At 50.9% G+C, this 70,150-nt stretch overlaps 2 protein-coding genes across 6 annotated transcripts; one reads left to right on the forward strand and one right to left on the reverse strand.

Moving 5' to 3' along the window:
- Positions 1-15,558: 15,558 nt before the first annotated feature.
- LOC127052468 (MLX-interacting protein-like) lies at positions 15,559-44,724 on the forward strand. Of its 4 annotated transcripts, none has more exons than XM_050956164.1 (17): positions 15,562-16,094; positions 31,221-31,327; positions 31,774-31,856; positions 32,727-32,840; positions 33,592-33,633; positions 34,985-35,147; positions 35,508-35,603; positions 37,427-37,464; positions 38,166-38,628; positions 39,163-39,206; positions 39,613-39,700; positions 41,348-41,424; positions 41,808-41,924; positions 42,307-42,434; positions 42,820-42,943; positions 43,277-43,406; positions 44,083-44,724. In XM_050956164.1, the coding sequence occupies exons 1-17, from the start codon at positions 15,778-15,780 to the stop codon at positions 44,202-44,204; spliced, it is 2,253 nt and encodes a 750-aa protein (XP_050812121.1). In that variant the 5' UTR covers positions 15,562-15,777; the 3' UTR covers positions 44,205-44,724. The 4 variants fall into 4 exon arrangements, with proteins under 4 accessions (XP_050812125.1, XP_050812124.1, XP_050812121.1 ...); XM_050956165.1 differs by having other exon boundaries at positions 32,751-32,840; XM_050956168.1 differs by lacking the exon at positions 35,508-35,603 and having other exon boundaries at positions 15,559-16,094.
- A 2,918-nt stretch (positions 44,725-47,642) lies between these two features.
- Positions 47,643-53,966, reverse strand: POLD4 (DNA polymerase delta 4, accessory subunit). 2 transcript variants are annotated; one of them, XM_050956510.1, is made up of 5 exons: positions 53,891-53,966; positions 53,015-53,114; positions 50,648-50,755; positions 48,957-49,068; positions 47,643-47,936 (listed from the first exon to the last, which is right to left on the reverse strand). In XM_050956510.1, exons 2-5 carry the CDS (start codon positions 53,103-53,105, stop codon positions 47,912-47,914), a joined length of 336 nt encoding a protein of 111 aa, XP_050812467.1. In that variant the 5' UTR covers positions 53,106-53,114; positions 53,891-53,966; the 3' UTR covers positions 47,643-47,911. The 2 variants fall into 2 exon arrangements, with proteins under 2 accessions (XP_050812467.1, XP_050812466.1); XM_050956509.1 differs by having other exon boundaries at positions 53,855-53,951.
- Positions 53,967-70,150: the final 16,184 nt, after the last annotated feature.

The following is a 70,150-nucleotide window of genomic DNA, read 5'->3' on the forward strand; positions in this document are numbered from 1 at the left end:
GCCTGTATGTGCAACCTCTGTGCTTTTGGCAGTGAGATGGAAAAATGGCATGAGAAACAGTAGGTTGTGGGATGGAACAGAGGGCAAACTCCCACAATCCATTGAGAGGAGTGCTGATATTCAACGATATGCTGCAAAAATTTCCCACAAAGCAGTGCGCCAGATGGGAGTGTTGGGGACACTAGGATGTCTCCCTACAGTGCTATGTCTTTTGTCATAACAGCCTACCCTGGCAAAAGCAGCCAAATGTGAATGCCATCTGCCCAAATAGCTGTGTTAGTAGTTGTAAACCATCCCAACTTTTGCCAGTAAAGCTTTCTAGTGTGGACAAGGCCTTAGTCATGCAATAATCTTTAGGGCCCAGCTCCAATGGGAGGTAAGTGCATCAATACCATTGAGGATCTGGGCTTAGGTGCCTTCTGTATGACCCTTTCTCAGGGCTACCCAGAGCGGGGAGCAAGTGGGGCAATTTGCCCCAGGCCCCAGGCCCTGCAGATGCCCCCACAAGAATATAGCATTCTATAGAATTGCAACTTTTTTTTTATGGAAGGGGCTCCCGAAATTGCTTTGCCCGAGGCCCTCTGAATCCTCTGGGCAGCTCTGTCCTTTCTTGTCAAAGACCTGCACTCAGCTGCCTACCTCCCTTTTGTCTCCTCTAGGGCCTCTGCTCCCAGGACGCATTTTGCAAGATCAACAACTAGCCCATCTCCAGATCACAGGTGTTTCCAGAAATCATTATAGATTCACAGATTCCGAGGCCTGGTCTACACTACATGGTTAGGTCGACATAATCTGCCTTGTATCAACCTTGCAGAGGGAGTGTCTTCACTTAAATTTGGTTCCTGCCAAAGTAAGTGCATCTCTGTATGCCGATTTAGTAACACCACCTCCCCGGGCAGTGTAGAGTTATGATTGGTGTAATTAGGTTGATACAGTATCAGCGTAGACACTATGTCAACTGTTACTGGCCTTCACAAGCCGCCCCACACGGACAATACAAATTGATACAAGTGCTCCACAACCGACACAAGGAGCCATGTGTGCACATACACAAATGATTTAATAACTCCAGTGGCTGTATGCCATCGTAAGCTAGGTTGACATAATTTTGTAGTGTACACATGGCCTATGTCCAGAGGGGAATCATGGAGCTCCTGTATCACACAGGCCAGAGAACTTCCCCAAAACTATTCCTAGAGTAGATCTTTTAGAAAAATATAAAATCTTGATTTAAAGCTTGCCAGTGATGGAGAATGCTCTTGGTAAATTGTTTCAGTGGTTAATTACTCTCGCCACTAAAAATTGACATCTTATTTCCACTCTGAAAGTATCTAGCTTCAGTTTCTATCATTGGATCTCATCATACCTCTCTCTGCTAGATTGAAGAGCCCAGTATTAAATATTTGATCCCCATGTAGGTACTTACAGACAGTAATCAAGTCACTCCTTAAACTTCTCTATCTTAAGTTAAATAGATTGAGCTCCTAGAGTCTGTCACTAGAAGGCATGTTTTCTATGCCTTTGATTATTCTTGTGGCTCTTGTCTGATCAACATACTTCTTGAACTGTGGATACCAGAACAAATCACAGTAATTGAGCAGTGGATACACCAGTGCCAAATACAGAGGTAAAATAACCTCTCTATTCCTACTCAAGATTCCCTTTTTATACATCCCAGGATCACATTAGCTTGTTTGGCCACAGCACCATGCTGGGAGCTCATGATCTGTTGATTATCCACCACGACCCTTGAATCACTTAGTATCACTATAGAATCTAATAGTTCCTATTATGACCAAGCACGCATTGTTGTTGTTATTTATTTGTATTAGTATAGCACTTAGGAGAGCTAGTGTGACTGGGGTCCCAGGAGAGCCAGCTGTGGTTACTCAATTAGAGTGAACTGCAAAGAATGGGGCAGACAATCCCCAAAGCTGGTGGATATTCCAATACTTAGATTTACTAAACCAGCACAAAACAGCTTCTATAATATCTCACTGGTTACCCAGAAGTCAACAACACAGTTCTCTTAAAGTAACCGAGCCTCAGGCCTCCACCTAGTAACCCAAGTCAGACATCATGATGATTAATGAAAATCTTATTTGCCATATAAAAAAAACGGTTATACCAATACCAAAGGATTGGACACATTACATCCCAGGTTAATGAATATTCCAGATCTTACCCAAATACATGCTTACAGCCAATTCTTATTAACTAAACCAAAATTTATTTAAAAAGAAAACAGAGAGAGTATGGTTAAACAATCAGTATACATACAGACATGAGTACAATACCTGATGTTCAGATTCATAGCAGAGATGGTGAACTTTGTAGTTGCAAAGAATTCTTTTAGAATTTAGTCCATAGGTTATAGTCCGATGTTTAATATCATATTCAGGGTGTTCCAGCTTAACTGGGACCGCAATCTTATGACTCAAACTTCCCCTGATGAAGCTTAAGTAGATCTTAGATGATAGGATCAGGACCCAAGGGTTTTTTATACAATATTCTAGCATCCACTTGACTATACAGTCCTAGGTAAACAATGGGCAATTAGGGCAACTTTGAAGTAGGTCTACTCCCTAAGCATCCCTGGTAATTATTCACACAGATTAACATAAGGCAATTGCCTGTTTTTCCACCATTTGCAGATGATCAGCTATACATTTCAAAGAGAGATGAATACAGTGATATCCCATGTTTACAGTTCATTTAAATGCTAAGATGTTCTTTTGCTCTTTGAATTAACAGAATACAGCGTAGACAGCGACTGTTGATTACATTGTTGATCACTACCAATATATATATATATATATATATATATGTAAATACAGAAAAACATAAATATTATCTCCCCATATGTCTTTAAGGGCTGAATTTGAGTCATTCATCCTGCAGGACACTTAACCCTTTCTGGTTGAGTGTCACAGCTAGTCATGGAGCAGATGCCTACTGTGCTTGGAGCTGGACAAACACAGAACAAAAAGAAGGGCCCTGTTCCCAAAAGTTCAAAATATAAATTTAAACAAGAGACAACAGGCGGAGACAGACAGGCCGATGAGGGAGCACAAGGAGATGACAGTGGTCAGCTCAGCACACCACTGTCAATTGTTTTGCAGCCATTGTGGCTAAGGACAGTTTGAGGGAGACTAATGAAATAGAGCGCTCCTCCAACACAGGAGGGGCAACATGGAAGAAACTGCTTGTTGGAAAATTGGGCTAGACAGTTCCTGCCCCAAAGAACCTACAAACAAAGGGAAACTGAAGCACAGAGCAGGGGAAGTGACTTGCCCAAGGTAACCCACAAGGTCAGTAGCAGAGAGGGAAATGAAACCCAAGTTTTCTGACTCCCAAGTCAGTGCTCTATGTTCTAGGCCCAACTGCCTTCCATGCCATCGTCTCCAGCCTCACTTACACAAGGTGTTTGCTCTGTTGTTCTCCCTCACCTGTCTAGTCTTTTGTGGGTTACAGATACCAGTGGTAGATTTCCCTAGCCTCAGTGTAGGAGGGGCATAGTTGGAGGACAAGGTAGGATGCTAATAAGCCTCCTTTGGAATGGTTCTGATCCTGACACCAAGCCAAGTGAGTCTAGCCGGCCATTCCACTTGGCCATTCCATCCATTAGGGATGTAGCTCATGGACTCTTATCACTCACTCTGAAGCCTTGTCTACACTACAAAGTTAGGTCAACGTAAGTTGCCTTGTGTCAACTTGTTTGTGCATGTGTCTATGCTCAAATTTGCCCCTGGCCGATGTAAGCACCTGGTTATGATGGCGTAATAAAACCACCTCCCTGAATGGTGGTCAACCTACTGAGCTTGACACAGTGCAAGTGTAGACACTACCCAACCTGTGTCAACCCTAACAGCCCTTCAGCAACTGTCCAACAACACCCCATTTCCTATGACAGTGACCGTTCTGGTTACAGTTGTGAACTCCACTGCCCAGAGGTCATGGAGACCAAAGGCCACACCCCAACCCTTGAAAAAACCCAGGTATTTTTGAAATGCCTTTTCCTGATTGCCCAGCCTGGCAAGCACATCTAGCAGCTCTCCCTTCTTGTGTGCAACTGCCCAACCGACCGTGCTGGCTCCATACACTGGTCGCACTCCTACCTGGAGTAGACTGAAGGTATTGGATCTCCTGGGCCTGTGGGGAGAAGAGGCTCTGCAAGCACATCAGCCATAGAAATGTGGACATCTACGAAAACAGTGAAGTGTGGACACAGGCAAAGGAGTGCAAAGGATCAGCAACAATGCTATGTGAAAGCAAAAGAACTGCACCACAAGGCCAGGGAGTAAATCTGCTGAGCTGCAGCTTACAACAAGCTGCATGCCGTACTTGGCGGAGACCTCATCAGCACCTTGCAGACCACTCTGGTTAATGTGGAGGAGCCAAAGACAGAGACCTCTGAAATGAACAGCAATGAGGAGGGGGTAAATACAGCAGGGGGCTCCAGACATCCCACAAGCTGGGACCTGTCTGAAACTCCACCACAGTCTAACCAGTTGAGGCAGCCAAGCACAGATGAGCCCAACAGAGGGGAAGGAACCTCGGATAAGTGTGTGCATCCATTTCCCCTTGCAATGGTTAAATTTAAAGATGGCTCCTCGGCCCATCCCCAAGCCAACGAGACACAAGTATTGACTTTTCATTGTTTTAATTGTACAAGAAGAGGAAGCGTTACTAGAGAAGTAAAGTTGATATCTGCTTTTCATTCCCTTGTAGGGTTAGGTGGAGGCATTTGGAGTAGTTTGTTTATGAACAAAGAAATGTCTCCTGACAGATCCTGATGAAATTTCATGGAGATACTGTGCAATCCTCTCCCGAAGATTTCTAGGGATGGTGGTAGGTCACTTTTCCATGCCACTCCATAATGACTTTGGCTGGCACTATTGCAGAAAACAGGCTAGTGGCATACAGGCCTGGATAGCTTTGGTATGCCAGCAGCACCTGTGCTCTCTGCAGCCCTGTTACCCTCTCAAATGAGAGATCAGCTAAAATCACCACCGCCTGAAGAAAACAGTGCCAATATTCAGTGCCATTGTCCTATACTTGTATCCATGGACTAGGGACTGCAATTTTATTGTTTAATGCAAGGGAAATTCCTTCCCCCCACCTTGACCCTTGATGGGCCATACTCACCAGGGTTAGGGCTGGAGAGGTGCTGTTCAGAGGCACTCCAAAACTGAAGTGTCAAAAAGCATGTCTTATCAAAAGTTTTTGTGGGAATAAGGGAAGGGAGTTTTGAAACTTATCTTCCGCTTTCTATTGTGACTGTAAATCCAATGATGGATCTGTCATAAACAGATAGCTAAGGGTTAATGTTCTTTTACCTGTAAAGGGTTAACACAGGGAACCAAACGCCTGACCAGAGGACCAATCAGGAAACAAGACTTTTTCAAATCTGGGTGGAGGGAAGTTTTGGGTGTGAGTCTTTTGTTCTTGGTCTGTTTTTTCTCGGCTCTGAGAGTGATCTTTCTAATCTTCTGTTTCCAAGTTGTAAGTACAAGGATAGTAAGACAATAGGTTTATATTGTTTTTTTTTTTTTGTATTTACATGTGTGTAGTTGCTGGAATGTGTTAAATTGTATTCTTTTTGGATAAGGCTGTTTATTCATTTTTTTTCCTTTAAGCAATTGACCCTGTATATTGTCACCTTAATACAGAGATCCTTTTATGTCCTTTTTTCATTCTTTTTATATAAAGCTTTCTTTTTAAGACCTGTTGGAGTTTTTCTTTAGTGGGGACTCCCGGGAATTGAGTCGGCAGCTCACCAGGGAATTGGTGGGAGGAAGAAGTCAGGGGGAAAATCTCTTTGTGTTAGATTTACTAAGCCTGACTTTGCATACCCTCTGGGTGAGGGGGAAGAGAGATTAGCTCTCTCGGTACTTGTGTTTCCAGGACGGGAAACAGGGAATCTCCTAGGGTCGTCCAGGGAGGGGAGCCTGAGAGGAAGTAACAAGGAAACAAGGGGAGGGGGTTATTTTCCTTTGTTGTAAGACTCAAGGCATCTGAGTCTGGGGGTCCCCCAGGGAAGGTTTTGGGAAGACCACAGTGAGCTAGGCACTGTATAATTCCTAGCTGGTGGCAGCAATACCAGGTCCAAGCTGGTAACTAAGCTTGGAGGTTTTCATGCTAACATCCATATTTTGGATGCTAAGGTCCAGATCTGGGAAGAAATGTTATGACAGGATCTATCTGTTTTTATCAGCAGCTGCTGCCATGGCAGCCTTGAGGAGTGTCCCCTCCATAGCTGCAGAATGCCAGACCCTGAGTAAGAGAAGAAAGAAGAGGGCTAGGGAGGACACGTTCAGTGAGATCCTGCAAGCCAGTGTTGCACCAGACTGCAGACAAAAGGCATGGAGGGCTAACATGGCAGATGGCATGAAGAAGGAAAGAGCAAACAGGAGAAAGGCCCAGGAATACCTGCAGCAAAAGGAAAGGGAGATGCACCAGGATGTATTGTATCTTCTCAGGCCCCAAACCCAAGTGCTGCAGACTCTGGTTGACCTGCAAGTTCAAAAATCCCAGGTTGCCCACCCTTTGCAGTCCTTGGAGAACTCTATGGTAGCAGCTTCCTACACCAGTGGTTTTCAAACTGCGGCTCATGACACAGTACTGCGATTGGCCGGACTTGCAGACAGGGCAAGTATACACACCAGCCCGGCCCGCCAGGGGCTTTCCCTACACAAGTGGCAACCCCTGTTTGAGAAACCCTGCAGTACTGGGTTGCAGAATGGAAGGCACTGGGTTACGGTGGCTCTGCTCAGCACCGCTGACTGGGCTGTTAAAGGTCCTGTTGGCAGTGCTGCCTGGATAAGGCATGCTAGTCCATACCTGTTCTGACACCACACTGCACCCCGGCTGCAGCCAGCAGCAAGTCCATCCCCAAGGCGGGAGGGCCACAGGGCTCCGTGCGCTGCCCCTGCCCCAAACACCAGCTCCCCACTCCCATTGGCCGGGAAAGGGCCAATGCGAGCTGGGCGGGAGCCTCTTGCACACCTCTGCCTAGGAGCTGAACCTGCTGCTGGCTGCTTCTGGGGCGCAGCATGGTCTGCAGCACAAGGACAGGCAGGAAGGCTGCCTCTGCACTCCCAGCTGCACCACTGACCAGGAGTTGCCTAAGGTTAGCCCATGCGCCAACCCCACGCCCCAATCCCCTGCCCCACCCCTGAGCCCCTCCCAAACCTGGAGCCTCTTCCTGCACCCCAACCCCTCATCCTTGGCCCCACCCCAGAACCTGTACCTCCCAGCCCAGAGCCCTGACCCCCTCCCACACCCCGAACCCCTCATCCCCAGTTCCATTCGGTCACTGGCATCAACAATTTTCTTCAACTGGGTTGCCAGAAAAAAAGTTTGAAAAGCATTGCCTCACGCCCTCCAACATACCACATAGCATCATGGACCGCATCCCTACCCCTACCCCTCCGTGCCAGGGGACAGCAAGGAAAACCACAGCTTCACGTATGCCAACCATGGTTTTCACAGGTCAGTGTATGTGTAGCCATAATGGACTACATTTGTGCACTAAATGTACAGAAATGTTTGCTGCCTTCCAATTTCAGAGTCTCATTCCATTAATTTATATTTAAAGTTTGTATGTGTTGTTTTTTGCACATTGTTTTTCTGCACTGTTTTTGCACTCAGTACATTTCTATTTATGGAGAATAAAATTATCTTTTTTTAGTTCACCACTGTCAAGGTCTTATTCCCACTTTGAACTTTAGCGTCCAGAAAGTGGGGACCTGCATGTACCCCTCTAAACTTAATTCCTAGCTTAGATCTGATAACGCTGCCAACCAACCAAAATATAGTGTTTTGTACACTTTCTGTCCCCCAAAAACCTTCTCTGGGGAACCCAAGACCGAAATCTCTTGGGTCTTAAAACAAAGAGGAATAAACCATTCCCCCTCCTTCCCCCTCCCAGATTTTCCCCTCCCTGGGTTACCCTGAGATATACACTGATCCAAACCCCTTGGATCCTAAAACAGACAGGAATTAACCTTTCCACCCCCCTCCTTTCCCCCACCTATCCCTGGTGAGTTCAGACCCAATCCTCTTGGGTCTTACACAAGAAAAAAAATCAGGTTCTTAAACAGAAAAGCTTTTAATTAAAGAAAGAAAAAGTAAAAATTATCTCTGTAAAATCAAGATGGAAAATGTTTACAGGGTCTCAGCTTTACATAGACCAGAGGGACTCCCTCCCCCCAGCCTAAGTATAAGTTATAGCAAACAGAGGTAAAATATCCTTCCAGCAAAATACACATTTGCAAATAAAGAAAACAAACAAAAAGACTATTCCGCCTTCTAGCTATTACTTACTATTTTGAACATGAGAGACTGTTTCAGAAAGATTGGAGAAAACAGGTTGCACGACTGGCTCCTCTTAATCCAAAGAGAGAACAAAGAACAACCCAAAAAGCACAAACAAAGACTTCCCTCCACCAAGATTTTAAAGTATCTTGTCCCCCGATTGTTCCTTTGGTCAGGTGTCAGCCAGGTTCACTGAGCTTGTTAACCCTTTACAGGTAAAAGAGACATCAACCCTTAACTATCTGTTTATGACAACCACACATACTGCTGAATGCATAGTGGTACTCAAAGCACATAGTTGTTGTAAATATACAGCAAGCACCACACAACTCATAGGGTTTGGAAAAGTCATATTTATAAATGTACAGCAAGCGCTAGGCAGTTCCTAATGCTCCAGGGCCAGAGAACAGCCCAACACAGAACACTACTTTGGCTGACAGTTAAAGGGCTCTTTCAAGCCTCCCTCACCTGCATGACTCAACATTGAATTCTTCTAATGGCCCTTGTGTCTGGCTGTTTGAAGTCAGCAGACAGCCGCTTCACCACCACCCTCGATTCTGGCAGCAGCTTTTCCCCCTTTGCCTCACAGATATTGTGCAAGACACAACAGGCAGCTATAACCATTGGAATATTTTTCTCATTGGTATCCAATCTAATGAGCAAACACACCAGCATCTTTTCAATCTGCCAAAAGCACATTCAGCTGTCATTCTGCACCTACTGAGCCAATTGTTGAATTTTCCTTGGTGTTGTCGAGGTGGTCACTGTACAGCTTCTTGAACCACGGGTAGGCTGAATCCCCCAGGATCACTACTGGCATTTCAGCATCGCCAATAGTAATTCATCAGTTGGGAAAGAAAGTCCCTGCTTACATCTTTCTGAACACTCCTGTGTTCTTAAAGATGCGGCTGTCATGTACCTTCCCTGAGCAGCCAACACTGATGTCAGTGAAGTGTTCCTGGTAATTCATACTTGCAAAACCAAAGAAAAGTTGATATACTCTGTTGATATACTCTGTGGTGAAGTGGTCTGGTGCCAAAATAGGGATAGGCATGCTGTCTATTTCCCCACTGCAGTCTGGGAACCCCATTGCTGCAAATCCATCCACTGTGTCCTCATTGGTGAGAGGTAAAGTCAGGGCCAGATTTAGTTGCAGGTGACCCAGGCAACTGCCTGGGGTGCTGGGCTTAGGGGTGCCAGGCTTGGGGTGCTGTTTTGTTGTTAGTGACTGTGATGGGGTTCACTCACCACTGTGGTGCCTCCAGCTGGATATCCTGGAATTAGCTCTGTTCACCAATGCACCCTCCTCTGATGGTGCCTTGGTGCCATCACTTTTGTTTCAGGACCCGTGCCACTCCCAGGACTATGGTATCCTCTTCAATGACTCTGTGCTCTCCCCTTCTGGGGGACAATATCACAGTCCCTCAGTCCAGCCACTTCCTCAGTGGTGATTTGGGGCTGGGGGGACACAGGCCCACCCTCTTCTCCAGGTCCAAGCCCAGGGACCCTGTAGATGGCCCCACTTGCTGCATCCCTTCCGACTCCTCTGTAGACCTCCCTGGGTCACTTCCCTGCAGCCCTCCAGCAGCCTCTTTGCCCTTGCCTCAGCCTGCAGATTCCTGAAGCTGCCAGGAGCTGCCTTTATCTCCCTGGGTCTCTGCCTCCAGCACTGCTATATCCAGGGTGCTTGCTGCCTTCCACCTGCAAGGCAGGCTGTCTTCCTCCCTCCTCAAGCTCCAGGGAGTTACTGAGGCTGCTCTGTACTGTAGGTCTTCTTATATGGGCCTGCCTGGCCCTGATTGGCTGCTCCTATAAGCCCTTCTCTAATTGGCTGCCTCCTGTGTAACCTCCTTAGGACTCTGTTAAGCCCATATGCGCCAGTGTAGGGCAGAGGCCCCATCACAGGGACAAAAGGGAAAATAGAATGTTTGAAGTAAAATGTTTCAGGTATTTTGTATTTGGATTAATATTTCACTAACCTCCTAAAATGTTCTGCACCTTTGTTGAATCTTGTTCAACCTTCCAGACTTTCTGAAAGCTACATTTTCCTTGAATCTCCCTTAATGTTGTCAGCTATTCCCTTGCGGGTATATAAGGGGCAGAGCGTTGCCTGTCAGTCAGTGAGATATAAGAATGAAGTGAAATGAAAGCCCAGCTCGCTCACTGACACTGCTTGAGTGTTCATTGAAGAAAGGTTTGGACAAATGAAGCACCATAAAAAGACCTGGGGTGGAGGGGGCGCCTGTGGACAGGAAAACACTCTTGAACAACTGGGAATGTTTGGATGTCAATGATAAAGACCTCTATGTCGTATTGAACAATATCCGTCACATTTTGCAACTCAGGAAGCACTCTCCCCTCCAGGTTCTCCAATTCATTCAAGATGTAGAGTTGAAGTACATTTTTCCTAATGTGTGGATAGCTTTGAGGATTCTGCTCATGCTGCTGGTCTCAGTTGTGAGTGGTGAGAATAGCTTTTTGAAACTCAAGCTCATTAAGACATATTTTCGATCAATGATGGCCGATGAAAGACTGACATTGCTTACTATTTTATCGCTTGAAAATACCATTGGCCAGTCTTTAGATCTTTCTGATGCTGTGCTTCTGTTCACAAGGGCAAAGGTGAGAAAAGTGTCTTTTGAACTAAAGGACACTAGGGTTGACATTCTAAGGTTGTCATCTACTGTAACACTATTTAATACTGGTCCACTCAATATTGGTGCACAGTTCAATTTCTTGATATTAGTACATATTAGTTATTCTTAAAATTAAAAAGTTTTGACAAGCATAGAGGAATCAACATTTTAATTCACTTATATATGGCATGAATAAATACAAATTTACAGATCCTAACATGCAAATTTAACATTTTATATGATGGGGATAAATCATTCATGTATAATGCTGACAGACTCCAGTCATTGGTGGATGGGATTGGACCTGGGACCTCTGGAGCTTAGGGCATGAACCTCTACCACATGAACTAAAAGAAATAATAATAATAATAGGAGGTATACCAATCTCCTAGAACTGGAAGGGATCTTGAAAGGTTATTGAGCTCAGCTCCCTACCTTCACTAGCAGTACCAAGTACTGATTTTTGCCCCAGATCTCTAAGCGGTCCCCCCCTCAAGGACTGAGCTTGCAACTCTGGGTTTAGCAGGCTACTGCTCAAACCACTGAGCTATCCCTTCTACCCAACAGGCTCTTAGCTAAGACTGTAGAGCAGGCTCATTCAACTCTCCCTAAATGGTCTCAATGCTACTAGATGGGACAGAACACCACACCCAGGAGGTGTGTGGGTTACACATGCAAATCATGCATCTAAGTCATGAAATAGACTACAAATGCATAGACAGAGGGGTGAAGGTGCAGGCTGGAAAGGGCTGTGATACTCCCTGGTTACAGCACCCCTGAATCTGGCCATTAACTCCACTGGAGCTATGGCCAATTGACACCAACTGGGGGTCTGGCCCGATGTTCCTCTGTGATGTTTGGCTGGGTTCTGTCTCTGCATGTGGCCCCTCACACAGCAGGCAGCCTTTGCTGGCCTTTGGTGGCCTCCAACTGAGCTGAGCCTGTCAAGTTCAGTTCTTGGAGGTTTCCCTTTCATTCACCATTCTCTGAGGAGGATGGTGCTTGAGAGCTGGCGACTGACCTTCCAGATATCACGATCAACCTACCCTGCCTACCGCAGTGTGTCATTCTAAGGAGTTCTGCCCCCAAACCCTTTCATTCCAACTCTCCCCCACTCACCAGACTGCTCTTCTTAGAAGCAATTCTGGGACCCAATCCTACAATGTGTCAGGCACCCTAAATGATCTCAAGGGGAGGAGAGGGGCCCGCAGCAGGATGAGAATTGTGCACCCAAGGAGCACTGGATTGGTCTGGTCTGGGCAAACAGGGCTATTAAAGGGGACGGGCTCTCTCCCTGACCCTTTGGGTGCCAATCACTGCTTGCAGGGGTGTGTGAGATGGGTAGGAGTCTACCAAATTCATAGTCAGTTTCATGGTCATAGGGTTTTAAAAATCATAAATTTCATGATTTCAGCTATTCCAAGCTGAAATTTCAGCTGTGTTGTAATTGTAGGGATCCTGACCCAAAAAGGAGTTATGGAGAGGTCGCAAGGTTATTGCAGGGGGAGCGGTTGCAATACTGCTACCCTTACTTCTACATTGCTGCTGGCAGAGGCGCTGACTTCAAAGCTGGGCATCTGGCAAACAGTCACCACTCTCTGGCCACCCAGCTCTGAAGGCAATGCAGAAGTAAGGATGGTAATACTGAGACCTCCCCTTGCAACTCCCTTTTGGGTCAGGACCCTCAATCTGAGAAACGCTGGTCTCCACCGTGAAATTTGGTCTTGTGTGCTTTTACCCTATAGTATACAGATTTCACAGGGGTAGGGTTGCCAGCCCTCCTAGTTTTGCCAACAGTCTCCCGGAATCGGGCTTGATCTCCTGGAGGCTACTGAAGCCAAACTGGGAGATTTTAGGCCACTGGCTCCACAGACCTACCAGAAGTGCCTGGCATGTTCCTGCGGCCCCTGACGGGGGTAGAGAGAGGAGGCAGGGTGTCTCAGCATGTCCCAAGCACTGACTCTGCAGCTCCCATTGGCTGGGAATGTGGCCAATGGGAGCTGAGGGGTGGTGCCTGCAGGCACGGGCAGTGCTTGGAGCCCCCTGCCGACCCCCAAGGAGCTGTAGGGACGTGCTGGTCACTTCTGGGAGCGCCGCAGAGCCAGGGCAAGCAGGGACCCTACCTTAGCCCCGCTGCGCCGCCACAGCCAGACCTCACGCTGCTCACCCCCATCCCCTGCCAGGCTGGAACCCCTCCCGCACGCTAACTCCCTCCCAGAGCCTGTACCCCCACCTCAACCCCCTGCCCCAGTCCTGAGCCTCCTCCCAGAGCCAGCAATCCACACTCAATCTCATACCCCGAACTCCTTCTCACATCTCAACTCCCTGCCCCAGCCCCGAGCTCCCTCTCGAAGCCAGCACCCCACACCCCCTCCCACACCCTGAACTTCTCCTCACACCCAACCCCTGCCCCAGCCCTGAGCCCCATCCAGCACCCAAACTCCCTCCCAGATCCCACACTCTTCACCCTTTTCCGCACCCCAATGTCCTGACCCAGCCCTCAGCCCACTCCCAGAGTCCACACCCCTTCATGCATCCTAACCCCCTGCCCCAGGCTCAGCTCAGAACCCCCTCCCACACTCCAAATCCCTCGGCCTCAGCCCAGATCCCACACCCCCTCCCGCACCCCAACCCTCTGCCCCAGGTAGGTGAAAATGAGTGAGGGTGGGAGAGAGCGAGCAACAGAGGGAGAGTGGATGGAGTGAGCAGGGTGGGGCCTCGGAGAAGGGACGAGGTAAGGGTGTTTAGGTTTGTGTGATTAGACAGTTAGCAACCCTACACAGGGCGGGGGGCGGGGAGGGAGGGAGACTAGATTTTACAGTCTCTGACGTGTTTTTCATAGCCATGAATTTTGGTAGGGTCCTAGAGATGGGGCATGAACTGAGCATGCTAGGGCTCAGCCAGTACACCAATGTGATTATAATGCAGACATGAATAGAGTAAACCCCAAGGACCACTTTTGGATGAGGAGGGGGGAGGGGCAGGTGCCAACATGGGGGGCTGGTAACAGTCAAGGCCTGCTTTAGGAACTGTGGGACCTGTTTCGAATAGCTGGCTGCAGTCCAGGTCTTTGGTGGCACTTCAGCAGTGGGGGGTCCTTTCCTTGCTCCAGGTCTTCCATGGACCTCCCACCATTGAAATGCCGCCGAAGACCCAGAGCGAGTGAAGGACTCCCCTGCCGCCAAAGTGCCGCCGAAGACCCAGACTGCTGCCGGGTGATTAAAAAAAATTTAAAAGGCGCCTAAGGCGCAGGGTCCTTTTAGAAGCGTGGCCCGAATTGAGGGAATCGGCCTAAAGCCAGCCCTGGTAATAGTACATGCCTGGCAATGAAGAACTGGAGAAAGGTCACTAATTCGTATCATGGAGATGCCACCAAAGTGCAATTTGTGGTCACTACCAATGAGGGAGGGAGGGAGGGAGGGAGCGGGGAAGGGATTAGAGTGTGCTGGAACTGGTGAGAGATTGGCATAGACAGAGGGGTGAAGGTGCAGGCTGGAAAAGGCTGTTAAAGAGGGAGACCGAGAGGGGGCGACATTTAAAAAGGAAAATTAAAAACAAATCATTTTGTTCTAAGCAAGGAAGGGGGCATTAATCTGCCCCTTATAAGAGATGAATCTAGGTGTGACTGGGACTCAGGCCTGCTCCCTGTCCAGCCATGCAGGGTCTGCACCCCTGCAGCCCCTCCTGGCTTGTCAAAGCTGTGGCCCCACTGAAAGCATTCAGGTTTTGGGAGGTGGCCCCGAGTCCCTTAACCTCATCAGCAGGCATGTGCAGATGAGCAGAATGTGGGTGGGGAGAAGCTGCTAGTCCAAGTGCTCCTGGCATGGGATTTCGGGAGAGTTGAGTCACCCCCTATTTGGAAGCTAGGGGTCAGATTGGAGCGAAGGGCAGCGTGTGTGTGGGGTCTATTCAAGCTCCACACACAACTCCAACCTCCACCCAGTATCCCAGTATAGCTAAGTATCAGAGGGGTAGCCGTGTTAGTCTGGATCTGTAAAAGCAGCAAAGAATCCTGTGGCACCTTATGGACTAACAGACGTTTTGGAGCATGAGCTTCCGTGGGTGAATTCCCACTTCCTCAGATGCATGCTCCAAAACGTCTGTTAGTCCATAAGGTGCCACAGGATTCTTTGCTGCTTTTCCAGTATAGCTAGGTGCTCAGCAGTGAAATAATTAACACTTGCTGTCGTTAGGTTCCATGAACTCTGCCCCTTTGAACTCCCTGTACAAAGGGGCCTGACTCAGGGTTTCTCGGCTGGGGCCTGGTGTTGAGTGGACTCTACACCAGGGCCCCTTTCACGGGGCTGTGGGGCGTGGAAAGGGGCTGTGGGCATACAGGCCCCTCTCCGCAGTCCCACACGCTGCAGGGCTCAGGCACACAGACCCCCTTCCCTCCGCCTGCGGCCACGAAACTACAGCCCCCAGCAGCCCATGCGCACCGCCTGCCAGCACCTCCTACTGGCCGCGGGGCAGCTCGGGAAATGTAGTTCTATGCGACGGCGTCTGGGCTCGGGCGCCATCTTGTGTCTGCCAGGAGAGAGATCAGTGTGGGAGTGCGCGAGGGGACTATAATTCCCATCGTGCCCTGCGCAGAGGGGGAGGTGCTGCTCAGGCACGGGAGGTTTCTTCCTAGTTGCTATGGGAGCCTGGAACAGGGGCCTGGCATCGTTACAGCCTGCGCTCCACTTCCTGCCAGTGACCAATTTTTTGGGAGCGATTAAGCCCTCACCAACGTTCTGGTTGCCTTGGCAACAGGAGTGTGTTGTCTTGGTGATTGTGGCACTGCCAGGCAGTTGCTAGGGACGCGCCCTGGTTGCCCAGGATGTCGCGACCCCAGATCATCCACAGCGGCCACTTCATGGTGTCCGAGCCGCATGCTGACCTCGAGCTGGACGCGGGGGGCAGGGCTGTGGTTGGGAGCATGGCAGAGCAGGTGGGGGCTGTGGAGCTGAGGGCTGGCGGCTGGCGGGAGGGGGCTGGGGCGGGTGAGCAAGCCGCAGTGCCCGGGGACACCTACGACTTTGACACAGTCAACGCCTGCACATGCCGGACCTACCGCTTTGGCCCTTGTAGCAGCGGCGCCCTCAGCATCGACGCATCCCTTACCAAGCTCTTTGAGTGCATGACACTCGCCTACAGGTGAGAGGGTGGGAAAACGAACCGTGGGGCACAGAGTCTGGGGGGGAGGTGGGGCTGGGAGTGTGCATCCTGGTGTTAGTGCCCCAGGGCACAGATCCTGGGGGCAGGGGAGTGTGCATCCTGGTGCTAGTGCCTTGCGACATGGATCCTGTTGCGGGGGAGGGGCTGGGACTGTGAATCCTGGGACGGGTGCCCCGGGGCACGGATCCTGTGGGGAGGTGGGGCCAGGAACGTGAATTCTGGTGTTAGTGCCCCGGGGCATGGATCCTGCTGGGCATGGCTGAGGGTGTGAATGCTGGTGCCTTGGGTGTGGATCCTCCTGGGGAGACCTGGGGGTGTGAATCATGATATTAGTGCCCCAGGGCAGAGATTCCACCATGGGCAGGAGCTGAGAGGGTGAGTTCTCACTGTAGTGCCTCATAGTGTGGATCTCAGTGGGGAGGGGGAGTTGGGAGTGTGAATCTCCAGTAGGAGTAGCAGGGTTATTTTACCTCTGTATTTGACACGAGTGTGACCGCTGCTGGAATCCTGTGTCCAGGTCTGGGGTCCACAATTAAAGAAGGATGTTGATAAATTGGAGGGTGTTCAGAGAAGAGCCACAAGAATTATTAAAATATTAGAAAACATGCCTGTATAGTGAGAGACTCAAGGAGTGCAGTCTATTTAGCTTAACAAAGAGAAGGCTAAGGGGTGACTTGATTACAGTCTGTAAGTACCTACATGGGGAACAAATATTTAATAATGGGCTCTTCAACCTAGCAGAGAAAGGTAGAACATGAGCCAATGGCTAGATGTTGAAGCTAGACAAATTCATACTGGAAATAAGGTGTGATTTTTTGGCTGTGAGAGTAATTAACCACTGGAACAATTTAGCAAGGGTTGTGGTGGATTCTCTATCACTGGCAATTTGTAAATCAAGATTAGATGTTTTTCTAAAAGCTCTGCTCTAGGAATGATTTTGGGGTATTAAACAGGAGGTCAGACCAGAATGACCACAATAGTCCCTTCTGGCCTTGGAATCTGTGAATCTATACAGAGGAAGCCATTTGGAAGTGTGACACTTCCTCACTGCTCTAACCTTTGCTCTCTTCATCATGCTAGTGCTGTAATTTCCTGCTCCAGGCCTGTGAGGTTTGTATACATCCAATACATCAGCTTTGCATTAGTATCTGCACTGACTTGTGTATGTGGCAGCACAGGGCATTGTACTGAAGAAGGGCTGCCTTTGCTCTGCCATTGTCAGATCATGGCATGGGAAAGAGCATCTCTTTCGCGGGGCTGCATAGGAGGTTGCACGATGCCTGGACAAGTCAGATAGCATTTGTAGGCCCTCCTGAGAAGGAAGGAAATCTTTGGTGTGCAAATGTACACAGTTGTGTCTGCGAGATTTCCTCAAGGCATCCCGTGCTGAACCTAACTGTACATTTCCACTTTTTCAAAGTTTTCGCTTTAAGTTTAAGGTTAACTGAATTTTGTGCAATTGCTATGCTTGGCTTGTGTTTTTTTATACTACAATATTCCTTATAGAGTGTTTGTTAAGTTACCACTGGAAACCCTCAACCATAACAGAGATTTTGGTCAGGAAATTTCCATAATTTTATAAATAAGCCTAAGGTACTCAGGGAGAAGTCAGGGGTGTTACTTTTGAAATTAGTTGTAATTTACAGTTAATTAACAGCCCTGAATCCCTCCTCCATCCTCCAGAGCCCAAAGTATTTTGTTTTGTGTACGGTGTCAGTGCAAATTTAGAGGACTGTTTAGCCGGATTACCTCAGTTTGCACTGGGAGCATGGGCATGATTTGGGCACTGAGAGGCAGGGAATGACTTTGGGGGTGTTAATTGACTGTGAATTACAGCTAATTGGCCAGTTAGCACCCCCTGTTTCTCCCTTCCACCCCCCAGAACATCTAAAGTATGGGTCCCCAACATGGTGCCCATGGGCACCACGTAAATGCGCCCACATCCTGGCCAGTGGCTGAGCATCTGCCATTTTGGCAGATGCTCGACTGCTGCCCAGACAAAAAAGGTTGAGGACCACTGATCTAAAGTATTTGATCAGATAGATATGCCCTAAAATCCTCTGGATGGGAGGGCTGAAATATCTCTCTGGTCCACTAGAATCATAGAATATCAGGGTTGGAAGGGACCTCAGGAGGTCATCTAGTCAAACCCCCTGCTCAAAGCAGGACCAATCCCCAGACAGATTTTTGCCCCAGATCCCTAAATGGCCCCCTCAAGGGTTGATCTCACAACCCTGGGTTTAGCAGGCCAATGCTCAAATCACTGAGCTGTTTTCAATACTATCTAGTAAACAGGTGTACAAAGTCTGAATGACAGATAGTAGAGGTTTCAGAGTAGCAGCCATGTTAGTCTGTGTCCGCAAAAAGAACAGGAGTACTTGTGGCACCTTTGTTAGTCTCTAAGGTGCCACAAGTACTCCTGTATCAGAGGGGTAGCCGTGTTAGTCTGGATCTGTAAAAGTAGCAAAGAGTCCTGTGGCACCTTATAGACTAACAGACATATTGGAGCATGAGCTTTCGTGAGTGAATACCCACTTCGTCAGATGCAATCATCTTGCATCCGACGAAGTGGGTATTCACCCACGAAAGCTCATGCTCCAATATGTCTGTTAGTCTATAAGGTGCCACAGGACTCTTTGCTACTTTTACAGGTACTCCTGTTCTTTTTGTAGATAACAGAGGAGAAGTGTTAACTTGCATTTTGAGAGAAACATAATTTTAACGTACTATATTTCTAAATAAGGCACTACATAATTTACAAAAATCTTAGTAATGACAGAATACGCTCTCTCTCTCACTCTCTTTCTCTCTCTCCCTCCCTCCCTCTCTCTCTGTATAATAGGCATTTGTAGAGAAAAATATTTTATAAGCAGTTAGTTAATTTTAAATAAAGCCTTAAGGTTAAGGGAATAAAGGAAAAGCATTATATGGAATAATGCATTTTTAGAGAAAAATATGGTTTTATGCATTTTTTGTATATTTATTTTTAAAAGTCATTAAATAATTTACAAAATTTTAGTAACAACAGAATAAAGAAGTGTATGTGTGTGTATATATATAAAAATATAAATTTTTAGAGGAAAATATTCTTTTTATCTTGTTAGTGCATTTCTAAATAAAGTCATTAAATAATTGTACAAAGAGGAATAAAGGCGATATATTAATACACTTAAGTATACATATTTAGAAAAAAAAATTGTTTGCAGTTAGTACAATTCTAAATAAAGTTCATTAAACAATTTTACAGAAGTCACAAAATATTAGCGATAGAGAAAGAAACTATAACCAGAGAGCTTGTTACATATTACAAATGACAGAGACAAGATAACCATGAAAGTTTTGAAACAGAAAAGAAGGAAAGAAGACAGAGAAAAGCATCTTACCTCACAGATCGTTACTGGCCAGATGGCACAAAACTTCTTTGGCTGAGCCAGTCAAGAGATATTCTTTAATGACAGAGTGTCTTAAGGAATCATATTGCATAGAATATTAAAATGCATCCCATTTTCCGGACTCACGGGTGAGCACAACACTTTGTGGATTTATCCATTGATATTTTCCTGTTATGGTGAACACAGTACTTTACTGGTTGTAACATATTAAAATGTAAATTAGAGGTAAAATACCAGTCAAAAAGAGCCTGTGTGTAGATTTCTTTAGCAATTAGCTGTAAATTTAGCAATTAGCAAAAAGAATATCTTTTGACTGGCTCAGCCAAAGAAGTTTTGTGCCATCTGGCCAGCATTATTTTAACCCTGTACCAGGAATCAATTTTCCTCTTTCTCGGTAATGCCTTTAGCATTTGTCTTTAAAAAATGGAAGACCAAGCCTGTTGGCTTAAGTTGCATTAGAGGTCTCTTAAATTTTGTAAATTTTTCGAAGGACTTACAAATAAATAAATAAAAAAGGGCAAGCAACACACAAATACACACCACCACTAACCCCTCCCTCCCTGCCACCCTGCTTCCCGAAAACAATTAAACATACATTGAAGCCAACTTGTATACTATTTTATAGAGAAACTTCCGTAAGCATACTCAAACCAGTTTTATATTATTTTATAGATAAGTCACCTTCCCACACACATTTTCATACTTGTTTTTTCAGCATTATTTTATACAAAATACGCACAGCCTAACTTAAAAGAAATTGAACAGTGTAAAATTGGTTAACACACCCCGTGTTGACAAAATGCACAACTAGTTTAAACTATTTTATGTAAAAAAAGTCAATTACACCTTTTTTTTATCAAAGATAAGAATGTTGTTTCTCCCTGCCCCCTCAGCACAGAGCACTTACATCCACCCTTCCCTCCTCTTTCTCAAAACAATTAAGCATACAATCATAGATTCAAACCAAATTGGATACTGTTTTATAGGTAAACTACCTTAAGTATAATTCCAGTTAGGTTTGTTTTATAGATAAGTCACACATGTTCATACTTATTTTTCAGCATCATTTTAGACAACACACACACAGAGCTAACTTACAGGAGATCTTATGGTGCTGGCAAAATGAAGAGCTAGTTTAAACTATTTTATGTAAAAGAGTTGATAACACTTTTTACAGCTTTTTCCACAAACTATGCCCTTTTTCTTGTAACACTTTCAGAATGTATGGGATGGAATGTTGATTACATAAATTGATTAAACTTGTGTTTAATAAGTAAAATAAAAGCAGGAACTGGGTATTAGGGAAAACTGTATTTTTGTACTTGAGAGGCAGTGGAAACAAACAAAATGTTCTTAATACATGGAATGCCTTAGCAGTAAATATTTTGCATTATTAACTCATGTGACGCATTTAACAAAATAAAAAAAATTAAAAGTCACAAAACCAACTCTCAGAGTAACCCATGCTAATGGTAACATGACAAAACAGAGCATTCGGATTTTAACAAATGTTTGAAATCTTTAGTGAAGCAGTTTTGTATCTGTTCATTGTTAGTTGTGTTTTAGCAAGGGTAAACACATACAGAAGCTCTTCCCAACCTCATCATTATGTTACCCCTTTTTAATTTTTTTCTAATTACTTTTCACGGGTGGTCAGAAAGAGTAAGTAAATAACACAAAAGCATCAGGAGGAATGAGTATCCATACTAGGGCAAAACTGCAAGATTGGTTCTTTCTGACAGAGATGGGAAAACATTGTAACATAATCAATATTCTTGTCTTAACAGCCTTATTGATATTTTATAGAATTACCTCAAAAGCAGCAAAAACTTTTGTTTGTTAGTACCCCAAGCCACACATTGAGGCTCTAAAAGAATTGCAGTGCCTAAACATGAAGCATAGAAAGAATGATGGTGGGAGGGAAGCCAATAGCTACACTGTGCAGCCACAGAGGTGCAAAACTTCAAGCGCAAACTTTTTTTTTGATTGATAAAAAAGTGCATTGGATATAATGAAAATGCACCAGTGTCTTCACTTTTGTAGCACTTTTTACAGCCTTTCTGCAAAACAAATACTTTCCCCCCCATTTTATTTATCACATTGAAGCAGCTCCATAGAATTAATTTTCCTGCCCTTATACAAAACTCTGCATTGTATATACAGCTGGGGAAATTCTGTGCCAAAAAGTTAAAAATTCTATGCCAAAAAATTAAAAATTCTGTGCACAATCACTTGTATGTTCTTACGCACAATATTTTAAAATTCAGCATATTTTATTTGTCAAAATAACACAGCCTAGTTTCAGTTATTTGGGCAATTTATTTCCAATGTTTTGATAATTTATTTCAAAATACCTGTCAAAGTAAGTAAGATTCAAGAAATGTTTTTTGACAAATAGATTCTTTACTAGACATATTGATACAGAACTCGGAGTAATAATTCATTTAAGCGACAATACAGAAATGTATTTCCTGCACCCCTCAGAAGCACCGCTAAGGCTTGGAGGCGGCAGGGGTAACAGAGGAGTTGAGGGAGAGGGAAGTAATTGCTGGGAAGGAGCCTGGGAGTGAACCTGGAGGGTTGTTGGGTGTGGGTGGGAGAAGTATGGAACAGGGTTTTTTTGAGGGAAAAGGATTGTTAGGGAACCTCTCCAGGCAGACCTTGGCTGACCCCTAGCCTCCCCAATTCAGGCAGGCACATCTTCCCCTGTCCCCATGTGGTCCTGCACCCCCACCCTTTGCCCAGGTATCCCTGCACCTTCACTCAGCCAGGCATAACTGCCCCTGTCTTCATGTGTCCCTGCACTCCTGGTCCCCATTCAGCCAGGCATAGCTGCCCCATCCCCATGTATCCCTGCCTATCCCTGCCGCCATCTCCATGTGGTACTGCACATCCACTTCCATTCAGCTCCTGGCTCAATGTTGTCACCCCACTAGCTTCTGTGCCCCCACCCCAGTCTATTCCCCAACTAGCCCTTCTGCATCCTAATCTGTGTGATCCCCAGCAGCCCTGTGTGCCCTGCTCGGTCTGTCCCCCCCATATCCCATGCCTCCTCACCTGGCCCTGCAGGCAGGGTGCTGTGAGGATGGCAGCCTCTGCCCTGTCCCTCTCTGCCACTGGCTTCTCCAGCCTGTGAGTCATCTGACCTCTCTTCTGGCGCCATATCAGCCCCTGGTGGGTGAAGGGTGTAATTTCAGCTTTCCTTCGCCTCCCCATCAGAATCAATGATTTTGTGGGGAAAAATAATCTGTGGGGGACATTAATTCTGCGCTTGCGCTTTCCCTTAGGAATATGCATAGTGCCTTTAAAACTGTAGCCTCTATCAATCCCACTCCTGTCTCCATCCCACCTCTCAAAAACATTTTGGTTTTATCTTAATCACAGAGGAAGAGATCTAGTGCAAGGGTAGGCAACCTATGGCATGCATGCCGAAGGTGGCACGTAAGCTGATTTTCAGTGGCACTCACACTGCCCGGGTCCTAGTCACCGGTCCGGGGGGATCTGCATTTTAATTTAATTTTAAATGACGCTTCTTAAACATTTTAAAAACCTTATTTACTTTACATACAACAATAGTTTAGTTATATATTATAGACTTATAGAAAGAGACATTCTAAAAACATTAAAATGTATTACAGGCACACAAAACCTTAAATTAGAGTGAATAAACGAAGACTCGGCACATCACTTCTGAAAGGTTGCCGATCCCTGATCTAGTGCAATAGAAATTACAGTGTTTAAAAGCTACACTATCCCAACCTTTAAAAAATAGTATTAGCTTGATTTTAAAGTTTTGCCTAAATGAAATGCCCAATATATAAAAAGCCCCAACAGAACAAAAACTTCTCTAAAGGCAGTTTAAAAAGATGGGACATAGGCCTATTAATAGGCTCATCACTTGTAAATTGTAAAGAAAGCTCCAGATTCCAGTGTACATATAAAACCTCTCCACTAAGGATTTTTGGCTAAAAATTTAGGTTGACCTAGCTTTATTGCTCAGGGATTTGAAAAATTCACACTCTTGAGGGCTTCTCCACGCTTAAAACACTGCAGTGGCAAAGCTGTTGCACGTCAATGAAGCTGGTACCTACACCAACAGAGAGAGGCTCTCCCTGTTGATGTAGATACTCTGCCTTTTCAACAGGCAGTAGCTAAGAATTCTCCGATTGACCTAGCACTGCCTACGCCAGGGATTAGATCAGGTTAACTTCGTTACTCAGGGATGTGGATTTTTCACACCCCTGAGCGACATAGTTATACCAATAATATTTATTATTATCACAGGTTCTTCCCTTCAGGCAGCTACACAGCTGATTGTTTTAGAGAATGGGATTCATGAGACATGACAGATACAGATAAATGCTTTATTTAACATCCAAATAAGTCCATTCATTAATATAACCAAACAACATGAAGCTCCAGAGAGATAGCTTTTAACATTATGAACAAACTCATATTTTCCTAAAATGGAGAAAAACAAAGATCAAAGGAATCATGGAGCACATCAGAGAACAGGTCCTGTTCTAGTTGACACCATTTTGGGAAGCCAATGAACCCAAGGGCTTAGGGACAGGGTAGTCAATAGGCAGACTGTGGGCCAAATCCGGGCTGCCAGACATCTATGAATGGAGCCCAAAATATTTTTATTTACTTATTATCTTCATTATAGTTATTTTTTTTTATTATTTTTTCTAGAGTCTGGATCCTGACTATGGTTTGACTGAGAAATTTGGACCCTGACAAAAAATAATTGACCACTGCTGGTTTAGGGTAAATCTTTAGAGCTTTATACCCTTACATTATATAACCCACATGGATTCATGGCCATATGTGACCATTTTCATGACCATAATAAGCTTAAGCCTGCCTTTGGTCTGGGTGTGGTATTCCAGGTGACCATAATTAGGCTTCTGATAGACCCATTATGCTGCTTAACATCATTATAATATAACTTTTAAGCAATATAGCAAACATTCAGGACAGGGTTGTAGGTCAACAATTTGTACATGCGTTTTGCCATGATATTGTTAACCACTGTGACACCAGCCTTTACTTGAGACCTCACATGACATTCTTTGGTGAATCAGAACGTACATATCAGACACAGGAGATTCTTGTAAGACCTGTGTACTCCCTTTGTGCCCCATGCCATTTGGCATGAAGAGGTTCATGGATCACACCTCCCCTCTTAAATTGATGCAATAGGGTCAGCCACTGTTGGTTCAGAAGCCTCTTGCCTGGACAATGAGTTTGCCACTATATTATCACTATTTATTACCCCACGTCTATATTAAGACGGGACTTGTCTTTTAGACTGGGGTATAGGCCAGTTCCAAGGGAACTGGTGGAATTTAACCCTCCTACTCAGTGCCCAAAATGAGGGACTTTGACTGTTCGTATTTTGCATTTTGATACTTTCACAGTGAGACATGCATTTTTGAGTTTTGTTTGCATGATTCCCAAGTGGTTTTTATTATCTGACACCCTCTCAGACTGCTCCCTGTGCTCCTCTCTCTTTTTCTTCTGCAGTGTGAATCTTTCCCTCCACTCTTCTTGCCCTCTGCTGGGATCTAGCAAATGTGTCTTCCTTGGAGGTTTTCCAGGTGTTCAGCACTGATAACTGCTCTCTCTGCAAGGGCCGTACAGTGCCAGGTGCTTGGAGAACAAAGAAAAAAAATTCAAGACCAGGGCACTGATCACACTGGAATCCTAATTACAGTTTCTATTGCTTTCTCATGTTCTCCTGCTGCAGTAAAAATGCCTGCCACGCAATGTGTTTGCCTTTATCACACTGTGCAGCTACCTTGAACCACATGACACTGGGGAGGACGTGGAGGTTGTCCTAGTGCACCAGGAAGGAGCATCAAGCAGCACCGGAAAGGGAGTGGGGACTGGCATGTTTGGGCCATGGATGTGGGATTCAATATTTCAGGACATAAACCCTTTTTAGCTTCAATTTTGTGGTGCTTATGCCATTTTGAGCATGTCAGGAATAAAAGCCAAGCAGGTAGAGAACTAAGAACAGTGGCCAGGGATGGACACATCTGTCCTCCCGCAGAGCATTGTCTGCCCAGCGTGACAGTACCCAGCCAGTACCTGGATCAGAGTTGTTTACATCCCCTTATAGAGCCGGAACCTAGACAGATTATTGTAACACAGCACACAACCTTTAATGGCTGGATCTCAGGGGCTGTCTCCAGCACTGGCTCTTCCTGGGTCTTTGGTTCAGTGTTTGGTGTGCCAAAGAGATCTTGGCTGTCTGGGGGAATCTCCTGGGGGTCCGTGATAGACTGGGTGCCTCTTAATGGTATGGGCAAACAATCCAGCATACAGGGGTTCTGCAGTGGGCACCCTGGCAAAAATCCATTTCAGCCCCTCACAGTAAGCGCATATCCAGGGAGGTCTTGGTTTTGCAATTCTGCCAGAGCTTCTAGTGCTGGTGTCTCATCCCAAGAATGCCCCTTCTTCTTCATTTGCTGCCATAATCACTCCTAGATCTGCATTATGGTGATTCTTGGGTAGATGGAAGTGGACATGCTGTCCATCCCATAGAAGTCCCAGACCTCTGGATGGCACCACACAGATCTATGGGGTGGTGTATGGGGTGAGCGGGGGTGTATGGTGGGGGATGCTAACCTGTTCTATACGGGATGTATGGAAGTACAGGGCATGGCTTGCTATAAGGGACTAGGGGATGTCAGCTTGCCATGAGCTGTGATCACAAAGGTGCATATTCGAGTGTATGCTGGTATTTAACCCTGAGTGTGCATGTATGACATATGGTCAAGATGTTCCTGGAGCAGTGGAGGACATACAAATCATAGAGTTTAAAGCCAGAAGGGACCATTAGATCATGTGAAGTATAGCATTATGGGAAGGCTATCTGAAGCAGTGTAGATAATCCAAAATTGGGATGCATTCACACAAACCTTACAGCTCATTCCAGAGTAGAGTTGTCACTTCCAAAGCAGGGCTCTCCAGGGTCAGTCCAGGAAACGTGTGGCAGTAAAATATGGGCGCTGAGGAAGGCTGAAGAGCAGCAGAAGGACGTTTTTGATTCTTGTCGTCTTCATCAGCTGCTCCATATCAAGTGGCAGGGCAAGATTAGCAATAAGGAGGTTATTGCTGAACCGTCGCCATCAGCACAGGTTCAGGCTCAGTGGCTTTCTTGGTTGAGGGTACGTCTATACTACGAAATTAGGTTGAATTTATAGAAGTCAATTTTTTAGAAATCGATTTTATACAGTCGATTGTGTTTGTCCCCACTTAAGGCCATTAAGACCATTAACTTGGCAGACATAGTGTGTCCACAGTACCGAGGCTAGTGTCGACTTTCGGAGCATTGCACTGTGGGTAGCTATCCCACAGTTCCTGCAGGCTTCACCGCCCATTGGAATTTGGGTTGAGCTCCCAATGCCTGATGGGGTAAAAACTTTGTCATGGGTGGTTCTGGGTACATGTCATCAGGCCACCACCCCCCCCCACCCCCCCGTGAAAGCAACAGCAGACAATCATTTTGCGCCTTTTTTTCGGGGTCCAGTCCACCGGACCCGCTAAGCCCGCTGCCTGCCTGGATGATTGGAACCCCAGGCAGGCAAGGGGCTGAGTGGGTTGGCGGATGGAGCCCCCGACCGGCAGCGGGGTGAGCGGCTCAGCTCGCTGCCGATCTGGAGCTCTGTCTTCCAGCTCCTGCCAGCCAGGTGAAGTCTATCAGAGGTGCCTGGACAGACATGGCTATCCTCCTCTTAGAGCACCAAATGGGAGTGACTCCAGGTCATTCTCTTCTTCAAGTTTCATCTCATGGAGATTCAGTCCTGCCTAGAATATCATGCGAGCTGGAGGCTTCTGCCTCAGACTGCTCTCCCAGCCAGCAGCACAGTGTGGTCGCACCCACCCCAGTCTGCCCCTTGCTCCCATGCTCGTGAAGCCTGGACAGTAGTAAGGAGCAGTTCAACTTGTGGAATGACAAATTCAGAACAAAGGTTTGCATTCTATGGGCCATGTTAAGATTATTTCAGAGTCCTAGATAGCATTAGTCCCTATAAAAGGCTTCATGAAAATTTCACCCCACTCCTAACGAAAATGTTAATTTATCAGAGCAGCTGAAAGGGTAAGGAACCTAGGACTATATCTGAGAAAGAGCTTCCATATTATTTAACTCATAATTGATATAATTCAAAGTAAAATTTCACAGCACGGTCTGTTCTAAGACTAAAAATGCAGGAAGGGAGTCAGAAAAAGGAAAGTGACCTGTTTCTGAACCAGGGATGTTTTGTGTGTTAGGTGAACATGATAACCACTACACTATGGGGCTTCTCTTTTTTTGCTATATGCTGCCAAATGCACAGGAATGTTTTCTCTAGTTACAAACGCTACCTAATGCAATGTCTATATCTAAGGCCTTCCTGCTCACAAAGCGGTCCTGCCTCCACCCGAGTCTGACACAGCAACCTGGCTCGGGCAGGATCGCTAGCGAGGCAGGATACTTTTGCCATTAAGCAAACACAGCAATTCTTTCCTGGCCTCTGCCACTGAATGCCTCCATGCATTACACTGTTCCCTATCAGTGCGGGAGGACTGCATGAGCTCTGAAAACATGTCATCCCAAGTGCGTTTTTTTCACTTTCTAGTCTGCAATAACCTCAGGGACGGAGATGATAGGGGAAACATAGAAACATTCTGGGGGGACTGCATGGTCACCTGTGTTGCTGAGTACTGCTGAGTTTGCCACGCTGGCCAAACAGGAAATGAAATTCAGAAGTTCCCGGGGCTTTTCCTGTGTACTGTCTAGTGCATCTGAGTTCAAAGTGCTGTCCAGCACAGTCACAATGGAGCACTCTGGGATAGCTCCTGAAGGCCAATACTATCGAATTGCATCCAAACTACCCCAAATTCGACCCAGCGATGTCAATTTCAGCGCTAATCCCGTTGTCAGAGGAGGAGTACAGAAATCAATTTTAAGAATGTTTTTGAGTTAAAAAACCCAGCTTCATCGTGTGGACGGGTGCAGGGTTAAATCAATGTAATGCTTCTAAATTCACCCTAAACTCGTAGTGTAGACCAGGCCACAGACATATTACTAGGATGGAAGACCAACAGATTACTAAGTGTGTTTACCAAGGAATGTCACTACTTGTCCAGCAATCACATGGACACCAAAAGGCTTGGTGGCACAGGAAGACTTCTGATGATGAACAGAGACTGAACATCCAGCCAGACTGTCTTATGGACCTAGCTAGAGACTGAGCCAAGTGGCATGCCATTTGCCTTTGTGGCTTAGCCTGATGATGTGGATGATGATAACTTCCAGCACAGGATAAGACACCAAATAACATTGAAAAAAGAACTTGTGTGTTTGGATGCAAGGAAGTCTGTGCCAAAAAAACTAGATCCACCAAAGAAACGTCCCCATGTGGAGAAGCCCGGAGAGTCTTTTCATTTCTTAATGCCCTGCATCTCTTAGATCAGAGGTTCTCAACCCTCGGGGTTGTGAGGTCATTACCTGGGAGGTTGCGAGCTGTCAATCTCCACCCCAAACCTTACTTGCCTCCAGCATTTATGATAGTGTTAAATATATTTAAAAGGTTGTTTAATTTATTAGGGAGGTCACATTCAGAGGCTTGCAATGTGAAAGGGATCACCAGTAAAAAAGTTTGAGACCCACTGTCCTAGGGCATGTCTTCACTGTACAGTTAACCCTGAGTGATTGGCACCCAGATAGGCCTAGGTGTCAACGTCCTCACTGCAAAGCCCAACCATGTCCTCACTGTTTCTTCACTTTCCTGTATGTGTCAGATTGAGTATCCCCTGGTTCACATGTCTTTGTGCTGAGACACTTGGATTCTTTCCAAGTCAGTTGTGTTAATTGCAGCAGAATTTGTCTGTCCTTGTGGGGAATTGTGGGAAGGCATTGGAGGACTATCAGCACTCAAATGATTTAGTCTGCATCCTCACTGCAAAGTAGGTGGGTTCCAGCCCAAATTAAACCAGAGCCTGGGTTCTAACCTATTCACATAGTTGGACCAGCTAGCCTGAGCGTGAAATATCTCCAAACCCAGGTCAGAGGTTCTCATGGTATAATTCCCCATTCTGAACCTTAGCGTCCAAAAGATGGGGTACCAGCATGAATTCCTCTAAGCTTAATTACCAGCTTAGTACTTGTAGTGCTGCCACCAACCAGGAATTCCAGTGCCTGGTACACTCCAGTCCCCCCAAAACCTTGCCCGGGGACCCCCAAGACCCAGTTCCTTTGGATCTTAACACAAAGGAAAGTAAACCCTTTCCCTCACCATTGCCTCTCCCAGGCTTCCCTTCCCTGGGTTATCCTGGAAGATCACTGTGATTCAAACTCCTTGAATCTTGAAACAGAGAGGAAAATTCACCTTCCCCCCTCCTTCTCTCTCCCCCTCCCAGACTCTCCCTGAGAGAGAAAGTAATCCTAACACAGAGAAAAAATAACTTTTCTCTCCCTCTTCCCTCCTTTCTCCGCACCAATTCCCTGGTGGATCCAGACCCAGTCCCCTGGGGTCTCACCAGAATAAAAAAACAATCAGGTTCTTAAACAAGAAAAGCTTTTAATTAAAGAAAGAAAAACAGTAAAAATTATCTTTGTAAATTTAAGATGGAATATGTTACAGGGTCTTTCAGCTATAGACACTGGGAATACCCTCCCAGCCTAAGTATTCAAGTACAAATTTAAACTCCTCCCAGCCAAATACACATTTGAACTCCTCCCAGCCAAATAGACATTTGCAAATAAAGAAAACAAACATAAGTCTAACTCACTTTATCTACCTAGTACTTACTATTCTGGACATATAAGAGACTGTATCAGAGATATTGGAGAGAAACCTAGTTGCACATCTGGTCACTCTCAGAACCCAGAGAGAACAACAACCAAAAACTAACAGCACACACAAAAACTTCCCTCCCTCAAGATTTGAAAGTATCCTGTCCCCTGATTGGTCCTCTGGTCAGGTGACAGCGAGGCTTACTGATTTTGTTAACCCTTTACAGGCAAAAGAGATATAAAGTACTTCTGTTCTATTAACTCCTACTATCTGTTTATGACAGAGGTATTCCTGTGTGTGGATGGGGTGGAAATTGGGCTCTGTGCAGGATCCATGGGGTGGCATATGGGATGAGTGAGGGTGTCTTGTGGGGGATACTGACCTGCTCTTTATCAGATCCATGGGGTGAGTGGGGGTGTCTGGTGGGGCAGGATACTGACCTGCTCTGTGCGGGATCCATGGAGTCGTGTATGGGGTGAGCTGGGGTATCTGGTGGGGGATACTGACCTGCTCTGTATGGGATCCATGGGGTGGTGTATGGGGTGAACGGGAATGTCTGGTGAGGCAGGATACTGACCTCTTCTATATTGGATCCATGGGGTGGCATATGCGGTGAGTGGCAGTGTCTGGTTGGGAAGGAGACTGACCTGCTCTGTACAGGATCCATGGGGTGAGTGGGGGTGTCTGGTGGGGTATACTGACCTGCTCTGTACGAGATCCATGGGGTGGTGTATGGGGTGAGTGCGGGTGCCTGGTGGGGCGCGATACTGACTTGTTCTGTACAGGATTCCTGTCCCTTCTCCATCTCTGTTCTCTTCTGTCATTGGCTTGCTCCTTCCATTAAGCTCTGTCCTTCCCTGCCCATGTCCCCCTCTCTCTGGACCTGCATCATTAAAGGATTTTGTTCCTTATGTTTTTCATAGTGGGAAAATTGTGTCCCCCAAATGGAAAACGTTCAAAGGCCTGAAGCTGCTGCCGCGTGACAAAATCCGGCTCAATAATGCCATCTGGAGGGCGTGGTACCTGCAGTGTGAGTGGGGTCTGGGGTTGCCCAGGGGCACATGGGGCTCTGGAGTCTCCCCAGAGTGGGCACAGCACAGGCAGTGGCAGGGTGAGCTGACCAAGCAGAGTAGCCATCATGCCAGAGGGGCTGCTCAGTTACCAGGGCTCTGTGCTGAGTGAGCGATGCAAGAGTCACTTTCAGGGCAGCAAGAACCTGCTTCACTTGACAGAGCACCATGTAAGGAGCTTTCAGTCACTGCCCCACCCTAGAGGGGAAAGCCCCATGTCCCATTCCCCCAACCCCACCCCCCTGCCCTGAGACAGCCAGTCTCCCTACCCTGGGGCCAGATCAGAGCCGGTGACCCCTCGAGGGGAAAGGCCCTATGTCCCATTGCATAATCCCATGGGAGTGCTCCCTAGTCAGTTGTGGAGGAGGCTATAGCAAAGGCAGCTGTTGTTTCTTGTCCCCTGCAGATGTGGAGAGGAGAAAGAACCCTGTGTGCAATTTTGTGACGCCGCTTGAGTGCAGTGTCGGGGACGACCATCGCAAACCGGAGGTGAGCACATGCGGTGAAGGGCACTGCAAGGGGCTCCTCTCCTACAAGAGATTTTATTGCACTAGTGACACAGATTACTTCATAGCTCCTCCTTGCCTCCTCTCCCCTGAGGGTTGCCCCTCACTTATCCCGCCCCTCCACTCCCCTCCCAAGAAGACTCTGACCCACTAGTCCTAGGGTCACCTCTCCACTCCTCTCCCCCATATGGGGTCCTCATAAGGGCTCTCTGATATTTTTCCATCCAAACTGCCTTTGGCAGAAAATGGGTTTTCCCCAAAACAGAATTTCCACAAAAAGTGTCTGCTTTGCAGGGAAATTCTGGTTTTTCATTGGAAAATGGAATGCCCAAAAATTGAAATGTTGTGATTTGACAGTGCTGCTGTAGTGCCTTGTAGGAATTGGCCCTCAGTCTCCTCCACTGACTGGACTCCCCAGCTGGATTACATCTTCCCTGATGTACCATGAGCCAGGGAATTCCATGATGCACAGCCTCCAGTCTCTGAGAGATCAGATTGTGACGCATCATGGGAGTTGTGACTTGGTTTTCTGAGGCCCCCAGTCTCTTCTCCAGTGGACTACATCTCCCATGATGCATCATGGTCAGGGATGCCCATAGTTCACAGCCTCCTTTTGCCAAGAGGGGAGTTTTTGGTGCTCATGGGAAATGTAGTCCAACCAGGAAGGCCACTTTATAGGGGAGAATGGAAGCACGAGGCACTCAAACTACAGCTCTCATGGGGCACAGCTATAGCATTTATTATTGCAATATTTCATTTTTTAGCTGAGATTTTTTTGTTTTTGAATTTCTGCTGAAAAATCTGAATTTTCTGCGGAAACTCCCCCTCACTCCCATTTTTTGATTGGCTCTAGCCCCACCCTGCCCTTGCCTTGCAGGCCGTGATCATGGAAGGGAAGTATTGGAAGCACCAGATCGGAGTGGTCATTCGAGAGTATCACAAGTGGCGGACATACTTCTGCACACGGGTAAGACCCCACCACCACCACCACCATCACCCCTGCATCTCTGGACCCCTCTCCCTGCTCTGAACAGTGCCCTGGTCTGCTAGCAGGCCCAGAGGCCACTGTCCTGTATACCAGAGGAGGTTCAACCCAGGCAGCAGTAGATGCTGTGGCCTCCAGACGGGGTTTGTATTCAGCCTCTTTGCTGCCACTACCATCTAGGGGCAAGTTGGCAGCAGTGAGGGATGGTTTCTGTGATGTGCCCATCAAGAGTAAAACTAAGCGCCCCTCCCCTCCCCCCTAGGGTGTAAAACTTTGAGATCTCAATGCCAAGTAAGGAGCAGTTTCCAGGTAGAGAGAAACTGCCATTACTGCTCTGCGGTCTAGTGGTGACTCAATGCCCAACTGTGGGTTTCCTTGGAATCCGTACTCCATCCATCCATCAGTCCCTTTCCCCCTCCCTCTATCACTGGAGAGCTGGCTGTCATCTCTGCCAGCAGCCACCCTTGCCTGCCCACAGCCCTCTGTAGATCTCCCCAGCTGCCATAATGCTAAGCTGGTGGGACATGCCTCCCCCACGATTCCCCCACTTCCCTCTCAGATCACCCAAATTTACCTCAGTGATTGAGAAAGCAAAGGCTGGCTCAGTGAAATCCCAGCCTGCTGGGGATGGGGAGTGAATGGGCAACAGCCCCATGCCAGAGGACACAATGCCCTGGACTGGTGGGCAAGGACCATGTGTTGGTTTTAAAGCTCCTGTTTGTTTAATGTTTAGGTCCAGAAGAAGAAAGATAAACCTGAGTCTTTATCCACCCAGGTACAGATTCCTTGCTCTGTCCCTACAGCTTGCAGCACTTTCTGCTGGAAGAGGCTGGAACTGGAGTAGCCCAGAGTTCTCCCCATTCCCAGCACTCCTGCCCCATTCCCTACAGCGCCCCCTGCTGGGAGAAGCTGGGACTGAGGTAGCTGGGAGCTCCCCCTCCCAGACAGAGTTCCTGACCCTGTCTTGGTACATGGCATTGGCTGCGGAGCTAGGAGGGCCACCTGGACCGTGGCCTAGCCATGAGTGGCACTGCAGCCTGGTGCATCAAACTCAGATTTGGAGGTGGTGGATGGATGGGTTCATAGGCCAGGGAGGTCAGGCTGGTGGAGCAGGGCGGGGGGGAGGGCGGAAGACATGGGGGGAGCACGTGAAAAGGGAAGAGGAGGGGCAGGTGGCAGGGGGGCCAAATCTATGCTGCTGCCCCCTTCCACTTTAAATGGCACTCCAGAGCCCCTGCGTAAGATGCATCTGCACCTCTGTTCCCCCTCTGTGGTCCTGCAAGGGCACTCCCTCTCAGCTGCACGCTTTTCAGACACCACCTTTCTTGGGTGGAGACACACATCTTTCTTGCCCTGCCTGGGGCATTTTCAGGCTGCACAGTCCCCTGACTGTGCTGTGAAATCCTACAGCAAAGCAGATTGACTAAACAGGCCAGCATCTGTGCTGGGCGTTCTCATCAGAGACTAATAACAATGACATTGCTAGCAGTTATAAGTGATCACGTGACTTTTCTGAGCAAGCACTTTTATTCTTAAGGTAAAAGCATTACAGAGAAAACATGGAAACAATAACACGAGCTACACACTGGTAATAAGCTTACCAGAAGTCAAGGGCTCTGGCTGGTGATCAATCCGTCCGACCTCACCCAGGGATATTTCTGTGATCACCAGTTCATAGCAGCTGTCACTCAGAACTAGCTCCCCCAAGAGTTAGGGAGTCCCTCCTTTAGCCCCTTTGAAGATAGTGTGAATAGGTATCAGCCAGGCATTGGGTTTCTCCCCAATGCACTGCTTCAAAATGGTAACTTCACTAACTTCCATCACCCCCGTTCCCAAGTATTTCCTAGGAAACCCACTTAACTAAAAGATCAGTCTAGTCTAGCCCATTGCTTTAGAGAGTCCTTTGAAGCATGAACCACTTCCCAGAGTTTGCATTAGTCCTGTCTCCCCCTTAGAGTTACATCCTTCCACAGTAATCTGGACACAGCTTTAATATGCAGCGACCTCCCAAGACACTTCACCTTAACTCAGCAGGGTTTGTTTAGGGTGCTGCCAATTATTGTCCCGTCTGTCACAGGATCTGGGTCACCAATTATCTCTCTGTGTCCTCCTCCTTATCTGGGCAGGAAGCAGCTCATGCCATCCAGGGCAAGGGGCTGAGCAGTGAGGCCAAGGGCAGTTGCCCCATGGAGCTTGACCTGGACACCCTAGACAGCCTCATCTCTGACCTGGCCGACACCATCTTCTACAGCCGCAACCCGTATGGGGGGCCCAACCCCCGCAGCCTTGGTGAGCACTGGTCAGCATCCCTAACACAGGGGATTCCCCTCTCCGTGCCCTATAGGCATTCCCCTCTCCAGGTCTCAGTCCCTTTTTCCTATTTCTCCCCTTCTCTCATTTGCATCCCCTGCCCCCCAAGTGCTAAAAGGGTGCAGTCCTGAGCTCTGACCCTCTTGTATCCCCCAAGGATTCCTGTCTCCGGATCTCTGGCCCTCTCTATCTAGAGGTGTGAATGGGCCCCCCTAGAAACCTCATTTCCTGCCTGGCAGTTTGGTACCTGAGGGGAGCGAGGTGGGTGGAGCAGGGCTCTGCTTTGGGTGGGATGGGAACGGCTGGTGCTATGTCTGATTCCCATCACCATGTCCCCAGCTCACCAATTCAATGCGGACATGATTCAGCCCACCCTGGCCCAGCTGCACCCTAACTTTGGAGAGGATTTCATGGACACCCTGGACCCCATTCACGGTAACTTTCATTGGCCACTGTGCACAGATCCCATCTGGGATGAGCTGGGAGATTGTGGTGCATAGGGGCGGTGAGAAGGTTTCCAAACACCATTGTGCCTGGCAATAGAGGGAATCAGCCAGGTGTCTCCTCCTGACCGCCCTGGATCAGACCAGTAGTGTCCCCTCCTGGCTGCTCTGGGTCAGACCAGTGGTGTCTTCTCCCCACCGTGCTGGAGCACCCCGTTAATCTGTTGCTGGGAGGAATTGGAAATCCCCATGGGCAGATTGTGTAGCTGAGTGCTGCTCATGGCCTGGCCTGTGGCTGACCCACTGCTAGCTCAGCCGGCTGCAGGGACTGCTCTTCCTCACAGACCCAGGCCTCTGCTAGATGCTTGCTGAGCCGCCTGCTACCTCACACGCTACAGGCTAGGCAGAGATACCATGGTGGGGAGAGCCACCCAGTATCTCACCTGAACCTGGCCCCTGGAGGGGCGGGGCGCTGCGCTCTCTACAGATTGGCCCCTACAGAGGAAGCTTAAACACTATTTACTGCCCTGAAAGAGATGCCCTCTGCTCTCTGTGCCCCAGGGCAGCTATCCTAGCACGGAGCCTCTCCCCTCTAGGAGACACCGGCTCCAATCCAGCCCCAGGGCAGAGGACTGGCAAGCTCGAGGGGCATGGAATGGGTTTGGCCCTGCAGACCTGGCATTGTCTGATGGGCTTATCGAAGGGAAGTGGCGAAGAGATTGTGAAGTGATTGTGGACAGAGAGCTGCCCCCGCAGCATGGGACACACCAGCAGAACTTCCTGCTGCAGGGCCTTGGCAGGACACCAGGGCTGTGCGCCAAGGAGCCTTATCTCAGTCTCTGTCTCTCTCTCCCCGCTCCAAACTTGGACCCAACAGACAGCCCGGCCAGCTCTCCCTTGGGGGCCGCCAGCCCCAGCCTTCAGCGGCTCAGCTGTGCCTCCTCTGTCGCCTCTAGCTCCTCTGAGTCCCTGAAACTCCTCTTGTCTGTCGCTCACGTAGCCGCTGCCAAGAAGGGTACAGAGTGGGCCCCCACATCTGTTCGTCCTGCTGCTGCACGTGGGGCTGGGCCCAGATGCTTCCCAGGCTAGCTGTATGGCCATGCCCCGACTGCCAACATCCCTGATGCCAAGGGGCAGCTGGCTGAGACTACAGGTCCCAGCATGGACCCAGTGAAGTGTCTCAGGTCAAACTGGAGCAGTGCATCTGGGATATGTAGTGTCTCCAGGCCACCTCCCTATATTCAAGATGAGGTAATTGGAACAGTGGACCACTATTTCATCAAGGGGTTTGCCCATATGCCCAGAATTACCATGCACACACCAGACCAACCCATAGCTGTCACCTTAGTCACCACTGCTATGGCTCCAGCCACTGCGCACCAGGGAATCCTGCATACCCTTCAGCCACACAGCTCTGCCAGCGCCCCTCAATCCCACCCCGCAGCCCCCTGCTAGCCCAGACCTGAGCTCCCCCCCATAGTTCTGCCAGTGCCCCATAATCCTGACCCGCAGTCCCCCTTTGAGATCTGAGACCTGGGACCCTCCCCCCCTCCAGCTCTGCCAATGCCCCTCAATCCTTACCCACAGCCCCCTGCAATCCCAGCTCTGGGGTCTCCCAGGTCTGAGCTCTGAAGCTGCCATTTGTGCTGAGTGTTGTGATGTAATCATGATCATTCCTATTATGGTTATTTTGCTCTGATTTATCCAGGTCCTTCGCATTTTCTTTCTCTCTCTTCCCCCTGTCCTCATCTCTCTACCTCCCTTTCAGCCTTTCTTTTTTGCCATAGTTCATTCTTTCTGTCTTTCCCTTCACAGATTTCTTTGCTGCCTGTCGCCCCCAGCCTGTGACCCAGGTGAGTAGCAAATAGCAGCTGCCCTCTGACTGCTCAGCAATGCCCCTGCCCTGTGTCTGCAGAGATCAGCTGGCGCCACATTGCAGCCCATGCTTCGCCTTCACTGCAAGGTCTGTGACCTCCTCCGTGGTGCAGGCCCCTCCCTTGTGTCACAGCCTCCCTGCTGGGAGGGCAAAGCTGGGTGGTACAGGCCTCTCCCCCTGGCCTAGTGCCGCAGGCCCCCTTGCTGGGAGGGCAAGGCTGGGCGGTACAGGCCTCTCCCCCTGGCCTAGTGCCGCAGGCCCCTTGCTGGGAGGGCAAAGCTGGGCGGTACAGGCCTCTCCCCCTGGCCTAGTGCCACAGGCCCCTTGCTGGGAGGGCAAGGCTGGGCGGTACAGGCCTCTCCCCCTGGCCTAGTGCCGCAGGCCCCTTGCTGGGAGGGCAGGCTGGGCGGTACAGGCCTCTCCCCCTGGCCTAGTGCCGCAGGCCCCCTTGCTGGGAGGGCAAGGCTGGGCGGTACAGGCCTCTCCCCCTGGCCTAGTGCCGCAGGCCCCCTTGCTGGGAGGGCAAGGCTGGGCGGTACAGGCCTCTCCCCCTGGCCTAGTGCCGCAGGCCCCCTGCTGGGAGGGCAAGGCTGGGCGGTACAGGCCTCTCCCCCCGGCCTAGTGCCGCAGGCCCCCTGCTGGGAGGGCAAGACTGATTTTCTCTCCTCTCTCCCCCAGGCCTCCACGCTGCTGCCAGCTGCTGCCCCACAGGGCTCTCTGTCCAGCGCTTGTGACCTGGATGTGACCACCAACACTAAGGAGCTGCCTCTCCACAGGGGCTCCCTCACCCCCCTTTCCTTTCCCCTGGACCTGGAGCCCCTGACACCCCTGAACGGACACGAGACCTTCCTGCCGCTTTTTCCCACCTCCCCGCTGCGGGTCAGCCCCCCCCCGCCAGGCCCTCCCACGCAGCACCCCCAACCCACCGTTGTCTTCTCCGTCATCACTCACACGGCTGCCGAAAAGCCCCCTTCATCCACCCGGCACCCTCCTTCCCCCGGAGGCACCTTTGCCATGCCTGTGTCTGGCCCCCTGCCCAACAGGGCAAAATCCCAGCAGCTACAGCACATTGCCCCAGCGCCCACCTCCAGCCACCCCCCGGCAGCCCCCAGTGCCTTCCTTACCCGCCTGCTCATAGCAGGTATGTGCTTGTGGGGGCAGTGCAGCCTGCCTGCCTGGCACTGGGGGGAGAGGCTGTTGTGGTGGGATGAGGAGGAGTGGGTGTGGGGAGAGTGGGCACAGGGGGCATTGCTTTTACGGGCAGGCAGGTGGTGATGGGTGCGTGGGGCTGGGGAACTGGGCATGCCTGAGGATGTTGCTGGCAGAGGGGTCAGTGGATGGGGGAGTTGCTCGTGGGGGACTGGGCACAGAGGGTTGCTGTCGGGGCGGGGGACCAGATACTCGGGGGGAGTTGGCAGGGGGCTGAACATAAGGGGTATTGCTGGTGTGGGTGTGCAGGGAGGGCTGTTGGTGGGGGGGAAGAACAATGGAGTTGCTGGTGGGAGGAGCGGGTGGGGGTGTTCACGGTGCAAGGGAGCCTCTCTCCCCACCTCCTCAGATGTGGGCCATCTCAAGACCCAGGGCTGGAGAGACACTGCTCTAGGTGACTACCTAGGAGCTGTGACCTCTGTGGCAGAGCCTCACTCCTCCTCTACCCACTTTCTTTTTCCCCCAGGCCCATCGACACAGCCTCTCGCTCCAGCCAGGGACTCTTCCCAGGTGAGAGCACCTCCTGCTGGAGAGGGCGGGGCTGGGCAGTACAGGCTTCTCCCCCTGCCTGGTGTCACAGTGCCCCCCTGCTGGGAATGATGGTTATAGGTGGTGCAGGCTCCTCCTCCTCCCTGATGTCACAGTGCCCCCTGCTCGGGAGGGTGGGACTGGACAGTGCAGGCTCCTCCCCCTCCCTGGTGACCCAGGCTGGAGAGGGCAGCGCTGGGCATCTGTTGGCTCTCCCCCTCCCTGGTGTCACAGCGCTCCCTGCTGATGAGCTACACAATTTAAATCCACCCAGGAATCACTTAGCTAACGCTACTGGGTTTAGGGGTGCCCTGCTCTCCCCTAGCGCTTGTGACTGGGGCAGATTTCTGTCCTCCCTGCTGACTGCTTCCTCATCTCTCCCTTCTAGGTCTGCACCCCCCTAGAGCTTCCTGCAGGCGTCCTGCTGATGGAGAAGCCCATCCACCCTTGCTCTGTCACTGCCTCCTCCAGCACTGGTAAGATGGGGGGTGCTACTGTCAGGCCCCTCATTACATGGGCTCTCGCTGTGGGTGCTTGGCTCTTGGGGGTGGCGAGACAGAGGAGATGGGTGATGGGGCTGGGGAAGAGCATCAGGCTTGGTTAGGCAGGAAGGTAGTTGGCTCATAAGAATCATCTGGGGAGTGGGAACTTGGTGGGTTCATAGGTGGCTGGAGAGAGGGCGTGTTGAGGGGATGGCAAGGTGGGGGGCGGGCTGGGGGGACTGGGGAAGTGTAAAGGGGGCCAGCTTGAGGGGACTGGGGGATGACAAGGTCAGGGGCTGGCTGGGGGAACATGGAAGGATATCAGTGTAGGGGGCTGGCTGGGGGATCAGGGGTGATGGTAAGCTGGGGGGCTGGCTGGAGGACCTGGGGGGATAGCAAGGTGGGGGATGGCTGGGGGGACCTGGGATGATGGCAAGGGGGGGGGCTGGCTTCAGAATCCGAGGGGACGGGAAGGTGGTGGCTGACTGGGGGATCTGTGGGGACAGCAAGGTTGGTGGGCTGGCTGGGGGGACCAGAGGGGATGGCAAGCTGGGGGGCTGGTTGGGGGGACCTGTAAGAACAGTAAGGTGGGAATTGGCTGGGGGATCTGAGGTAATGGCAACGTGGGGGCTGGCTGGGGGATCTGAGGTGTTGGCTATGTGAGGCTGGCTGGGGGATCTGAGGGGATGGCAAGGTGGGGGCTGGCTGGGGGATCTGAGGTAATGGCAGCGTGGGGGTTGGCTGGGGGATCTGAGGAAATGGCAAGGTGGGAACTGGCTGGGGGATCTGAGGTAATGGTAACGTGGGGGCAGGCTGGGGGATCTGAGGGAATGGCAAGGTGGGGGCTGGCTGCGGGATCTGGGGGGATAGCAAGGCGGGGGGTTAGCTGGGGGATCTGAAGAGATGGCAATGTGGGGGTTGGCTGGGGGATCTTGGGTGATGGCAAGGTGGGGGTTGGCTGTGGCATCTGGGGAATTAGCAAAATGGGGGGCTGGCTGGAGGATCTGAGGTGATGGCAAGATGGGGCTGGCTGTGGGATCTGGGGGGATGGCAGGGTAGGGGGCTGGCTGGAGAATCTGAGGAGATGGCAAGATTGGGGCTGGCTGGGGCACCTGTGTGTGTGTGGAGGGGGTTGGCTTAGGGGAATGGGGTGATTAGGGGGTGGCTCACCCTGCATTGCCTGCTGGTTGGGGGCCTGGCTGCCCAGGTTCGGAGATGGCACCAAGGGGTGATGACAGCCAGGTCTGTGGGTCAGAGGCTGGTTTGGCCCCAGGCTGGCGCTGCCTGGGGCTGTTCTGGAATGTGCTGTTCTGGAATGTGGGGAGGACATGGGGAGGCTGCAGTTTTAGGCTCCTCCCCACGATGAAGGTGGAGCTGGGGAGGGTTCACGGCATCGCTGATCTGGTGCTGGGGATGGATCCTAGGAGTGTGGGACCTGGAGCCCTCTCTCCTCCACATGAACAGACCTCTGCTTCTAGAAGTGGGCTGGATCTGACATGTTCCCTCACCAGCCCGTGCGCCCAGAAGTGCTGTGGTGGGATGGCTCACTCACCATGCCCTATTGGGCCCTGGGGAGCAGCATTGGGATCTTGCCCACATGAGCGACCCAGATATTTCCCTTTCTCCTTTGGATTCCCCCAGATGCCAAGTCCGAAGATAGAGCTGAGCGCAGGGGACCCCATGCTTCCCACCAGCCCTGCAGCCTCCCCAGCACCAAGGTAACATGGGCCCCTGCCAACCCACTCACACCCGGGCCCCTCCCCGCTGAGTGGGGCGGCAGGGAGATTTCCCAGGGAAAGCCCAGGTGCTGCAGGGAGCGGGGTGAGGGCTCAGTAGAGGGCGTTGTCCCTCACTATCAGTGTTGACCCCAGTGCTGTGCTGCCTGAAGTGGGGTAGGGGCTTGGTAGGGGGGCACTCTCCCTCATACTCAGTGCTGAGCCCAGTGCCCCAGCCAGGGGGTGCTGTGTTGCAGTGGGTGCTGTGCGTGAGCTGGATGGGCATAACTGCCCCTTGTGTTAGCTCCTGGCTCTGCACTGTCAGAGAGGAGTATGTCCTGATCCCTGAGGCGGGGCTCACAGCCTGGTTTGATTGGATTCTGCAGGGCAGCCGAAGACCTGGCTTTACCTCTGCTGACCATGCCCGGCGCCTGAACATCAGCTGCGCCTTCGACACCCTTGCCAGCCTTGTGCTGCCGGGCTTGGCCCAGCCCAGCGTCAAGGTACATGCCACATGGCACTCCTACTGTCCAGCCCTCCAGTTAGCTCTTCCCTTCACTGCGTGGCTCTGTTCTCCCCAGCACGGACTGCTGGAACACCTGGCCCCACTTCGCTGGACTGGCCCAGTCCCTCATCCATCCCTGTCTCTCTGTCAGTCCCTCACCCTTGTCTTCCCCCGCGCCCATCTCTGCCCATCCCTAGTCCTCATCCCTCCCTCCCCATCTCCTCCTCTGCTTGCTCTGGGTCTTAGTCCCTTTCTCCCTGCCCTTCGTACGTCCCTCCGCTTTCCCCCTCTCTGCCCGTCCCAGTCCGTCGTCTGTCCCACCCCATCTCTCTCTCTGCCTGGCTGGCCACTGTGTCTCATGCTCAGCCCGTCTCCCCCAGCTCAGCAAGGCCACGCTGCTGCAGAGAAGTGTGGTGTATGTGGGGCGGCTGCAGCAGGAGCGCCGGCAGGTGCAGGAGACAGCCCGGCGCCTGCAGGGCGAGATTGAGGAGCTGAGTGCTGCCATTGGGTGAGTGTGTGGATGAGGGCGGGGCCTGATAGTTGTCATTGGGCAAGTGCAGGAAGTGGGTGGGGCCTATGGGGTATGATCGAAGAGCTGAGTACCACCATTGGGTAAGAGAGCAGAGAGCAGGCGAGGCCTGTGGGATGAGATTGAGATGCTGAACTCTGCCGGGGAAGGGGCAGGGTCTGTGGGGTGAGATTGAGTGCCATTGGGTAAGTACAGAGGGGGTGGGGCCTGCAGAGTGAGATCAAGCATCTTGAGTGCTGCCATTAGGTGAGTGCAGGGACAGGGTGGGGCCTGCGGGGTGAGCTTGAGTGGCTGAGCTCTGCCATTGGGTGAGGGCAGGGCTGTGCCCTGGACTGGTTTTACCTTCTGCCCCATCTCACTCCAGGGAGTTCCAGCGCCAGCTGCCCCCCAGCGGGGCCCCGGTGACCCCTCCACGCTTAGACCACATGGCCCAGCTATATGACGACTACGTGCGCCAGCGCACCCTGCAGAACTGGCGCTTCTGGCTCGTATCCACTGGCATGATTGCATTCAGGGCATCCTGGGGGGCAGGGACACTGCAGGGCCCTGGCTGGGAGGGAGCAGAGATGGCTCTTCCCAGGGCAGAGTGGAAGGGTCTCTGGGGGTGGGGCAGGGCAGGATAAGGGGCTCTGGGGGCAATGGCAATCCCTGCAGAATTGGGGTGGCCCCTCCTGGGTTAGGGAGGGCAGGACAGAGCAGATGGCCCCGGAGGTGGTGGGTGGAGGTGGGGGACTAAGCTGATCCTTCCTGGTCTCGTTAGGTAGCTCCAAGGCAGGGGGCAGGCAGGAGGCGGATTCTCCTTAACCCTGCTCTGCCCACAGTTCAGCATGCTCGTCAAGCCGCTGTTTGAGAGCTACAGGGGAGCAGTGAGCACCCACAGTGCCAAGGAGTTCTGCCAGTCGGTGCTGGGCTGGCTGGAGCAGCACTGCACCCTGCCCATGCTGCGCCCTGGTACGTCCCATCCCCTGCACCAGGCCCAAACATCCCCACACTCCCAGTAGGTGGTGGGAAGAGGGATTCCAGCTTCTTAAGGAGCTTCTGTGATCCCCCTTGGCCTCCAGGAAAACCGTTTCCTAAGGTAGGGCCCCCTGAGCTCCCAGAGATGGGCACTTATTCATCCTGCCTGCCTGACGGGGGTGTTCGTATCCACAGGACACACAGGATGTAGTAACCCCCATCAAAGCCCATCAGTGGTGGAGATGGGGATAGAACCCAGGAGTCCTGGCTCCTAGACACCCCCTAGTCTAACCACTAGACTCCACTCCTCTTCCAGAGCTGGGACTAAAACACAGGAGTCCTGGCTCCCAGCTTCCCTTCCCACTCTACCCATTAGGCACCACTCCCCTAGCCCAAGTCTTTCTGAATCAGACCCCTACAGTTGGGCTCCAAACTCCAAATCAAGTTGGCTCCAGAATCACTGGTTGCTTTGGAATGTGCCTGCCCTGGATTCAGTGTCACCCCCACTCCCCATCACTCCCCTACAATCTGATCACTGGGCAGGGCTTTCTGAGCCCTCTCTACATCCTGCCAAGCCCACCTCAGGACTCTTCCGACTGATAGACTTGGGTAAGGATGTGGGTGGACAGCTTCCATCTGGAGCTGGTGCTAATTTCTCCTTCCCCTGCAGCTATCTCCAGCTCCCTCCTGCAGCTCAGCAAGTTCACAGCCATCCTGACCCAGCCCTCACGCCTCCCTGAGCAGGCCCTGCAGGCCGTCTGTCACCCCTCACACAGCAAGGGCCATAGCTAGTGGGCCCTATGGTGCTGCATGAGGACGTCCCGACACTGCCCACTTGGCGGAGAAGAGAGGACACAGACATCTTTGACTCCTGGGCGGCACCCCACCCCACCATGGGCCCAGAAGCATCTGGATGGACATGCGGGGGCTACAGCGGGACCTCTGTAATAGAACTAGCAGGGGGAGGCTGATCCACAGAGAAGATGGAATTGGGGGGGCTCACAGCTGGGCATCCCTAGAGAGCAAAATGCGGGGGAGGGGTGCCTCAGAGTTGGGAATGGCTTTAGCCCCCACTGACATGGCAATGGGGTGGCTCTGAACTGGATTCCCCTGTAGCACCCATAGAGAGGGGCATCTCTCAGAGCTGGTGATTCCTCTATACACATCTAGTGAAGGGGAGCTGGAGGATGAGTAGAGGGTCCCCTTTAGCAACCCCCCTATGGGGGCAGGGGGATGCTGGCAGGTCGTGGCTCTGTTTGGACAGTGACAGCAGGAGTTGTATTAAACCCCCAGCATATGGGACTGGCCAGTGCCTCAGATCTCTCCTTGCAGGGGGAAATGGAGGGCGGAGGGATGAGCCAGCAGGGAGCAGCCAGAGACACCTGCCCTCCCCTGCTTGCCCACCGGAAGGCACTAAATTGCTGCTAAGGCAGTGGGCCAGCCAGGGGTCTGTCAGCAATTAACCTGGGCTCTCCTCTTAGGGCTTGTCTACATCACAAAGTTGCAGCGCTGGTGAGGGGGTTACAGCGCTGCAACTTAGGAGGTGTACACATCTGCAGGGCATCACCAGCGCTGCAACTCCCTGTTTGCAGCGCTGGCCGTACTCCCGTTTTGTCTCGGGTGTAGAGGATCCAGCGCTGGTAATCAAGTGTAGACACTTACCAGCGCTTTTCTTGACCTCCGTGGAATAAGCAGGTATCCCAGCATACCTGAGGAAGCCTCTGGTAATCAAGCTGGTCTCCTTCCCCGGTTTGCTCTCGCGTTCCCCGAACCCCGAGCAAGCAGGTCTCCTTCCCTGCGGTTTGCAGGGTGGTTCGGGGAACGCGAGAGCAAACCGCGGCGAAGCTGGTCTCCTTCCCCGGTTTGCTCTCGCGTTCCCCGAACCCCCGAGCAAGCAGGTCTCCTTCCCTGCGGTTTGCTGGGTGGTTCCGGGAACGCGAGAGCAAACCGCGGCGAAGCTGGTCTCCTTCCCCAGTTTGCTCTCGCGTTCCCCGAACCCCCGAGCAAGCAGGTCTCCTTCCCTGCGGTTTGCTGGGTGGTTCGGGGAACGCGAGAGCAAACCGCGGCGAAGCTGGTCTCCTTCCCCGGTTTGCTCTCGCGTTCCCCGAACCCCCCTTGAAGCCGCCCAACAGCGCTGAAGTGTGGCCACATCTAACACCACTTGCAGCGCTGGTTGCTGTAAGTGTGGCCACTCTGCAGCGCTGGCCCTATACAGCTGTACTAATACAGCTGTAACAACCAGCGCTGCAAAATTGTAGATGTAGACATAACCTTAGTCTCTCTCAGCCCCTGCCCTAGGAACTGTCAATGCTTATGGGGTAGGGGCCCAGCTACTGCATCCTACCTGTTCTCTTCACCCTGAGTGTCTTATCCCTGCTCCTGGGCCCCCAGGCAGCAAGAGTGTCACCTGCCAGAGCAAAGCCCTATCCCTGCCCCCTTGCGAACTGTTAGCCCCAGGTGGAGGTTTGATAGACCCCCAGGCCCAGGGGCCCACAGTGAACTCATCTCAGTGCTTGACTCATGATAGCTCCCCTGCCTCATGGGAATATGGCTCCCAGCAGGAGGCACTGCAGGAAGTGGGACAGGAGTACTGGCTGTGGGGGGAGCTCCCAGCTACACCTATCCCAGCAGAGGGCACTGCAGGGAGCAGGCTGTGGCTGGTGACTGGGTTGCTCTGGTTTCCTTGCATGTCTGTCTGGGGTTGCCCTTGCCCTTTGATGACACAACCACTCTGGTGAGAGATTTAGCCCAACTAAGGTGCCGCAGCTGCTGGCCACCCACATGGGCCCATGGCACGCAGCCACCCAGCTCTGATTCCTGGCGCTAGGGAGACAGCTCGCTGCTGGGGTTGGCCTCCAGGGCTCCCTTACCCCTGCACTGACTGAGCCCCACTACCCCACACTGTGGTGCTAGGTCCTTCTACTCCCCTTCCCCCTCACCCAGCTCCCCTTCCTCCCCCACCCTCACCGCATTGTGGTCACTTGATGGCAGTACCTAGGAGACTGACAGGCCTGGGGAGGTAGCCCCCTCCCTGCTTGGTGTTTCTGTTTCCCCGTGGCAGAGAGGGCAGAGGCTGAGAGAGAGGGTACATGATGTTTATCCCAAACAGGCCAGCCTGCTCTAGCCCATTGAGCTGCACTGGGCAAGGCCAAGAGCCAGCAGCCCTCCCCCACGCCTGCTGACCAGGGCTGGCACAGGGGTCCTCCATGCACAATCTGGGCCCCCAGCGGAGAAAGGCTCTGCCTCCCATTCCCCAGAGCCATTCAGCCCCCCACACTGGGACCAGAGCCAAAGGAGAAGTGTGGGCTGATGAGCATGTCTTCCTTGGGGATACCTGCTGACCTGTGATTGGAGCAGTGGTTTATGCACTGAGGCTGGGGTTCACTTGCCCCTGCGTTGGAGAAGTCACACAATTATATCTGCAGCTGCTGGCTGTGCTGTCACTCCTGTAGGACCAGATGCCCCAGGCCATGCCTTGGTCATGCTCAGGGCCTGCAAAGGCTCAAGACACCACAGTGTGATTCTAGACTCACAGGCAGTAGAGCTGAACAGCTGTGTGCTGGAGCTGATCCACACAGGAAAATGTTTAGACTAGACAGGTGCACTGATGTTCTGGAGCTGGTGCCTTGGATAGTGAAAAATCTGCTTCTGAATGCAGGTGAGCCTGGTGCCAAATGGATTTAGAATATGTGCATTAGCAAGATGGTGTTAACAGAGCAGATGGCATAGCTGGATGGTTCTAGACCACACACCTTATTTGGTCACACCATGGCTCTAGAACATGCTCTGTGGGTCTAAATTGCACATGCCCTAGCTGTCTGCAATTGGCTTCCAGAATCCATGCCATGCCATGGTTCTAGACTACCTGTACTATCTGAACAACACAAGGTGAGTGAACATTAGGAGACACCATGTTTCCAACATGGCAGCACTACTTGGATGCTAGGGGGTTCTACAGCACAAGGCTAACTGGACATAAGGGTCCAGACCAGCTGCAAGCCTCAGTGTTTTGGAGGAGAGATAACTAGAGGGCATGAGGGCCCCAAAGGTGGTTGCTTGTCCCACCTGTCTCTAGAGTGATTGTGTCTGCATTGAAGTTGGAGAGCTGTTTCCCCATGGTACCTAGGCTTTTCAGAAGAGACACGGCCCATGTGCTGCCCACTCATGCTGTGGCACTTGGCCCTCCTGCACCTGCCTTGCCCCACGGTCGAATTCACCAAGCCTCAGAAGTTCTCAAACAGGCCCTTTAATCTGGAATATGGACTCAGCAGCTGATGGGACAGACCACAGCTTGGTCTAGGGTTGCCAGGACCTGGGCTTGCCCATCCAATGTGGGCCCTGGGCACCCCATACCCCAATTGCCAGGGGAGCCCCTGCCCCTTCTTAATATAAGCACAGAGCTATTTTCCAATCAGGAACCAGAGTAAAATGCTGTGGGGTCTGGGCAGCAGCATGATTCCCCCTTCCGTGCTGTATGGTGGGGCCAGCCATGCCTCATCTCAGAGTGGGTAGTCATGCCAGAGGCTGCAAGAGAAGGCAGAGAGAATGTGGTTACTTCCCAGGGTCCCTGGCTCTGCATCCTGCCCCTCCCACCCTCTCCACTGGGCCCAGCCAGGGCTGGAAGGCCTGGAATGCAGCTGGTCCCTCACAGCGCCACTGTGGTGGGTCTGCAGGAGACAATTTTACGGTTGATTTAGGGAAATGATGTGTCTGGGTCTCATGACTATTGGCTTTCAGGGATGGCCAGCCTGCAGCAGGGGGAGGGAGCCCAGATCTCTTGCTCTCCCCTCAAACACTTTCATTTCTTCCTTCTCTTTGCCCAGCCCTCAGAGCCAAGGGCTGTGCCCCAAGGCAGGACTGGAAACCCCAAGAGCTGCATGGCGCAGGGCACAGCTGGTGGCACTCTCCCCTCATAGTCACTGCTGGCACTAATGCACCAGTGCAGCACTAAGGAGTGCTGTGCTGCAGGGTGAGGGGCTCAATAGAGGGTGCTTTCTCCCCACAGTCAGTGTGGGCACCAACTGTACTAGCCTTTGAATCATCCTCAATAGGTTTCAGGATTAATGCCCCACTGAGTTGCTGGGGAAGCTCTCCTGTGTGGGAGCTGTGGGTTTAGGCTCTCTGCAAACTCTGGTAGGTGTCACTGCAGGGGGAGCATTGCTTCACAACTGCAAGGGAAGAGGGTTTGTTGCTCTGCTGGGAGTTGGGGTGGGGGAGCAGATCCTGAAGCGTGAGCCTGCAAAGGGTTATGGAGATGCCCTAGATCTACAATAATTTGTGGAGCCCCCTTGTCCCTCAGATCTATGCACAAAACTCCTTCCAAGCTAGGCTGCTTGGAGCAAAGGGGGTGGGGGCTGAATTCCAGCTGATGCACCCAGGAGACTGATCACATTCTTCTCCCCCCCCCCACTACAAAGCAGGGCTTGTTTCAGGGAGATTTACTAGCCCAGGGTGATGACACTGCTGAGCAGCAGCTGGGAAAGCACCCCACACATCTGCAGAGGCCCTGCGGCCCCCTGCAAAGGGCCTGAGCCCCAAACCAACCAGTGCATGAAGCTGGGGTCTCCCTCATGCTCCAGCAGTGTCTCCCGCACCATGAGAGGTGGGCTCAGCCCCAGGGACTCGGCCCGTTCCCAGCGCTGCAGCCGGGTGATACCTGCCGGCAAGAGAGTGAAAGGTTAATGGGTGAGGTGGCAGGAGGGTGCAGCTAGCTGAATGCCCAGGTGCACCCCCATTGTGCCAGTGCTGCACAGATGACGACCAAGATCAGGGCTTCACATTGTGCCAGGTGCTGCACAGATCCTTTCCTAAAGAGCTTCATTTTAAAATGGCAGAACAGGCTCAGCCCTGGGCAGGGTGGATGGGAGTGCTGCCCTCCCCCCATTTTTGATTGGGGGGAGCCCTGAAAAAATGGGGGTCATTGGGGGGGAAATCCCCCCCCCCCAGGGATCCCCAGACAAGTGAACCAAAGAGGAAACATGGTGTTTGGGTTCCACCATGAAAGGCCTGGCCCATGTCCATGGAAGGTCTGGAAAGACAATGGGCACACCAAGGACTGTGCACCTGACACCTGCTTCTTGTCAGGCAGAGCCCAGGAACTCAGCACAGCTCTGGTATCAGACTGACGGGCCAGGCAGCTGGGCTAAAAGCCAGGCTTTGGGGAGCCAGAGCCAAATGGGATTCCACCCCATCTTGACTGGGCACTGAGCTCTGTGACCTCTGCTTATCTGCAGTGCCCTGAGGATTCCCTGTGCCAGGGCGCTGACAAACCCTGCTCCGGTTGGAAAAGCTGCCTGGTGTCACTGGCTGGGGCACCCAGGGCCCTGGAGAGGGGGACAGTCTTTGACCAGGCATCTGGCTCTGTTGGACTCACAGGGCAGAGCTCATGATGCAAAGCAGAAGCCCAGTGTCTCAGAGATGCTAAGGCCGTATGGCAGGTCCCTCAGGAAATGTAGGACCCCCTGAGGGTCAGGCACATTGACTAGGGTTCTCCAAGAGACTGTTTCAAAGCTGGGGTGTAGTGCCCACTCTGTGGATCTGTGACAGAAGGGATGTGGGGCCTTCCCCTATAGGGGGCACTGGCTCTGATCAGGCCAGGGGGGCTGGTTGGCTCAGAAGGGCACAGAATAGAACACAGGGCCTTTCTCCTCTAGGGGACACCAGCTCTGATCCAGCCCTATCCCAGAGTTCAGGCCCTCTGTGCTGTTTAGCAGCAGTGGGCCAGATGGCCTGGCATTCATTTCCCACTGGCCAGGCTCCCATCACCACGTACCCCAGTGTATGGCCCTATTGGCCACCGGGGGATGGGGAAGGGAGAAGCTCTAGTGGGCAAGATCCTATGGGACAGGGTGACTAGGATGATAGGATGATCCAGAGACTTCCCCCGCCCCCATGCTGCCCTCAAAGGGGCCAAGTGGTGAGCTCGCCTGGCAACCCTCAGCAGGACCGGCTCTCTCAGTGCAGGGATAGGAGGTGGAGCTCTCGAGTATCAGGAAGCGGGGAGGGAAGGAGGAAGGGCTATCACGGGGGGCGGGGGGGAGGAAGGGTAGGGACACACATTGGTTCAGGATGGAGGGGGCAGGGCTCTCACCAGTTCAGGATGGAAGGGGTGGGGCGGGGCTGTCACTGGTGTGAAGGGATAAGGGGGCAAGGCTCTCACCTGTGGGTCACAGGGAGCTCTCACGGGGGGTGGTGGAAGGGGGGGCTCTCACTGGTTCAGGATGCAGGGCTCTCACCAGTGCAGGGTCCATACTCCCAGCTGAGGTCAAACTGTTTAAGCATCTCCAGCTGGGCCGGGTGCAGGGAGCTGTCTGTGGGGGATTCAGCTGGGACAGGCACCGCCTCTGAGCAGCAGATGGGGACAGACAAATTAGCATTGCTGTGGAAATAGGTCCAGGCCCCCCAGCAGCCCCCCCCCCCCAACCCAGTGCAAGTCAGGAACCCCTGAGCCCAGTTGCTTCCCCCAGGGCTGAGCCTGAGTGGGCACGGCTTGAGAACACAGGCCGGTAACAGCAGCTAGCCCAGCTCTCAATGGCCAGGGGTAGATCAAGTGATAATGGTTATTACGGGTCTGTCCATGGCTCCAGATCTGTCCATCTCCCCCGCCCCAACGGGGTCACCTAACCCAGAGGGTGGGGTATATTGCAGGGACAATGTCACCCCCAGGACAGAACCCAGCCCCAGCTCTAAGAACGCAGCCCACTCTGTCTGAGCCACCGAGCCGCCTCAAGCTGCGAGGCTGAGACAGGCTCCAGTCTGCACCCCTGGCTTGACCACCTGGGGGTGGGCGGATGATAGTGAGCAGTACAGCACACTCATGCCCCCAACCCCTAAGACAGTTCTGCCCCTTCATCCCCCACCCCAAGACCGCTCTGCCCCTGTACCCCCCACATAGACCCTGAGACAGCTCCGCACCCTGCACTCCTCCAGCCTCTGACAGCTCCACTCCCTTGCACCTCCCAAAACAGCTCCACCCCGCATACCTTACACCTATTGAATCGGTTCTGCCTAGGAAACCATGTGTCCGGTTTTCAACTGGAACACTCAGTTGAAAAGGGGTCCTGGTGACTCCAGTTAGCACCACTGACTGGGCTGTTATCTGTCTGGTTGGCAGTGCCACACAGCAGGGCTGGCAGGCTCTCCGCTACCCTCTGCGCCGTGTGGCTCCTGGAAGCAGTGGCATGATCCCCCTTCGGCTTCTATGCATAGGGGCAGTCAGCCCTCCCCCAGCGCACTGACCCCACGCCAAGCGCCACCTCCACAGCTCCCATTGGCTGGGAACAGCAGCCAAAGGGAGCTGTGGGGTGGTGCCTATGGATGCAGCACACAAGGCCGCCTGGCCACACCTCTGTGTAGGAGCCAGGGAGGGACACGCCGCTGCTTCCAGGAGCTTCTTGAGGTAAGCACTGCCCAGAGCCTGCACTCCTGACCCCACCCAGGCCCCAACCCCCTACCCACCCTCTGAACCCCTCGGTCCCAACCCAGAGCACCCTCTTGCATCCCAAATCCCTCTGCCCCAGCCCAAGCCCTCATCCCCCCGCACCCCAACCCAAGCCCTCATCCCCCCGCACCCCAACCCTCTGCCCCAACCCAAGCCCTCATCCCCCCGCACCCCAACCCTCTGCCCCAGCCCAAGCCCTCATCCCCCCGCACCCCAACCCTCTGCCCCAGCCCAAGCCCTCATCCCCCCCCCTCCAGCCCTCTGCCCCAGCCCTCATCCCCCCCCAACCCTCTGCCCCAGCCCAAAGCCCCCTCATGCACTCTGAACCCCCAGCCCAGAGCCCCTTCTTGTACCCCAAATCCCTCATAGATTCATAGATTCTAGGGTCAGAAGGGACCAATGTGATCATCTAGTCCGACCCCCTGCACAAAGCAGGCCACAGAACCCTACCCATCCACTTCTATAACAAACCCCTAACCTATGCCTGAGTTATTGAAGTCTTCAAATTGTGGTTTGAAGACCTCAAGCTGCAGAGAATCCACCAGCAAGTGACCCATGCCCCATGCTGCAGGCTCCTCCAAGCCTGCACCCCCAGTCAGAGCCCTCACCCCCAGCACCCCAACTTCCTGCCCCAGCCTGTAGCCCCCTCCCACACTTTGAACCCCTCAGCTCCACCCTGCAGCCCAGAGCCCTCTCTTTCACCCCAAACTCTTCATCCTTGGCCCCACCCCAGTGCCCTAACCCCCTTTTGCATCCCAACCCACTGCCTCAGCCTGGAGCCCCCTCAACGCATTTCTGGCCCCACCCTAGAGCCCACACCCCCAGCCAGAACCCTTGCCCCCTTGAGCCAGCCTGGTGAAAATGAGTGAGTGAGGGTGGGGAGAGAGGGAGATGGAGTGAGCAGGGGCAGGGACAGAGCCTCAGAGGAAGGGCGGGGCAAGGGTGTTTGGTTTTGTGTGGGTAGACAGTTGACAACCCTAGTTCTGCCCCCTCTGCATCCCCTAGCTTCTGAGATGGCTCCACACCCATTCCCATGCCACCACCAATCCCTGCTCTACCCGCATCCCAAGATCCGGCTGTGCCATCCAGGGTCCCAGCTATGCCAGGCTAAGGTATGATCCCATCTTCTGGGGCCCTGCCCCTCCATGGGCCAGACATTCACCTGGCTGTAGGCTCCCCTCCTTGGTGTCAGGGTCCCGATGCTGCCTCTTCACCACCTGGAAAGAGTCGGTGATAAGCCGCTTCCTGCCCATGGCTCCTAGCTGCAGTGGGGAGCAGGAAAGTTTGTCAGTGGGGAAAGGAGGTTTGGGCCCTGGGGTAGCTCCCAAGAAGAGCCTGAGGGAGATGTCCCAAGGTGGCAAAACTAATGATCATTAAACATAACTACCCCTAGCTACACTCTGCTCCCCTCCCAGGGCCAGGATAGAACCCTGGAGTCCTGGCTTCTAACCCCCTCCCCTGTAACTCCTAGAGCCCACTCCCCTCCCAGGGCCAGGCTAGAACCCGGGAGTCCTGGCTTCTAACCCCCTCCCCTGTAACTCCTAGACCCCACTCCCCTCCCAGGGCCAGGCTAGAACCCGGGAGTCCTGGCTTCTAACCCCCTCCCCTGTAACTCCTAGACCCCGCTCCCCTCCCAGGGCCAGGCTAGAACCCGGGAGTCCTGGCTTCTAGCCCCCTCCCCTGTAACTCCTAGAGCCCACTCCCCTCCCAGGGCCAGGCTAGAACCCGGGAGTCCTGGCTTCTAGCCCCCTCCCCTGTAACTCCTAGACCCCGCTCCCCGTCCAGGGCCAGGCTAGAACCCGGGAGTCCTGGCTTCTAACCCCCACTCCTGTAACTCCTAGACCCCGCTCCCCTCCCAGGGCCAGGCTAGAACCCGGGAGTCCTGGCTGTCAGCTCCAAACCACAGCCCCTCCCCCTCCGTCCGCAAGGAGGGGCTGGGGGTTCCTCCTCCTGCGCTCCCAGCTCTGGGGAGGGGCAGACGGTCACAGGGACGGGACGGTACCGGAGACGGCTGCGATCGGCGCCAGGACATACTAACCCAGGCCAAGAGCCCTGTGGGGGTCCTGGGGCTCCGCCCTCCGCCCCGACACAATGAAGGGCCCCCACCTTCCGGGCCAGCAGCGAATGGGAGCGCTGCTTTCGCTTCGCCTTAAAAGGGCAAGCACAGCGGGGGGGATGCAGGGAGTGGGTCGGGGAAATGTCTGGGTGGAATAACATCCCAGAGCATGGGTGGGGGGGTGCACACAGCAGGGATGGGAGCACGGGGGGAAGGGATGGGGGACACGATGCACACAGCAGGGATGGTGGGATGTGGAGGGCGCACATAGCAGGGATGGTGAGACGGGGAAAGGATGGGGGCACACAGGACGGATGGGGGCACAGGGGGAAAGGGATGGGGACACGGGAGTGCACACAGCAGGGATGGGAGCACGGGGGGGGAGGGATGGGTGGACATAGGTGGTGCACACACCAGGGATGGAGACATGGGGGCAAATATAGCAGGGATGGGGGAACATGGGGGTGCACACACTGCAGTGATGGGAGCACGGGGGCAAGGCACAGGGGGATGTGCAGGGTGCACACAGCAGGGATGGGAGCATGGGTGGAAGAGTTGGGGGACACAGGTCACACAGCAGGGTTAGGGACATGGGGGAAGGGATGGTGGACGTGGGGTGTGCACACAGCAGGGATGGGGATGGGGGAGGAGGTGGGGGTGCACACAGGAGGGATAGGGGTAAGGGGGGGAGGTCATGCCCATCCTGCTCTATCTCAAGGCAGGGATCGGACCCCAAGCAGTCCCTCTCCCCTCCTATCCCGAGGGGACTCATGTAAGCCAGTGAATTGGGGCTGGGATAATCTTCCCACCTCCCCAACCCACTGCCCTGCTCCTAGGCAGGCTGAGCATCCCCATAGTGAATGGGTCAGCAGGGACCCCCTCCCTCCCTGTGAACAGTTTAGGGGGATAGGGTGGACACATAGGGCTGGCTTATTGGTGGGTGCTCACAAGGGACAAGGCCAGGACCAGACTCCTCCCTCAGTTTGATCTCTAAAATTGAGGGGAATAAATGGTCCTGAGTAGGGAGAGGAGGGGAGCATGGCAGGGTCTCACTCTGGGGTGTAGGGGATGCTAGGTATGGGGGGGAAGGAGTACAGTGGCATCTCACTCCGATGCAGGGGGTATGAGGGAGGGAAAACTGGGTATCTGGCAGTTGGGGGCATTGGGGGGAGAGGAGCACACTACAGTCTCAGATGCAGGGAGTACGGGGGGAGCATGGCAGGGTCTCATTCTGGGGCTGTTGGACTGAGCAGGTGCCTGTGTGGTGGGGGAGGGGGACTAGAGAGGTCCTTGGGACCCAGGGGGAGGGCAGGAGAGACTCATCACTGACTGGGCTGGGGACAGGTGCCTGATATAAGCAGGTGCAAGTGATGGGCATGCTGTGGGAGGGAGGATGGAGATAGTTTAGCATCCCTGTTCATGGTGCTGTGCTGCTGACTCCTCCCCAGGGACGGCAGGGGGAATGGACACAGCAGAGCTCTGGTTTTGCTGGAGAATCACCCTGAAGTCCAGTCTGGGGTAGGGGGCCTTACTGCACTAGGTGCCACACAGACACCAGATGGTGCCTGCCTTTGGCAGCCAGGCCTGTGGGCAGCACTAGAGAGCACAGAGTGGGACCACGTCCATGGGGAACCCCTGCCCTGCCTGCCAGGCTGCCTCAGCTCTGTTCCTGGCCTTGCCCCACAGGACCCTGTTCCTGCCATGGGCTGGGGAGATGGGAGCCCTGGGACAGAGTGAAGTTTGTTTAGGAGAGTGTGATGATCTCTACCTATGTTCACTCCTGTTACAAGACTATGATACATTTTGTACAAAGCACACTGTAAGGTATCATTTGAAAACTCATGATTTGCTGATCATTACTGTCCTGATAAATGTGTGGCAATACTGTACATAAGATTGCACTGTATGATCTTACCAAGACATAGTCCAGCATGTTCTGGAGGGCAGTCACAAACAAGCTCCCCAAGACAAAAGGCTAGCCAATGCCTCAGCCAGGTGTCAACTAGATCAAATGAATAACCCCCTAATTCAGTGGCCACTCTTCAGCAGGAGAGTGCGTGTGGGCAAAATAAAATATAAATAAATAAATAAATAAATAAATCTACATTTGACAAAGAAGCAGCTTCAGGTTCCTGGCCACAGACTCTGCCTCCAGAACATCAGCTAGAGATCATTCCTCTTATAGGCCTTTCCCTTGCACAGTAAAGGGCAGGTGCCCAAATCATCTCTCCCTTGCTCTCTACCCATGACCTCATCAACACCAGAAGAGGAAAAGCAGCAGCAGTGGACTGGGGGGCGGGGGAGGGGGGAAGAAGATCCTGATTGAAAGAGATTTGTCCACTAAGCCCACTGGAACCCGATGTGAGAGACACCTTTGCTTTGTATTCACTTAGTTTGTTAAATTAGGTGTTGTTTTATCTTTTCCTTTATTGTAACAAATTCTGACTTTTACACCTCATCACTTTTAGTCATGTAAATTACATCTTTCTGTAGTTAAGATGTTTTGTTGTTTTATCTAAACCAGTTGTTTGGATTGCAGTGTTTGGGAAATGCATCTGGGATAACAAGATTGGTGCACATCATTTTCTATTAATAAATGGGCTTTATATGAGCTTGTATCATGCAGGAGGGTGCTGGGCAGTACAAGATGCACATGTCTGGGACTGGGAGTTTGATGATGTTGCCCTGTTGTGTAATTTGTAAATGACTAGCTATAGCACTCATGTAGTATAGTTGAGTGATTTACATGGTACAGGCTGTGTGAGAGCAGTCCAGGAGTTGGTGCTCTTACAGCAAAGCAAAGTAAAGTAAAAGGCACCCCAGGCTAGAGAATTAAGGGACACAGCTGTTCTATCAGTACTCTACATAATGTCTGTAACAGAGCAGACTCACCACTGCAACGCCTCCTGCAGGTTGTGCTGGGAGTTAGCTCTGTCCAGATGTGGAGCACCCTCTGCAGGTAGTGTCTCACCTGTTGTCTGCTCTGCTGTTGGGGACCCACGTTGCTCCCTGGCTTGCAGCATTCTCTTCTGGACACAGTCCTCCATCGGTGCCCAACTAGGTTCTCTCCCCTTTTGGCAGTATCAGCAGTTCTCAGTCTGCACCTGCCCTCATGACAAAGTGCAGCCCTGAAGTCTAGCCCTTTGCCTCAGGGGCCAGCCACAGTCTGTATCAGGCCACACCCCTCCACAGCCAGGTGCAGGGGGGGAAGCCAGGCCTATCCACTACTCTGGGTCCCAGCCCAGGGACCCTCTGGCAGCAGCCATGTCCTCCCTCCTTCTCTCCCATCTACTGCTCACACTCCCTAGCCACTTGCCCTTTGGCCCTTGCACCTATCTTTCAAGGTTCTCAGCCTTGCAGATAACAGGTTGGAGCTTTTGCTCTGTTCCCCTGAGCCTGCCTAACACTGTGCTAGCTAACATCCCATTGCTGGGAGCCAGTCCTCCTCCGTTGCTTATCCAGGGAAGACTGCTGTCACCCCTGCTTTGTAGCCTTTATATAGGACCCAGCCTGGCCCTGATTGGCTGCCTTTCTGCCCTTTTCTGATTGGCTGGGTTCTGCACAGCATCCCTCCAGCCTGCTTTAACAGCTTCTCTGCTGAAGTGGGGCAACTGCCCCACTACAATGTCATAGTGTTCCCAGACACCCAATAGATACAATGTCGTAGTGGTATAGTTGGCAGGATATATGCACAGATGGTTATTTTAAATGAAGTGTATATGTTAAGCACTGGTACAATGATTTAAAGAGTCTCAAGTACGGTGGCTGGAAAGGGTCAAAGAGAGGTTGCTGTTTGTTGTTTTCTATCTGCTTATTTTGGGTGAGGGAAATAGAAACAGAAAAGTGTAAAAATAAACCCCAGTGAAACAACTGCAAAGTTAGAACTGGCCAGATTGGAGGCAGAAGAGAGACAGAACACAGACTCCAAAAGTGGGAGGTAGAAAGGAGACCGAAAGAGCAGTCAGAAAGAAGATGAAGGAGACAGAAGCAGCTGCTGCATGGGAAGCTGAAGAAGCCTCCCATAAGCGAGCCACGGCGCCAAAGCACCAAGAAACTGAAGCCCAGAAGTGAGCTGAAGAGGGAGAGGAAATACAATTGAGAACTGTTGGAGAAGCATGGAAAGATCCTGGAGTCACCAACATCTCCCTCCACTTAAGGAACTCTCAACTGGGACGAGCTGTGTTGTTACAAGAGTGTGGACTTCAAGTAACCTGTATCTGGCACAACCGCAGCCATTTTGTATACTCAGCTACAATTAGTTAAAAATGAGAATGCTACATAGTTAGAAATAATGTGGCTATTGCCTAAGTAAAGCCGACAAACAACGGCACAGCTGCAGCTTTGTACAAATTAATTAATTTATTTTTAAAAAGAGTGTAAATAACTGGCCTTGGATCTGTGCACCTTACTGTTATGACTAGGAGTGACTTTGCTGATAAGTAGCATTATGAAGTGTGGGGTGTGGTGGTTTGTTTTTTTTTTTTGCTGTTGCTAAGAAAATGTTAGCCTAGTAGAGGTTACTATAAGTTATAAATATGTACTTTGTTTTGAGTAACTTAAAAACATTAGTTGAAAAGTGTGCAATTTGGAGCAATTCAAGGAGGATTTCTAAGACTTAACAGACTGACATCTTACTCCCCAGCAGCTGGAAGCATGGCTGATCACCGGAAACCTGCTCTGCCACTGGTCCTGCCCCCACTCTACCCCTGCCATGCACTCGCTTCTCCCCTCCCACCCCAGCCTCCTGCATGCCATGAAACAGTTGATCGAAGAGGGAATGGGAGGCACTGATCAGCAAGGCTGCTGGTGGGTGGGAGCTGCTAGGAGAAAGGGGGAGCTTATAGGGGGCTGCTGACGTATTACTGTGGCTCTTTGGCAATGTTCATTGGTAAATTCTTGCTCCTTCTCAGCTCAGGTTGGCCACCCCTGCTCTAGACTATTGCTGTTGCATATGTGTGTGTGCTTGAGACTTAAATAAAAAGGAGCTTTATGTGAAAGCGCTCATTTGTACCAATCATTTATCAGAGGGAGGAGTTGTCCTCATTGATTTAATTCCTGAAGCTGTTTGGAAGACAAAAATTAGTTACCAGAGTATCATATTCAAATAACTCCCAATAACAAATTTGGTGAGCTAGCCAGGAGTGGTGGAGAGGAAAGGGATGACTGGTACAAAGTTTGTTGCAATGGGGACTAGAGCAGTGTTTCCCAAACTTGGGACGCCGCTTGTGTAGGGAAAAGCCCCTGGCAGGCCAGGCCGGTTTGTTTACCTGCCATGTCTGCAGGTCCGGCCAATCACGGCTCCCACTGGCTGCGGTTTGCTGCTCCAGGACAATGGGAGCTGCTGGAAGCCGTGCGGGATGAGGGACACTGGACTAGAGGATGGTGGGACAGGGTTGCAACCTGTAATTCCCACGTTGTATCTGTAAATTGGTTCACAAACTACAATCCATTACTGGGACACAGGCTGATAGCCTGGCAGAGTAAAAAAATATTTCAGAAGAAAAGGGAACATCTGAAAAAATGGAAAGGTTGGAAAGAGTTTTGAGTAACAGCTTGACAAATTTTGTCTAGGAATATGGTAATAATCTTTGGAAGCCTGGGACCTTCTCTGGGCCTGGGGCATTCCTGCAGCTCTGTAAGCAAATGGTAGCAATAATAGTAAATAAAAAAATAGATCAATTAAAGGCAAAAGTAAAGGAGTTAGAAACGAAAGCAGATAGCCGAAAGGCAGAGTCAGACACTCTTAGGGCTATGACTCTGACTCAGGCAGCACAGCGACTGGCAATGCAGAGACAAATGTGTAGTAGTTTAAAAAAAAAGTGAGTGAAAGCTGGAGCAGGAAGTATATGAATTGAAAAGGCAGAAAGTGAAAAGGGAAAGTGTGTGTGGGGGGAAGTGAGGAGTCCTTGTGGCACCTCAGAGACTAACAAATTTATTTGGGCATAAGTTTTGGTGGACTAGAACCCACTTCATCAGCTGTATGAAGTAAAAGATATAGGAGCAGGTATAAATACATGAAAGGATGGGGGTTGCTTTACCAAGTGTGAGTTCAGTCTAACAAGATAAATCAATTAACAGCAGGATACCAAGGGAGGAGAAATAACTTTTGAAGTGGTAAGAGGGTGGCCCATTACAGACAGTTGACAAGAAGGTGTGAGTAACAGTAGGAAGAAATAGGTATTGGGGAAATTAAGTTTAGGTTTTGTAATGACCCAACCACTCCCAGTCTTTATTCAAGCCTAATCTGATGGTATCTAGTTTGCAAATTAATTCTAATTCTGCAGCTTCACATTGGAGTCTGCTTTTGAAGTTTTATTGTTGAAGAATTGCCGCTTTGAGGTCTATTATTGAGTGACCAGAGAGGTTGAAGTGCTCTCCTACCAGTTTTTGAATGTTATGATTCCTGATGTTAGATTTGTGTCCATTTATTCTTTTGCATAGAGACTGTCCGGTTTGGCCAATGTACATGGCAGAGGGGCATTGCTGGTGTAAGCGGAGGAATGGTCCCACTATTGTGGGGAACTTTCCTGGCTTCTGTGCTACCCTGGTGAAGAGGGCTAGCGAAAGGATCTGAGTCCTCGCTCCCACTTCCTTTACCCAGAGGCCTCCTTGCCCTTGAGGACTCCCCTTCCATTTTCCTGTCTGGCAGAGTTCTCGTAACCCCAACAAAGCTGGGCTCAGGATTCCTGGGGGGCTCGACCCCCAACCCTGCTATGGTCACCTAGGACAGGGGCTAGGGTGTCCCCACTCCGGAGTACCCTCTCTGCACTGGGCACCTCCCTGACCCACTGATTATTCCATACAGTTTAAAGCAAATACAAGATGTTTAATTAAAAATTAATTTTTAAAAATAAGGAAAAATGGGAAAGGTTACAGGAAAACACATCACCCTGCTCCATGGCAGGGAACATTACAAAGAGTGTCTCTGGACATCAAGGCAATTCACAGTCTGTTCCTTGTAGGTTCCAGGCCTCCGTCTCAGGCTCTGGCTGTGCTGCAGGGATGCTGCGGGTTGGACACTTGCAATGGTGATGACCACACACCTCCGGGCTTTGGGTGGTGGGACCCTTCTTCCCAGCGTCAGCCCCTCGTCAGGTTAAGATCCCCCTCCCAGCCTGGCCTGCAAGGACCCTTGGCTGGGGGTGTCTTTCTGCGCTAGGCCCTTTGCCCAAGTTCCCCCCTTGGCTGGCTCCGGCTGTTCACCACACCTGGCTCTGTGGCTGACAGCTCTGCCCCCAACACAGGATCTGCTCTCCCTAGGCTGTGCCTCTGGCTCTGGGGCTGCAGCTCTAGCCCCTCTGGATCTGACATGGCTCTGCTCTCCAGCTCAGCTTGGGCCCCTGCTTTCTGCGTAGCTCGGCCCCACTCTGTCTGACCTAGGCAATTCTAGCTCACATGGAGGACGGGACCCATCCTGGCCTTCTGACTCCTTGATTAGCCTGGCCATCCTGTCAATCAGGCTGACCTGGAACATTGGCCTCTCACCACTGTTCCTGGGGACTGTCAGTCTCAGGGTCCTGATTTCTTATCGACCTCTCCTCTTTTAGTGCTGGGAGCTAGCAACCAAAACACCCCCACTGAATGTTAGGGTATGTCTACACTACGGGATTATTCCGATTTTACATAAACCAGTTTTGTAAAACAGATTGTATAAAGTCAAGTGCATGCAGCCACACTAAGCACATTAATTCGGCGGTGTGTGTCCATGGTCCGAGGCTAGCGTCGATTTCCAGAGCATTGCACTGTGGGTAGCTATTCCGTAGCTATCCCATAGTTCCCGCAGTCTCCCCCGCCCCTTGGAATTCTGGTTTGAGATCCCAGTGCCTGATGGGGCAAAAATCATTGTTGCGGGTGGTTCTGGGTAAATGTCGTCACTCATTCCTTCCTCTGGGAAAGCAACGGCAGACAATCATTTCGCGCCCTTTTTCCCTGGATTGCCTTGGCAGATGCCATAGCATGGCAACCATGGAGCCCGTTCAGCTTTTTTTTTTTTTTTTTTACTGTCACCGTATGTCTACCTGATGCTGCTGACAGAGGTAATACTGCAGCGCTACACAGCAGCATTCACTTGCTTTTGCACGATAGCAGAGATGGTTATCAGTCGTTCTGTACTGTCTGCTGCCAGTGTAAATTGGCAATGAGATGACGGTTATCTGTCGTTCTGTACTGTCTGCTGCTCTCATGGGTGCCCCTGGCTGAGGTTGGCCCAGGGCGCAAAGACAAAAATGGGAATGACTCCCCGAGTCAATCCCACCTTTATGGTATCTAAAAATAGAGTCAGTCTTGCCTAGAATATGGGGCAAGTGTACTAAAGAACCAGTGTATCAGAGAGCACAGCTGCTCCATGTCAGATCCCGCAGAAATGACGAGCTGCATGTGTCATAACTCTCCTACTCAGATCTGAACCTTAGAGTTCAGAACATGAGAAGCTAGCATGAAACCTCCAAACTTAATTACCAGCTTGGATCTGATATCACTGCCACCAGCCAGAATTCCAGTGTCTGGCTCACTATGATCTCCCCAAAACCTTCCCTGGGGAACCCCCAAGACTCAGATGCCCTGAGTCTCACCACAAAGGGAAATAACCCACTTCCCTTCTCCCTCTTCCCCTCCAGGTGTTCCCTCCCTGGGCTCCTGGAGAGATATACAGATTCAAGCTCCATGAATCTAAACAAAGGGATTCCACCCTCTTTACCTCCTCCCAGATTTCCCCGCCCTGGGTACTCTGGGAGATTCCCTGCTTCAAGTCCTTGAAACACAAGTACCGAGAGATCTAATCTCTCTCCCCCCTCACCCAGAGGGTATGCAAAGTCAGGCTTAGTAAATCTAACACAAAGAGATTTCCCCCCTCCCTTCGTTTCTTAGCCTTAACCAGTGAAAAACACTCAAACAGGTCTTAAAAAGAAAGCTTTATATAAAAAGAAAGAAAAAGGACATAAAATGGTCTCCGTATCAAGGTGACAATATACAGGGTCAATTGCTTAAAGGAAAAAATGAATAAACAGCCTTATCCAAAAAGAATACAATTTAACACATTCCAGCAACTACACACATGTAAGTACAAAAAAAAACAATATAAACCTATTGTCTTACTATCCTTGTACTTACAACTTGGAAACAGAAGATTAGAAAGCCTGGAGATAGATGTCCCTGCCTGCAGGTATATGGGATCTTGGAGAGCAATTACCACACAGGTGGGGTGCCAATTAATTTCTTTATTAAAGGAAAAAGGAAGTGGTGGGAATTTAACAATGAAATACGATGGGATGGGGTGTATAGGGTGTTTACAATAGGCAATGATGGGGGGGTTCTTCTTATTGAACAGTGTAGGGAGTTCTAACAGTGGGGTACACTAAGTGGGGTTCAGCACAATGGGATACAGTACAGTCAATAAGCGTATCAAAAGAAATGCAAAATAAGATGGTAGCTTCTACATAAAATCGTCAACAATCTTAGATAGAATGTATTAAGTGGTTGGTGGCCTTATACACAATGTAACACAATGGTATCAATGCAAATACAAAGTATATTAGAAAAGTGGAAGCAACCAATGGGGTGTTATAATTACAAGTAAAATGTGAATATAAGTGAATTTATGCAATGTAGCGGTATAAAAGAAAAGTAATGACTTAATTTGTGAGGCTAGGATAGCAGATAATCTGTCAAGGAACAGGAGGGGGGAGGGGAGTGAATGATTAGTGGCAACTGATGAGAGGAGAGTGCGGCTGGAAGCAGCGAGGGACTCTGAAGCCCTGAAAGGTAAGGACAATGGAGCAGCGTGATGGTGATCGTCTGTAGGGGAGGGGCAGCGGAGAAGTGTAGAGAAGGGCTGGAGAGAGGTTTAAGCAACAAGCGGACACCAAAAACAAAGGAAAAAAAGCGGCAAAGGGTTTGGGAAGTTTCACAGGGGGAGAAGCAGCAAGGGGTTTGGGAGGTTCAGAGGGTGATGCAGACGCGGGGGGGGAGCAGCAAGGAGTTGGGAGGTTTGGAGGGTGCAGATGCGGGGAAAAAAGCAGCAAAGGGTTTGGGAAGTTTATACAGGGGGAGAAGCAGCAAGGAGTTTGGGAGGTTCGGAGGGTGATGCAGACGCGGGGGGGGTGGGAGCAGCAAGGAGTTATAACAGGGAGACACGGAGAAGCACACAGAGGAGGAGATTGGAGCGGGGGAAAAACGGACATGAATTCAAGCGGCAAAAACCTTGTCTATAGACACGGAGAAGTACACAGAGGGGGAGATTGGAGCGGGGGAAAAACAGACACAGGAAAGTTCAGGGAGAGATCGGGACAGCGGGAAGACGAATTTAAGCAGCAAAAACCTTATCTATCTTAACCAACAAGTAGGCAAAACAACAAATATCATAATTCTAAGCAAAACTATAACAAGCAACTATACGGAACAACAAAACATTAAACTATAACAAGGCAGGTGAACTTACAAGCTCTACAATCTTAACAAACTATGACTTCTTAAACTAAAAAAACAAAACCTACGGTGCACCTTATGCTATGGGGAAGTCACAGAGGGCAGAGTCATATGTGCCCAGGATACAGCTCCCAAGGAAGCCAAGGGATGGTGGCTGAAGCCAAGGGATACAGCTGAAAGCAGAGAGCCCCGAGGCAAAGCCCACAGGAGCAGAGCTTAGCAGTGGCACAAACTTATTTTTAGCAGCAAAGTGCTTGAGGAGTTTGAGAGAGGTTTTAAGACACAGACCAAGGTTTAGCTTGAGTCTGTGTGCTGGGGAAACAGAGCCAGCAGCTAAATTAATAAAATAAAAGCAGGGAAAGTTTCACAGAGGGATTCTTACCAGTCCCCAAGGCAGCAGCAAAGGCAGAAGCAGCAGCAACATCAGAAGCAGCAAGGAGGGCTCGGTACAGTCTCAATAATCAGGAGATCTCTCAGGCAGCAATTCGTTCTTCGTGGGGAGGGTTCAAAAAACGGGGGTACGCTCAAAAAATAAAACGAGAGCGGAGAAAGGACTCCCCAGAACCCCTGGCTGATCAGACCAGGCAGCAATGCAGGAACCTTTCTGATGTTGGTTTAAAAAATGTCTGTTTTTAAAGGCAAACTTAGGCAGTTTCCCGCCAGTAATCCTGATAGCCTCCCTCTGTCACAGGGGAGGAGGCACAGGGAAAAACTAGGCAGGTGAGCAAAGAAACATGTCTGGGCAGAGTCCTGTGCAATAGGTGACTCAAAAGCACATGAGGCCTATGACTCATGCCCAGGATCTTAAAAACACAATAGGTCTTGCAGCTCTGGACATTGCCTGCCCTACACCGAGCCCAGGTTCAACGAGGTGATAACAGGACTAACCCTTTGAACAGGGCAGTGGTCCCATTTAGCACGCAGCACAAGTGGCCATCTCTTTGAGAAGGGCAATGGCTCTTGTTAAACAACTTAAGGGGCCCTCCCTTTGAGAAGGGCAGTGGCCCTGGTAAACAACTTAACACCCAGGGCAAGGCGGCCACAGGAGGAGAACAAAAACAAAATGGAGTATGGGGAAATAGGGGGATAGCTGTAACAGACAATAGAAAGATCACTCTCAGAGCCGAGAGGGTCACCAAACCAAGACAAAGAACAAAGAACTCACACCCAAAACTTCCCTCCACCCAGATTTGAAAAAGTCTTGTTTCCTGATTGGTCCTCTGGTCAGATGTTTGGTTCCCTTTGTTAACCCTTTACAGGTAAAAGAACATTAACCCTTAGCTATCTGTTTATGACAGCATGCCATTCACGGGGGTTGCCCCTGCAACAACCCCACCCGTTGCTTCCCTCCTCCCCAACCTTCCCGGGCTACTGTGGCAGTGTCCCCCACAGTTGTGTCATGAAGTTATAAAGAATGCAGGAATAAGAAACAGTGACTTGTTAGTGAGATAAAATGAGGGGGAGGCAGCCTCCCGCTGCTATGCCAGTCCAGGCAAAACATTAAGCGGTGTGGGGGAGAGGAGCCCAGCATCCCGCTGCTATGACAGTCCAGGCAGGACATTAAGCGGTGCGGGGAAGAGGAGCCCAGAATCCTGCTGCTATGATAGTCCAGGCAGTACAGAATCTTTTCTTTACACAGGAAAGGGAGGGGGCTGATGGAGCTCAGCCCCCAGTTGCTATGATGAAGACGGTTACCAGTCGCTCTGTACCATCTACTGGGAATGACCGGGAATCATTCCTATTTTTACCCAGGCGCCCCTGTCTAGCCTCACCTGAGGCCAGCCAGGAGCACTCACAGGCTGATGATGACAACGGATAGCGGTCCTACTGCACCATCTGCCACTGGGGAGGGGAGGGGAGAGAAGCAGATACTGCTCTTCACTGCTGCAGCATCGCATCTACCAGCAGTATTCAGTAGACATAGGGTGACATTGAAAGAAGTCAAGAAACGATTTCTTTCCCTTTTCTTTCACGTGGGGGAGGAGGGAGTAAATTGTCGAGCTATTCCCTGAACCACACCGGACAAAGTGTTTGAACCTACAGGCATTGGGAGCTCAACCAAGAATGTAAATATTCTTCAGAGACTGCTGGGGACTGTGGGATAGCTGGAGTCCTCAGTACCCCCTCCCTCCCTCCATGAGCATCCATTTGATTCTTTGGCTTTCCGTTACGCTTGTCATGCAGCACTATGTAGCCTGGAGATTTTTTTCAAACGCTTTGGCATTTCGTCTTCTGTAATGGAACTCTGATAGAACAGATTTGTCTCCCCATACAGCGATCAGATCCAGTATCTCCCGTACGGTCCATGCTGGAGCTCTTTTTGGATTTGGGACTGCATCGCCACCCGTGCTGATCAGAGCTCCACGCTGGGCAAACAGGAAATGAAATTCAAAAGTTCGTGGGGCTTTTCCTTTTACCTAGCCACTGCATCCGAGTTCAGATTGCTGTCCAGAGCAGTCACAGTGTTGCACTGTGGGATACCACCCGGAGGCCAATACCGTTGATTTGCGGCCACACTAAGCCTAATCTGATATGGTAATACCAATTTTAGCGCTACTCCTCTCATTAGGGAGGAGTACAGAAACCGATTTAAAGAGCCCTTTATATCGAGATAAAGGGCCTCATAGTGTGGACAGGTACAGTGTTAAATCGGCTTAACACTGCTAAAATTGGTTTAAACGCGTAGTGTAGACCAGGCCTTAGTAAGGGGGCAACAGTCCCCTTACACTGGCACAAAGTGAGGCAGCTGTTACAGCCTGTGGGCTGTTCGGCCGGGGCTCGTCCCCCTCCAGGGCAGCGGGGAGCCAGATCACCTTGCTACCTTGTGTGTGTCGGGGAATTAGCTTGGCTGTGCGGCAAACAGTCAGCAGCTCCGATCCTCTGGCAGGGGCTGAGCAAACAGTTCAATATAGCAAGCCTCGGCCCTGGGTCAGGGCGGGGCAACAAACAGTCAGTAGCTCAGACCTCAGGCAGGGGCTGAGCAAACAGTTGAACAGCAAACTCCAGGCTCCTGGCTCTGAGCGGCCTGGGAGAGGGGGAGACTGACACCCACAAGGTGGGTGGCAGGGGCACACAGGCCCACCCACTCCACTGCATCCCAGTCCGGGGCCCTAGCAGCGGCAGAAGACCCGCTCTGTGTCAGTGGGGATCCTGGCTGCAACACACTGACATGGGCTCTGGCAGTGTAGCAGCCTGACTAGGGTCGGCTGCCCCAGGGCTACTTCCTACTCCCCCTCTAGAGGTACCTGGGTCCGGACGGCGTCCTCCATGGGGTCACACACCATGGGCTCCTCGGGGTAGCTTGTGAGCAGTAGACTTGGCAGCTCCTCGGGGTAACTGGCAAACGGTAGGTCTAGCAGTTCCTTGGAGTAATGGGAGAGTGGTAGGCTTGGCAGCATCTCTGGGCTTGGGCTACCATCAGGCGTTGGCTGGTTTGGCCAGTCTTCAGGTCGGCCGCCGATCGCTGTGGTCTCCCCATTGGGAGCTACACCACAGGCGTCTGGTCTCTCCAGTGGCTGAGTTCCAAGTGAGCACTGGGATTGGACTTTTATACTTCCTGTCCTGCACCTTGACCTCTGAGGGGTGGGTGCAGGGTTTTCTGGCTCCACCCACTTTGATGTCCAGAGAGGCTTGTCTCCCTCTGGGGTGGCGGGGAGCCAGACCACCTCGCTACACAGCTTTATTAAAGGACTCCCAAAATAAGACTCAGGCAGACCATGGGGAATGTAAGAGACACATCTGTGCCCTTAAAGTGGAGTTGGGAGGCAAAAGAGAATAGTGGCTGTGATAAAAGGGGCTCATAATCTGGAGAGAAATAGGGAAGAGGGGGACCCTAATTTGTATCTTCTTTGTTATAACTATGAAGGGGGAGATTAATGATTTTCCCCTGGGCCCTTTTGGGCAGTACCCATATGGCCCTTTCCTCCAGACACTAGAAGGGCTGCAGAAGTCCCTGCCTATAACCCCAATAGTAAACACCACAGTCAGGAAAACTGGTCCCCAGGAGTGTAACCAAGGATGAAAGGAATGGGTAAAGATCAGGCACTTCTCCATGATCAGGTTAGGGCCACAGGGAGAATTGGTAGGTCTGCCAAACCGGAGTACAGCCTTGGAATAGCTGACGAGGATAGCTAATACCCCAGGTCTCACTCTGGCAGATGTGGTGGCCTTGGCCAGAAAATGTATGACCCCCAAGGACTTTGCAGGGCTCCCTTTATGCTATCCAAGTTGGGATCGTAAAAATTAATGCTTTGAATGTGCTGATTGACTTCACTAACAAGTTTCTATGGAAGATGCCCCCTGGCAAACCCTGAGAACTGGTGAAGATTTTGGCTCACAGCTCCTAAGGCACCTGAAGAACTGAAGTGGCCCAGATAGAACCCTGGAAGTTCTAGTAATTGCAGAAAAACACTAGATGGCATGAGCTAACAAAATAAAGAAATGGGTTGCCTACCAAAACTTCCTGTAAAAGTTGACGGGGTACAAAGGAAAGACCCCAAGTCTGAATATGGCACCCATTGTCTCCCTGTAGGGAGGCCAGGAACCTCTCGTTTCTCCAATAGTGGCACATTTGGACACCGATGGGTGGGGGAGGTTCAGGGTTTATGTAAAATTTAAAGAAGGGTTGTTAAAATAAAATTTATTGATAGAGTCAGGTGCCCCTTATGTCCCACCCTAGAAGCAGTATTCAAAAAAGTCAGCCTCTCCCCTCCAAAAGAACAAACAAACCCCAAGCAATCCAAAATTAATAAATTTGCTAAACACCAAATGGGTGCTTGAGGCACAGTTAAAAGCCCCAAAGCCCCCAGCTTGGTAAAAATTTACTTATACTCAAATAAGTAAGTGATGTTGTTTAAATGTATATTAGTACCTCCCACTGTATAGGAAGGGGAAAAGTTTTGTTGTGCTTTGTATTTCAGATTATTAATAGTGCAAATATTAAAAATAATGCACGCCTTTGTGCTGTTTCACTGGCATTCAGGTCACAGGCCTATTCCTCTGGTAATATAAGTCAGGAACACATTATGTCTGCAGCATGAGGAAACCATGAATAACTGTCAAATGTAAAATAAACAATGCAAACAAAAAATGTCAATTGCAAAAACCCAGGAAGCAGGAAACAATGCTGCCAATGTTTTCTCAGCATGTTTCATCGTCACTGGGACAAAATGAATGCCACCACCTCCCTCACTCCTCCAGACTTTCCAAGAGCTGATTCCATGTTGTTAATAAAAAATACTAGGGCTGTCAAGTGATTAAAAAAATTAATTGCCGTTAGTCACACAATTAAAAAATTAATCATGATTAATCGTGCAATCAATTGCACTGTTAAACTATACTAGGATATTATTTATTTAAATATTTTTGGATGTGTTCTACATTTTCAAATATATTGATTTCAATTACAACAGAATACAAAGTGTACAGTGCTCACTTTATATTTTTGATTACAATATTTGCACTATAAAAAACAAAAGAAATTGTATATTTCAATTCACCTAATACAAGTACTTTAGTGCAATCTCTTTATCATGAAAGTTGAACTTACTGATGTAGAATTATGTACCAAAAATAACTGCACTCAAAAATAAAACAATGTAAAACTTTACAGCAGGATGGGCAAACTTTGTGGGACAAGGGCCACATCTGGGTGGGGAAATTGTATGCAGGGCAAGGGCAGGGGGTTAGGGTGCAGGAGGGAGTGCGAGGTGTGGGAGGGGGCGCGGGGTGCAGGAAGGAGCTCAGCGCAAGGGATTGGGGCAGAGGAGGGGTGCGGGGTGTATGAAGGGGCTCAGGGACGGGGGTTGGGGTACAGGGTGT

This window comes from Gopherus flavomarginatus, chromosome 5, assembly GCF_025201925.1.
Source record: "Gopherus flavomarginatus isolate rGopFla2 chromosome 5, rGopFla2.mat.asm, whole genome shotgun sequence".
NCBI lineage: Eukaryota > Metazoa > Chordata > Testudines > Testudinidae > Gopherus > Gopherus flavomarginatus.

Excerpts from the sequence above, each read along its gene's own strand:
- POLD4 (XM_050956509.1), bottom strand. The coding sequence starts at position 53,884 with ATGTCCTGGCGCCGATCGCAGCCGTCTCCG. Across the intron at positions 50,756-53,014 it reads GGAGGGGAGCCTACAGCCAG|AGGCGGTGCCTGTCCCAGCT; the intron begins GTGAATGTCTGG and ends TCTGCTGCTCAG. Across the intron at positions 47,937-48,956 it reads GACCCCAGCTTCATGCACTG|CCTCTGGCATGACTACCCAC; the intron begins GTTGGTTTGGGG and ends CTTCTCTTGCAG.
- LOC127052468 (XM_050956164.1), top strand. The coding sequence starts at position 15,778 with ATGTCGCGACCCCAGATCATCCACAGCGGCCACTTCATGGTGTCCGAG. Across the intron at positions 16,095-31,220 it reads TGCATGACACTCGCCTACAG|TGGGAAAATTGTGTCCCCCA; the intron begins GTGAGAGGGTGG and ends TGTTTTTCATAG. Across the intron at positions 43,407-44,082 it reads CCTGCCCATGCTGCGCCCTG|CTATCTCCAGCTCCCTCCTG; the intron begins GTACGTCCCATC and ends CTTCCCCTGCAG.